Below are 72,089 nucleotides of genomic sequence, written 5' to 3' on the forward strand. Positions count from 1 at the left end.
AGCTCTGTTGAAGTACTCTAGCATGAGAAAAAGGCCATGTATCTGTTCTGCACAGCGCAAGCAAGTTTAATAACATACTTGCGTTGTGTTTGCTTGAAACTTGTCTCTGGTGTCTCCATAAATGAAATACCAGGAGACACAAATACCAGGAAAGAGTACTGTGCATGTGTTTGGAGCCTGCTTATGGGATTGTGTGTGTGTAGAGTGAGCTGATTGTGGTGTGGTTTTGTGCTAATAGGTTGGCTTCAGTCATGTTGTGTTTGTGGTGTAATGTAATGTATGTGTGTCTAGGTGCTGTAGAGAGTGTGTGTATAGGGTGCATAGTGTGTATAGGGGATGTAGCGAGTGTGTGCATATGGGCTGTAGTGTGTGTGTGTGTGTATATAGGTGATGTAGTGTGTGTAGGGGTTGTAGAGAGTGTGTGTTTATGGAATGTAGTATGTGTTACAAGGAATCTAGTGTGTGCATAGGGAATCCAGAATGTGTATGTTAAAAATGTAGTGTGTGAGTGGTGCAGTGTGTTTGGGGGCTGATGTGTGTATTTGTGAGTAGTATAGTGTGTGTGTGAGGGGTGCAGTGTATTTGTGAGGAGTATAGTGTGTGTGTGTGTGTGTGTGTGTGTATGAGGATGCTGTGTGTGCGTGCTGTGTGTGTGTGCAGTATGGGTGTGTGAGGTGTGCAGTGTGTGTGTGAGGGTGCTGTGTGTGAGTTGTGCAGTGTGTGTGTGAGGGTACTGTATGTGTGAGGTGTGCAGTGTATGTGTAAAGTGTGCAGTGTGAGTGAGGGTGCTGTGTGTGTGAGTGAGGGTGCTGTGTGAGTGAGAGTGCTGTGTGAGGGTGATGTGTGTGTGTTAGGGTGCTGTGCAGGGGCGTATTAGCCACGAGGCAAACAAGGCCTTGCGGCTAACAGACATGCTGGGCTGCTGCTGGGCGGTCGGGCGGCGCTGCTGGGCGGGCGGCGAGGGAGCACTTCCTCTGAGCTGTCTGCTCAGCTCCCTCGCGCCGCATAGTGAGGCTGGGAGCCGGAATATGATGTCATATTCCGGCTCCGCCTCCCAGTCTCACTGTGCGGCGCGCGAGGGAGCTGAGCAGACAGCTCAAAGGAAGTGCTCCCTCGCCGCCTGCCCAGCAGCGCCGCCCGACCGCCCAGCAGCCACTGGACCACCAGGGAGAAAGATCACCCCCCCCCCCCAGCATACCCAAAGGTAAGGAGCCTGGGGGGGTTAAAGTAAAAAAAAAGTGTTAATGTGAGTGAGTGCGAGTGTCTGTTAGTGAGTGTGAGTGTGTGTGTGTCTGTTAGTGAGTGTGTGTGTGTCTGTTAGTGAGTGTGTGTGTGTCTGTTAGTGAGTGTGTGTGTGTCTGTTAGTGAGTGTGAGTGTGTGTGTGTCTGTTAGTGAGTGAGTGTGTGTCTGTTAGTGAGTGTGAGTGTGTGTGTGTGTCTGTTAGTGTGTGTGTGTCTGTTAGTGTGTGTGTGTGTGTATGTTAGTGTGTGTGTGTGTCTGTTAGTGTGGGTGTCTGTTAGTGTGTTTCTGTTAGTGTGTTTGCCTGTGAGTGTGTGTGTGTGTGTCTGACTGTGTGTGTCTGTTAGTGTGTGTCTGACTGTGTGTGTCTGTTAGTGTGTGTGTTTGCCTGTGAGTGTGTGTGTATGTTAGTGAGTGTGTGTGCCTGCTTGTTTGTGTCTGCTAGTGAGTGAGTGTGTTGTGGCGAAACCGACCTCGCCACGTGTCCTTGGAGGGGGCTGCTTGCCCGCCTCTTGCCTTTGGACTATGGACCAGACCTTATGTGAATGTGTTAACCCAGATAGCTATGCCATGGAGCCCATTCGTGTAGTTAAAGACTTCGGCTCCGTGGCGGGTGAACTGTGTGAGTAGGATCTGCGCGCTATTCGGTAGTTTTGTGCGCGCAGATCCCAGCTATCTGGGGATAGGTGAAATGTCTGTGTGTTATGTGTAAAAGGTGAATTTATGTATTTTAAAGTGTTTTACTGTTTTTGTGCCCCCATGTGCTCAATGGAGTCTGTCTCTGTGCTGGGAGGTAATTGGATTACTTCTCCAGCACAGAGAAGGCTCTGTAAAAACCGGTCTGAGCTGGAAAGCTAGGGGTTTTAAAAGATACTTTACTAACTTTTGAACCCCTGGTCTGATCCATGCCATTTTTAATATGTTGTTCCCCTGAATGGATTGATTGTGGATATGTAATTTTGTGTGAATGTGATGTATGGTTTTGAAGTTATAAATATTGTGTAAAAAGTATATTTTAAACTGTATGAATAATGGGATTATGTGTCACACTAAGGGGAGGGGATGTGTGGGAGGTAACATCTATGTCATTGGTTATTTTATGCCTCCCCCTGGGTGTGACCTGTATGTGTACTCTTGTAATAAAAGCCAGGCTGGATGTGCCAGTCCAGAGTTCCTGTTTTACCCTCAAAGTGAAGTGTCGTCTCATTATTGGGGGAAGGATTTATTGCATGCTGTTCCAGTTTGACTGCTAGGAGTGCAAACCTATTCGTATGGTTCCTATTCAACTGTCTACAGCATTCAGAGGCTTGAGAGGATTCATATGCTTCTCTGATTCGGTGATTGTGGTGTCTGCCAGAGTGCTTGGAGTCCTCAGGAAGCGCTAGGAGCATCCATTAACGGAGGTACCCAGTCGGGGTGCCAGGTGATCTGTTAGTGTGTGTCTGTTAGTGTGTGTCTGTTAGTGAGTGTCTGTTAGTGAGTGTGTTTGTCTGTTACTGAGTGTGAGTTTGTCTGTTAGTGTGTGTGTTTCTGTTAGCGAGTGTGTGTTTCTGTTAGCTAGTGTATGCGTATCTGTCAGTGAATGTGTGTGTGTGTATTTAGAATGCAGGGCGGGGTAAAGGTTGGGTGGGGGTGGCGCGCGGGAGGGGGGGGGGGGGGGCGCCTGAGTTTTGTTCTGCCTAGGGCAGCACAAAACCAGGATACACCACTGGTGCTGTGTGAGAGTGATGTGTGTGTGTGTGTGGATGTGAGAGGGTGCTGTGTATGTTTGGAGGTATTGTGTGTTGGGAGAGGCAGGTAAATCCTTTGCTTATTTATTTTATACTTAATTAATAAATTATTTTTGATAATTTTTATACTATTTATCTAGTTTTATATTCTTAAGCGCACACACCCTATTTTCCATTTCTGAGTATATAACTCATTAAGTCGCTAGAGTGGGTGTGTAGCTGCTACTCTTCTTTTTTATTCATTTATTGATTATTTGTGGTGTTATCACTGCATGTACCGTTTTCTATGAGAGGCAGGTAAATGCCAATATATGGATTTTGTTTTTTAATAATGATTTTTTTTTTTAAAAAAGCATTATATCCCCCCTCCATTCTTACCTTTAGCCTGGGAGGGGGGACCGTGCTGCCATCCCTGGTGGTCCTAGTGGTGAATGAACTCTAGCCTGTGGGGCTAGAGTTTACTCTCGCGAGACCTAGAGCGTTGCCATGGCATTGCTCCGGATCTCGCGAGAGGACGCGGTGGAGCTACAAGATAGAGCTCCTTCAGGTCCTCTCCTGTCTCCCTCCCTCCTCAACTTTGATCTCCCCACCGGCATGTCATGGAACACAGCGGGGCCAGCGCTCAGATAGCGCAGGCCCTGCATGGACCGGCCGGGGAGGTCCTGTGACCTCCCCTGCCGGCCTCGGCCCGTGGACATTGCGGCCCACCGGGCATTTGCTTGGTGTGCCCGATGGCCACTCCAGGCCTGCATCAGCCTCAATCCGTACAATAAAAAACAGAGAAAAGAGTTACTTGCGCACTATCCCAAATCCCTATGCGTATTTAAATAACTGGAGGCTTTTAGTATCACTCCATTGGTCACTTGAAGGGAAACTATTGTGCTTGCAATACAAAGTGGTGTTCCTAGCACTATAGTATCCTATAGTGACCCCTTCCCTCGCTTGGTTAAAAATGTTAAAAACCCTTCTGTCACTTTCTTTCTGACGATATCAGCCAGCGGGGTGGATTTAATGCACATGCGCCTTGAGTGACGTGGTCACATTAGATCGCGGGTAAAAGAAGCCAGCGAAAGGAAAAAAGGAATAACTACTTGCATTAACCCCTGGCAGTCCTACTCTGCAGTGAGCCTTACCCCAACGTCTGTCTGCATCGGCTTTTACTCATATTAGACTTGTTATTATTATTATTATTATTATTATTTTATTATTTATATAGCGCCATCGCATTCCGTAGTGCTGTACATTGGGTACTTGTGATCTATAGCAGGAGTCGACTTATCCGTGGAATAAGACTGGAACATGTGGTTATTTGGATACTTTGATTCAGACCTGTTGGATACACTGCATATTGCACTAAACATTTTGTATCCTGTAGTGGTCTTTATTTCTGCTCTGTTTACTGTTTATATAGCAGTCTATTGATGCTCTTCTAGATATAACTTAATAAAGCGATGTTGTTTTTATATTAGTTAACCTGCACACTTTCCCACTTGTCTTTTTCTTTATTGCATTTTTCTTCCTAAACAATTGCTCCTGGTACTTATATCAGACTAAATTCTGTATGGTGAGGTGATTCACGATCACTATAGAACAACCCCTTAGGGAAGCGTTGAATAAATGCAAAGTGTGAGGACGTCCAGAGTCAGTTAACTACCAAAAGTCCACTAAGGCCTCAAAAGCACATATAGTGGTGGAGTTAATCCTCCAATGTAATTATTGCAGTTTCTCAATAACTGGGTTAATAGGACAATGGCACTGCAACCAGACCATTTCAATGACATGAAGTGTTCTGGGTGCCTATAGTGTCAGTTTAAAAGTAAGCTCACCTGCCACGTCAGTAAGCCAGCCATGATTCAATGCATCGCAATGAGGAGATACCGATAGGTGCAGCGTGGCGTTTTAGTATGGGAAATCATTGGATTGGCTGAAATCATCAAGGCTAATGAACTCAGACATGGAGGCAGAGCCAGCCGCGGCGAGGCCGGCACAGAGTGGGGATAAAAAGGTGAGTAAAAACACCTTTCCTATGCTATAGGAGGGGGCCAGTGACCTAAATAGTTAAACAATAGTGTCATGTTTGTATCCCTAACACTGTAGTGTTCCTTTCAATCAGGAGAGTTATGAGACCTATGGGCAGGAGGAATATACTTTGTGTAGAACGTTAGGGGCAGTATACACTTGGTTGCAGCATAGGGCAAGAGTGGGGAAGCATGCTTCCCCTATGTCCCTATGATGGAGAGTCACTGGACACACTCTATTTTGGGCCCAAATCTCTATGTACTTTTTTGCTATCCTAATGACCCTCTTTTCTAGGAGCTCCATTTTGTTGGTGTGTGTGGTGTGTGGGAGCTATTGCCAAGTGACCCTGCAAACTACCCAAAGCCTGAAAGTGCATGTAAAGATTGTGTCTTTGCACCCACCGCGCTGTGCAGAAATCTCTGTATAAACTGTGCAGTGTTAGAATACAATGTGTATACAGGATACACTATGCAGCATATGATGTCCCAATGTGTAAGACCCCAGGAGGCAGTATGCAATGGTACAGTAGTAAAGGTTTAGTTTATGTAGGACTCCCCCCTCCCTCCCCATAGGGAGATAAAAACAATGCAAACAATCTCCCACTAGTTTTAGCTTTGCTATTTAGGGCAAAATCACAATTTGTGAATTCTCCACAACTCCCTGTTTAGTGAATAAGGCCTTGTGTATGCACTTAGGCTTGAGCAATTGTCACACAAGGAAAGGTGGGATATGGATGGGGTCCTCCATGCAACATGTTAAAAAAAGTCTTGTGCATGGAGGAGTTGGGGGGGGAACACTGACAGCAGCGGAGAAATTAAGAGAAGGGGAGGTGGAAGCAATAAGAGTAGGGGAGGCAGTAAGAGTAGGGGAAGGGGAGGCACTGCTGTAAGAGCACTGAGGTTACACAATAAGGGAGGTAATGTAATAGGATACTGCAGACACAATACGAACGAAGGAGGCAGGTCCAAGGGAGGCCCTTACTGAGCAGGCAGGGGGAGGATCCTGCAGGCTGATAAACATACAGTCCCTGGCCCCTCACTTTCTCATTGCCAGTGACGGCTGATCGGTGCACTGCACACTGGGAGAGCTTACACACACTGACAGAGACACACAGCCTGCTGGAGAGGGACAGACAGACACACAGCCTGCTGGAGAGGGACACACAGCCTGCTGAGCAGTGTATATACCAGGAGCTCGGAGGAAGGTACTGATACAATGTATCTCTTGTTAACCCTTGGCGTTCTACACGCAGCCCTGGCTTCCACTTGGTATCCTGTGCATTGCCTGCGCAGATCTGGTGCCCAGAGCCTATACTAGCAGTGCCCAGGGATTGATCACTTCCCTCTGTGCCCCTGCATACATGCCAGCCTCCAAATCCCAAACCTGGATTGCTGAATCACTCATCCTTTTGTTATATTAATGTTTCACACCGTGTGGATTTAAAGATGTGCAACCTGCAGATTTCCTGCTCACTCCAATCACCCTTAGCCAATCCTTTGCAGACTTGAGCTTCTGGGAGTAGTAGTTAAACTGCTTGCAGGTCTCACAGCCTTAATGCAGGATTGTCCAATGATTAAAGCAGATGCTTTTATTTTTTTAAATGTGTGTGTGTGTGTGTGTACAGCATGGAGTCGCCATTGATGATGTATAGAAGCCATGCATTGTGTGGTGCTGATGGAGGGCCTTCCTGTACCTACCTGCTGGAAGGTAGCCCTATGAGGTAGTTATCACTGGCTGTGCTCCTTGTGGTAAACAGCAACATGAGCCTGTCAGGTAGGGGAGGGCAGTAGTGTGATCCAGGCGTGCCCTGCATACTGCAGACACTGTATTTATATATCCATTAAGGACCAATCGCATGACAGAATTACAGACATAAAGGCATCTGCCTAGCCCTCCTAAATAGTTAAAATATATACGTGTGTATATTCCTTTTGTTTATAATCCAGACCTGGGACAGAATCCTCACAGCAGCCCAATCAGGCATTTGTAAAGTCTTCAATCATAATGACTTTTGTCCAGTCAGATTATTTGTGTGTATGTATGTGTGTATGTATGTATGTGTGTGTATGTATATGTGTATATATATATATATATATATATATATATATATATATATATATATTTATTTATTAGTGTGTTTACACTTAATGGGTGCACAACACATGTGCGACAATCGCTGAGATCCACCAATCCAGTTCTCTATGTGAATCTTTGGATTTACGCAACCTGTACATACTCCACATGAGGACACTGTAAGTCAGGTAGATTCAATAATTTAACCTATTAGTGTCAGTAGCCCGTAGAGACTATCTGATATATAGCATCTATACCCCAAAATCATTCCATTAAGTAAGGTGAAGTGAACTTGTTGCATAGAGTGCCCTTTAAACAGTTAAACCATTGCCTGGTCACTATAACTAGTAAAAGGGCTATTGAGGTAATGTCCTTTCGTGTACCTATGTAATAAATGTTATGGCTGAGGGCTGCCTCAGGAGATCTGTGCTGAAGGCTTTGACTCCCTTTGACCTAATTTTGTCTAAATCCGTAACCCTACACTTGCTAATGTGGGATGCTTTGTTCACGCCACAAAGGCCCAAAGGGTTAAGTTGTAATAACCTCAATGATCTATGTGTTTGTTTATTTGTGCCTGTTTACATGCTACCTGTTACATGTGATGTGTTAATACACCGGCAATTCCTTGCAATATATATTGTATTAACCTTTACTGGCAATGGTCAAGATTTCAAACTGTCCCCGTGAGCCAACACTCAGTGGTTGATTGTATGACCCGTACTAGGTCACCCATGTTCTATCCCTGAATGTGTGACTGCTGTTAACATGTGAGCTGTGCACCACATGCCTCTTAATGTGTGTACCTGCTGCAATGTGACGATCATCTGCTCATCCTGACATGTCCATTATTTAGCATTCTCGTATTGAAATTGGCAATCTTTGTAACATTAAAGCCGGTCAGGGACCTACACATATTTATTTATTTATTCTAAAAAAAAAAAAAAAAAAAAAATTGTAAGGCCTGTTTCATCATTTTAGAAATACAGATTTTTGCTAAATTGAGATATTTTGTTGCAGGTAAACTCAGCATTGTAATATAATTGTAAGCCTTTGAGACTAATCAAAATCCCCTGCCGTCTCCTTAAGCACAAAAGAGCTAATCTGATATATAGCATTGCATTCAATTATATATATATAATGTATATGTACACATACTTACAAACTCGGTCATTGTAAATAACAGATTATTCTAGCAGCTCCTACAATTTTTTTTTTTTTTTTTGTCCGTTAAAACCAAAGCGCATGCTTTTCTTGAAAGGGTTTGCATTGTATCTCACAGGTTCTACTAATATACTAATGCTACCCTTAGTTCATAAAATCTATACTTGCAGTGATTTCTAAATGTGTATGATGCAGCGTTTATGGGGCAAAACCTTCATTCTGATGCTAACACACCAAAGCTATTGCTGTATGCTCAAACCTTTTGTTTTAAAAAAATAAAATAATATTCAATATTTTATTTAAATTCAAGTCACACTGAACTGGTTAAATCACTTTGCGTTAATATACATAAATATTGAGCTTTCTAGTTGGCAAAATTCCAGCTTGTGTGCTGATAAAGCAAGTACTGCCAGGGAAGTTACCATTTGTTTCTTCTCCTTCCCAGATTGAATTATTTTATAAAAGTAGATCCTCTCAAAGGCGACCGACTAGAAGCAGAGTGACAAACTTGCTTAAAATGCCGCTGTCACTTTTGAGTTTGTTTTATAAAGACAGAATCTTTATGGGAAAAATTGTAAAGAAATTGCAGTGCAATCAGAAAATATATATGGGACACAGGATAGAGACTCCGTTGTTGGTATTTGGCAAAATGTTGCTAAAGACAGAGAAGCATTTGGCCTAAACGTTACGAATTGCGTTGCATTTGTTGGTGGTCCACTATTCCTGGTTTAGAATGTGACCATACCAGATGCATGTTTTTTGCACCATACCTCTAGGTCTCTTTGCCTCTCCTTTGTGGCGTCCGCTTGTTGTAGTAAAGGCGATTTACTCCCTTATACACACTTAATAATAATGAATGAGATTTGTCTGTGCAAATGAATGAAAACGCTCATGGTGTTTTCCGTTCATTTCCACTCAAAGACCTCATTCATTCTCTTATTTTTTTTATTTTTTTTAAGTTGGCTATACTGAACAATGTGTGGGCAACTGTAATTCACTTTAATGTGCGCAAGATAGCGTGCATGAATGTGACATCATGTAGACGTGGGGGGAAAACCCAGAATGCTTAAGCGAGCGTGTCCATTGGCTAGCTGAACGATCAGATCCTGGAGATTAGCTGTAAATGTGTAAAAAGCTGATATCTCAACTGATTCGAGTCATTCACCATCCTCCAGATTGAGCACATTGAAATCCAAATGGCATACTGTGAGCCTAAAAAATCTGATCTGGAAAAATGATCCAACTCCACTATAGCCACAACTTGGCTGTTTTAACTTGAATTTACTATTCCAATTTTAATTTGCTAGTGTGTAGCACATAGCCCACTATAGTGTTTCCTTCCTGCTAATGCTATTCACCTAAAATCCCATCATATTTTGGCAATTAAACCCTTTTTATTTTTTTATTAAAACTCCGTTGTCACGTGGCATATTTTCATATGCCAGACTGTGCCTTGGTAGGCATTCGCATAATGTATTACTTAAAAAAAAAAAAAAAAAAAAAAACCCCCAACAACTCATAGTTAACTTTTAAACTTGGCTATAGGGTTGTGAAATGATCAGAGGCGGCAGTTCCTCTTTAAGACTGTCCTTTGTTCCTGATCTGTGTCGTTTCAGAGCAGTGATCCACGTTGTGGGTGCTGAGTCAGTGCTAGACATACAGAAAAACTTGGTGCTTACGTACAGTAATATGTGTAATGTGACAGCGTGTCCTTGGCTAACCCGTGCAAGTATCGCTTGCCTTTCTAGAGAAATAGGGAAGGGGGGAAAAAAAATAATTAACTTGAGCAACGTCATCACATTTTTTTAACATCCGTGTTTGATTTAGTCCTCTTGCATGTATCCACAGGTGTGGTTACTGTGTAGCATTGATTTATTCATTTAATAGGAGAAAAGTTTAGAGGAAGTGATTAAAGTACACACACAGTATGGCATAGTTTAGTGAATAAACTGCAGTCTGATTCACATGATTAACCCACATGGCAACATTTAGGCCTCAACACTTTTCTCCAATTAGGCTACAGCCATAGCTGGACTGTTTCAGCCTGTTAGCAGTAGGGAATACACATTTGTATGTAAAGAAGGGTAATCGAAAACGAGTACCGTATTTGCTTCCCACAACAAACACTTGTAATTTAATTGGATTTTGCTCCAACCAAACAATGTTTTTAATTACTAGTAAAATGATTGATGAATACCATGTTTGTATTTACTTTAATTAATTTCAAATGTATTTATTTTGTAAGTCTTTTTTTTTGTCAAAGTAACTCCCCCCCTCCCTGTTAAAAACATGTTAAATGTGTTACGATATTAATCCACCCTTTACTATTCTTTCTATAACAAACAAATGGGTGAGGCAGTGGCTGAGTGACAGGCAACAGAGGGTTGTAGTCAATGGAGTATATTCAAAGCTTGGGCTTGTCACCAGTGGGGTACCTCAGGGATCTGTACTTGGACCCATTCTCTTTAATATTTGTATTAGTGATATTGCAGAAGGTCTTGATGGTAAGGTGTGTCTTTTTGCGGATGATACTAAGATATGTAACAGGGTTGATGTTCCAGGAGGGATAAGCCAAATGGCAAATGATTTAGGTAACCTAGACAAATGGTCAGAGTTGTGGCAACTGACATTTAATGTGGATAAGTGCAAGATAATGCATCTTGGACGTAAAAACCCAAGGGCAGAGTACAGAATATTTGATAGTGTCCTAACCGCAACATCTGAGGAAAGGAATTTAGGGGTGATTGTTTCTGATGACTTAAAGGTAGGCAGACAATGTAATAGAGCAGCAGGAAATGCTAGCAGAATGCTTGGTTGTATAGGGAGAGGTATTAGCAGTAGAAAGAGGGAAGTGCTCATGCCATTGTACAGAACACTGGTGAGACCTCACTTGGAGTATTGTACGCAGTACTGGAGACTGTATCTTCAGAAGGATATTGATACCTTAGAGAGAGTTCAAAGAAGGGCTACTAAACTGGTTAATGGATTGCAGGATAAAACTTACCAGGAAAGGACCAGCTTAATGAAGTGGTCTGGGTGCCAGGTCCAGCTAGGGTTAACCCATTTTTTTTTTATATAAACATAGCAGTTTCAGGGAAACTGCTATGTTTATAAATGGGTTAATCCTTCCCCCAAAGCCTCTAGCGGCTGTCTCATTGACAGCCGCTAGAGGCGCTTGCGTGATTCTCACTGTGAAAATCACAGTGAGCGCACGCAGGCGTCCATAGGAAAGCATTGATAATGCTTTCCTATGAGACCGGCTCAATGCGCGCGCAGCTCTTGCCGCGCGTGCGCATTCAGCCGACGGGGTGGAACGGAGGAGGATCGGAGGCAGAGAGCTCCCCGCCCAGCGCTGGAAAAAGGTAAGTTTTACCCCTTTTCCCCTTTCCAGAGCCAGGCGGGAGGGGGACCCTGAGGGTGGGGGCACCCTCAGGGCACTATAGTGCCAGGAAAACGAGTGTTTTCCTGGCACTATAGTGGTCCTTTAAAGGATCTTAACATGTATAGCTTGGAGGAAAGACGAGACAGGGGGGATATGATAGAAACATTTACATACATAAAGGGAATCAACACAGTAAAGGAGGAGACTATATTTAAAAGAAGAAAAACTACCACAACAAGAGGACGTAGTGTTAAATTAGAGGGACAAATGTTTAAAAATAATACCAGGAAGTATTACTTTACTGAGAGGGTAGTGGATGCATGGAATAGCCTTCCAGCTGAAGTGGAAGAGGTTAACACAGTAAAGGAGTTTAAGCATGCATGGGATAGGCATAAGGCTATCCTAACTATAAGATAAGGCCAGGGACTAATGAAAGTATTTAGAAAACTGGGCAGACTAGATGGGCCGAATGGTTCTTATCTGCCGTCTCATTCTATGTTTCTATGTAACTCTTCAGCCATCAGTTACAAGTACCCTTGTTAACTCTCCTCTCCCTACAATAACTGTAATTTTTTTATATAGTGCCAACATATTCTGCTGCGCTGCACAATAGGTAGACCAGACAGACCATGTCTGACATACGGGAACAGTAGGCGAAGAGGGCCCTAACGGAACGTTTAGATTGTAAAACTCCCAAATCGTGCTTTTAGATGCTTTGTATAAAAGTGCTGTATTTGCACTATTTTGAATTTGCAGCAAGGATGTATTGCGTTTTCTATATACCCCAATTGTATGCTGCAGAATTTGTGGCCACGTTTGTAAATCCTATATTCTGTTACCCAGTAGTCTCCCTTCCCCCCGGCCCCCGGCCTACCAATGCTACGGACAATACCCTTTTTTTTTTTCTATGTAGTAAAAAAAGCAAAGGCCTAACAGTGCAGAAAGATGGAAATTTACATATAGTTCTTTGAAATTGCGGTTTAATTGTCCGTGCTGGTGTCGTTTATTTTAAATTGGAAAGCTGCCCAGACCAATGATTTCAATCTTATTACAATCCTGGAACATTTTGCCAAGTGCTGCATCCTTATCTCCTTTTCACTCTTTTCCACTTTTTTCAAGGTCTTCTTTGTTGTTGTAGTCTTAGTGTTTTTTTTTTTTTTTTTTTTCCTCCATGCTAATTAAATAAAAAAAAATTGATTTTACCCTTACTGTAGATATTATTTTTAGAACGTACGCAAAGTGAGACGAATAAAATTTCAAGCGCTAAAACTTCTAACTCAAGTGAAAATTATTATTTGGTAAAACGACATTGTCCTACTGCTGCGTCAAAGTGCCCAAGTACTGCCAGGTCCTAACTTAAAGGACCACTATAGGGCCAGGAAAACATACTCGTGCCCCCACCCTCAGGGTCCCACTCCCGTGGCGCTGAAGGGAGAGGAAGGGGTTAATCCCTTAAATCTTTTCCAGCACTGGGCTCCCTCGGCGCTGGGGACTCTCCTCCCTCTTCTGACGTCCCTGGCTGAATGCGCATGCGCGGCAAGAGCTGCGCGCGCATTCAGCCAGTCCATAGGAAAGCATTCTCAATGCTTTCCTATGGACGCTGGCGTCTTCTCACTGTGAAAATCACAGTGAGAAGCGCCTCTAGCGGCTGTCAATGAGACCGCCACTAGAGGCTGGATTAACCCTAAAGTAAACATAGCAGTTTCTGTGAAACTGCTCTGTTCACAGCAAAAAGGGTTAAACCTAGCTGGACCTGGCACCCAGACCCATTAAGCTGAAGTGGTTTGGGTGCCTATAGTGGTCCTTTAACCCCTTAAGGACCAAACTTCTGGAATAAAAGGGAATCCTGACATGTCATGTGTCCTTAAGGGGTTAAGAACTAATTTCTGTGGAAATTATAGCCTTGAACACTGTAAATACCCATTGCTTGAATTAACCTATTTTTCATGTGATTTTCTGTTTCTATTCAAAGAGACACCAGAACAGCTGCAGCTTAATATAGTTGTTCTGGTTTGTATAGTCCGTTCCTGCAGTCATTTTAATTTAAACACTACCTTTTCACAGAAAATATTGTATTTAAATTGCTCCCTAGGGATAACTCCAGTGGCTCTCATTAGAGGTGCTTCCTGCATCAGTGCTGCAAATTGTGCATGAAGATGCTGAACTTTCCCTGTAGAGATGCATTGATTCAATGCATCTCTATGAGGTGAGGCTGATTGGCCAGGTCAGTGTTTGGATCCACCCCCTCCTTATTGGCTGAGGTAATCAGAGCTGACGATCTCAGCCAATCAGCCAGTTTTACAGTATATTGAGACTGGTAAGCCCTCAAGCACCAAATATAATGCTTACCTCATTAATTGTAAGAAGTCACACTTTACCCTTAAGACATCCTCTCCTTCCCTATTCACAGGAAATACCATTCAGTGAACTGTGTAATTAATTAGTCATGTTTGAGGTTGCGTATCATGGTATGTAGACAATGTAATGTTTTGGGGATGGATAAGTGTTTAGTCAAGTGTAGTGTATTTAATTGTGTTGTTTTTTTGCTAAAGTGGAAATTATGTGTATTTTAACCTAATATCTTCAGGTGTCCGGTCTGTTCTACACAATTCATGGTTTAGTCTCATATGGTTATTCACAAAGGACTGAATTTGGTTTTAGATTAGTAAAACCGCGTTAAACAAACAATCCAAACACATAAAGTGGTTTTGGAGTGTTCCTTTAAGGCAGGGGCCGTCACCCTTTGGTTTTATAATGCCGTCCTAAGCTATTTTCAGGCTTGCATATGGCCACCGTTGCCTTGGTGCACCCAAGTTACCTGCACACTGTCTCAAATCCCTATGTACCTTTTAAATAGCTGGGGGTATTTAAATGTGAATAAGGATTTAGGAACTTGCACAAGTAACAATTTATTTATTTTTCCTTTTGGTTTTAGAATATAAAACCTGTCCGTTGTTCTACTGTAGAAAGCCACTATGTCAATTACAGCTGAAAGAAACTATGATCATCATGAAGTATCATGATCATATATGAATCATATAAGGTCTATTTTTATTATCTCATTTTGTTTTTACTTTTTAGTCTCCTTAAGCAAACACACTACTAGCAATCTGTGAAATCTGCATAACTGCATTAAATAATATTATAAAATGTGTAATAGAGGATGTGGTTTACCAGTAAATTCATTCTGGATACTGTTTCTGGAACGTGTGTCTTTGTTACTGGCCCTTGTGCTAATCACACTGGCTCACGCCCATCTCTACCACTTCCCTCCCTTGTTCTTCTCAAGTGTTCTAATCACACAGCCTCACGCCCTATCTGTACCATTTCCCGTCCTTGTTCTTATCAAGTGTTTCTAAGAAGAGTTAAAGGAAAACTGTTAGTTTGAGAAATGTGGAGATGTATTCCTGACACTAAAGGATCCCTCTGGCCCTTCTCTTGTAATGGGTTAGCTAACCTTTTCTGGGTTGCATTCCTCATCTGATGTTGGCCAATGGGGGACCTAATTCACTGACTCACTGCTTTCTTATGAGGCTTTAATAGATGCTGGACGTCCTCATGCAAAGTGTGTGGATGTCCAGCGTAGTTTCACAGAGTCAAACTCTGAGGAAGGTCAGGAAGCGCCTCTAGTGGCGAGTAACTTGCAAAACATACCTTTTTCTTTTTTTTAACATATGTTGAAAGACAAACAAACCATTTTATCCATTCACTATGTACACACATTGTAGTAGAGAATCTGTGAAAATAATTCTAGGTACTTTTGACACTAAAAGAAATTGTAGTCATTCACTAAATTTATCTTTAGAATTTAGAAAAACCACCAGCAATTGATTTTATATTGGACCAGAAAGGGTCCATCTGTTAATTGATCAGAATTGCTCACAGTTGATGTCCCAAACTATCTTCCAAATGAAATAAATGGAAAGGGCCAGAGACTCTGGTTTTATTTGCCACACTCTGCAACCCAAGGTTTGTAATCATTCCTACTGCTTCCCTAGTTAAAGGGAATCATAGAACATTCTCTGTGTTTTTTTTTTTTTTTTTTTTTTTTTTTATTTATTTACATTTTTAATTTTCTTTTTAAATTTTCTTCCCCAATTTTATGGTATATGGGGTCAGGGAATAAGAAAGCAAAAGAAAAGTGTCAGGAAAAATAGGCTGTATGAATCACAATGCACTTGATCTGTTTTTAACATGGCTTTTTACACCATATGAGGATATTTATTTGTATTTTTTTTTAATTTTTTTTAAATTCTTTTTGTGTTTGTCGGATACATGTTTAGCATTCAGTGAATCATAATCCGTCTCTTTAAAACAAGTCTATACATTTATTTTTTTCCCCCAACAACCAGCATTTGTAAGAATTAAACACGATTCAGAAGTAATGATTTCAGCAATCCATTTACGAGTCTTAAAACATTTAAAAAGCTACAAAATGTATTATGTATTGTGTGTGTGTGTGTGTGTGTGTGTGTGTGTATATATATATAATATGTGTGTGTGTGTATATATATATATATATATATATATATATATATATATATATATATATATATATAAATAAATTTATTTGAATTTTTTTTTTTTTTTTTATTGCCATCATTATTATTAAGTTGTTATACGCGCTGGCCCTGCATAGAAAATCGGTTTCTTCTGTCGGGTGTACATGTAGTGTTCTCACCTCTGACATAATGACTAGTGAGTCAGTTTTCTAGGAAGTGTTTATTTAAGTGGAATGCCAGAGTACGTCACTGCAGACAAGTTGATGTGGAGTGGTTAGTAATGCTACGTTGCATTTCCTGGTGAATCTTGCTTCTTAATGACTTGAATTACTGTGGAGCGCAGTAATACTAGACAATGATAATATGAAAGTGTGTTTCCGATTTTTTTTATTTTTTTTTTATTTTTATTTTTTTATTTGGATTTTTTTGGATCTTGGTTTTAGCCCTGAAATGTTAAACATTGCAGGTTTTGTTTAGCACCGGGGGCTAAAGGGTTTAATCCACCTCTAGTAGCTGTCTCCCTGACTTTTTAAAATATTTTGTTTTAGTTTCGTTCAGAACACGTTACATTTACCTTTAATCAAGATGACTTCTCGGTTATGGCCGAAGACCCCCATGATGCTTAACCAGTTATATCCTGCTGAGGGTCATGAGAGTGGTAGTCCAGAGGACATCACATGCTATCTCTGCTGTGTACACCCTGATTCTGGTTGGGTTACAATAGTTTTATTTATTTTTTGGCCCTTGTTTTGATTTAAACATAGTAACAACCCCTGGATCTTGGGCTAAGGTCACATCCCCAGGATGCACTTTAAAGCCAGAGTAATCTGAATGTACCTTTCCTGGTTAAATACTTTGAATCTACACATGGATTTTAATATAATAACAAAGTCCTGCGGATTTTTTTTTTTTTTAAAAAAAATATATATATATATATATATATATTTTTTTTTTTCTTTAGTTTATTCCTTTCCTTGATATAAAGCAGATGTTCCACGTTCTCATCCAGCTTACTGCCAAAGCACGTACTTGTGCTTTTATTTTGACCCTGTTGTGTTTTAATATAGTGTATGGAATAAAAACATGAATTCAGGACATTATGGCATTTCCCTCCAATCGCATGGGAAAGGTGACTTTTCCACGCTGTGCCGGTCTCGCATTTTAGTAAAGCAATGGGAGGCTGTTGCCAATCAGCATTTCGTCACAGCGATGCAGTGAATCAATGCACCTCCATGCAGAGCATGGAGATGCTGAATGTAGGCACTGCACACAGTGCAGTGCTGGAGTAGGAAGCACCTCTAGTGGCCGCTTGCGTGACTACTACTAGAGGTGTAACAAGTCAGCAATGTCAATGCTCCCTTTTCTGTGAAGAGACAGAGACATGCTATAAACACCAGAGTAACTGCACTAAGCTGTAGTGGTTCTGGTGTCCTATTAAACCTTAATCACTGCCTGTTAGATTTTTTTCCTTGCTAGATTTTGGCATGAAGCCTGCAGAATCTTCTACTAGTCTTGGCATGTCTCTGTCTAAAGATTCTCAACTCTGTATCCAGGGGGGAGAAAAAAAAACAACCTTTTTTACAAAGCGAAGTGGGGTTTTTTGTTTGCTGTTTTTTTTATATTTGTTTTTTTTCCTTTTTCTTCAGGATAGCTTAGAGGGGTCCAAGAGTCATTAAATCAGGGTAACCATAAAGCTATTATATTGGCCTTGTCACAGTAATTGCTGTATATCTTAGAAACCCAGGTTTGTGGAGGACCATTTTATTTCTCCCACTTCTTGGGCTAAATCTGCTTAGAGCACAAAATGTTCAGACTAAACACGTTGATTAAATTGCTAAAAAGCTGTTTCTTTTTTCTTGTTAGATTTTTGGCTTCCCTTCCAAATGCCAGTCTTGTTTTTCAGGATGCCAAAAAGCAGGCAAAAAACAGTCGTTATCCGCTTCCTTAACATTGTCTGTAGTGCCAGGAATTCTAAAGCACAACAAACTCCAACAAAAATTAAGTTTGAGCAAGAGCCCTTAATGGGTTTATATGATACTGGGTTTATATTTGGCACCCTTGAGCCAACTTTGGCAAATGCTGTCAAAATGTAACGCACCTTGAAAAAGGGGAACTTGCTATATTTATGCAAATGCTAGAGATTTCGTTCAGATCTACACGTTACAGGCCAAAATCGTAAAATTTAAAATAATTCTCCATGTCCACTTTGCTTCCGATTTTCAAAGCGAGTTTTACGATTTGCAAATTGCTTGTGAATTTCTAACAATTCACTTTTAATTGTATGGCGCGCAGAGGCGGTAGGTGCCATCCTACTATTTTCTTTTTTCTTTTTTTTGGACAAGCCATTTGGATCCATTTTGGGCTTTTGGTCAGGCTATTTGGGACATCTCCAGCTTATTTGATAATGTGACTTTTACACTAATGCAAAGTAGGTCCAAGAAAGTTGTACTACTGCGCTGTGTAGTGGTTGCCATGGCATTACCTCTCTGTAACCTGTAAAACCGTTTTAGCGTGGTTTGATACTTATCGTAGTACGGCTGGGCACCCATGCTGCTTCTGGTCTTCTCAAGCATGTCGGCTATTAAAACTGGCTGAAATGGTTATGGTGTGTGAAGTTATGGGATCTACCATCTGGCCACGAGTCCCAGAACATAGGCCTTTGTCTTTCTAGTTTAGTTTATTTGTTTTTTTTTGTTTTTTTTCTTATTGTGATATCTGTTGTATAAAATATATATTTATGTACATGGGTATGCATAGATAATTATATTTAAATAGAGACAACATTTTTCACTGCACTGTGCAATATTAAAATAAAACCCATTACGGTACGAGCGCAATGGATAGCTAAAAGGTCGATTCAAAATGCTTATAGAAGCACGGGAAAACTTTGAGACTTGTCTGACCAGCCATACATTATAGCTGTGTGTCTGTTTTCTTAAAATGTAGTCCGTGCACTGGCTCTATAATGCTCAACCTAATATGTTGTATTGACATCCATTTAAATGTGTTTTTTTTATTTGTTTTAACCAGGTCAACTAAAAAGAGAGTTTGGACGGCATGCAAAGTTGTGAAATATCTTCAGACAGCACTGATGATCCTCTTAGTAGTGGTCTACCGAGAAACCGACAACCTCGAATAGTGATTATTGGTGCCGGGCTCGCTGGCCTGTCTGCAGCAAAAACCCTCCTTGAGAAGGGATTCACGAATGTTACTATCCTTGAGGCATCTGACCATATTGGAGGCAGAGTGCAAAGTATAAAACTTGGTGAGAGGAAGCTCTTGTTAAATTATTCATTACCATTAAACATCCGCCTTAATGACATTTCTCTGTATGATCTAAGGCTCTCCTTATTTATGTTCTTTTTTTTATTTTTTTTTATTTTTAAGTGATCAGCTTACTTTGTGCATTTGGTTAATCTATCATTCCATGCTGCCAAATATACTGGTTCTGTACAAATAATAATATAATTCCAGTGACCTATTTTATTTCTAGATAGCTGCCAGAATAGTAATGTGACTCTAACAGAAACATAACTGTGTGTAGATTATTTTATTTATGCTTGCTTGTAGATCACGCTACTTTTGAACTGGGCGCTACTTGGATCCATGGATCAAATGGCAACCCCATCTACCATCTAGCAGAAGACAATGGCTTGCTTGAAGAAACAACTGATGGAGAGCGGAGCGTTGGTCGCATTAGTCTATACTCCAAGAATGGAGTGGCTCACTACCTCACCAACAGTGGCCGGAGGATCCCAAAAGACCTGGTTGAAGAATTCAGTGATTTATATAACGAGGTGAGTCTAGATTTCAAAAATCTGTTGAGTGAGTGCGCTGGATCTTGTATGAATTCACAAAAAGAAGCACCCTTCTAATGTATGCATGTTCAGAGGAGTGCTGTAACCCTATAGCCCCTCCTTTGTTTATGTGTAACATATCTTTGCTAATGAAAATACTTTTTAACAATTTGACGGCAATACTATTGTTTCAGGCGTAAAAGGTGAACTAAAATCTGCATAGGTTTATATTTTATATGAAACCAGGAAAAGTGCTTAAGTATTATGTTCATTTTATACATTTCCTCTTGGTTTTTCTCTTTAATGTAATACGTTTTTTTTGGGGTTTTTTTTTTTTTATCCCAGGTCTATAACCTGACTCAGGAGTTCTTTCAAAATGGAAAGCCAGTCAATGCGGAGAGCCAGAACAGCGTTGGAGTTTTTACACGTGACGTGGTACGGAAGCGGATCAAAGATGATTCCGATGATTCAGAGACCACAAAAAGGCTGAAGCTGGCCATGATTCAGCAATACCTAAAGGTGAGAGGATGACACCCATCCCCAGACAGGAAAGATTGCCTCTATTAGAAATCTGTTCATGTTCAATTTTGTTTTATATGAATTGCGAGATAAATAAATGGAAACAATCATTAGTATTCTTAAGAGTACACTCAGTGAGCCTTGAGGTTATACACTAAAACATTTGCATTTATTTATTCCTCTGACTCACTGGTACATTATGTTCATTCTAATTTCTTTTTTTTTAAACATTAGACACACAGTAGCCATTTTGATGTGCATACTCAATGTTGGTTCATTACCTGGTATATGTGTTTTGTTATCATGATCCAAACCTTTATTAGAACTACATTTTGATCCCATTTTGTCCCGTGGATTCTAATTGCACTTACAGAGTAGTAGCTTAAAATGTGTGATATCTTGCTGTAGTTGTGATTTATTTGGTAGATATTTCTAAAAATAATTTATAATCCATTCTACTTCCTAAAATTGTCAACTACATAAGGTGAATATCAAACGGAAAAAAAATCTGCATATGTTGTGATGCTCAATTTGTATATAAAGGAACCCTATAGTGTCAGGAATACAAACTTTTTTAAAATGTATTCTATTTTTTTTTTTTTTTTTTTTTTTATTCTTTATTTTGACAGTTGATTCCATGACAAAGCAGTAGGTTAATTGTATAACATTTGACAAGCATATACATTTTTTTTTGCAAACATTGGTGTCTAGTGTGATCACCTAATTTTTACTGAAAGATAACTATTGGGAGACTAGTGATGCCCAGCAGAAGGAGGATAGGTAGTCGAAGTATCGGTCTTGTCAAGCGGTTAAACATTTAGTCGGTAAGACTATGTATCGATGGCATTAGTGTATCTCCTGGGTGGTGTGCAAGCATCTAACCTATGGGGAAAGGAGGGAGGGGATTATATGCTTATAAGGGATGGGTTTATCTTCTATAGCAGCACGGTCATCCACCATAAGGCACTTTGTGTAAAATAACATATAAATACAATTATCTGTACAGAAATAACATCCGCATAAAAGTATAAGGTAGACCTGAAACATTTGGTGACTTAGATATGGTCAGCGATATTTAGGTCAGAGAGTCTCATTCTTGCCCTGGTACAAAGGGAGTGATCGAAAAGACATCCCCGTGATGGCTTGTACTCGTCGAAGGCGTTGCGTCAGGTATGCCCAGTGCCTGGAGGACTCGTTGCCCGCAAGGTGTTCCCTATCTTGGACTACGGTGATGGATCTTGGGTAAGCTGACACTATAGTTTTGAAAACATAGTTGAGGTTGCTGCCCTCCCGTCGGAGAAGTAAGACATTTAAACTCACCCTCTTGTCACGGCTGGCATCGCCCACATTCCTCCTCCTTAGCTGAGATCATGAAATTTGATCTCGACAAATTCAATGCCTTTCCATAGGAAAGCATTGGGAGGCTATTGTACATGCCTGCGAAATGCCATACTGCTCAAATCTAAATCTCCGCATTGAATCAATTTATCTCTAAGGGGAACATTCTGGGTGGAGAAGAAGCACCCAAGTAGCCGTCCTCGTGTCTGCCACTGGAGATGTTCCTAGGGAGTAATGTTAACACTGCCTTTTCTTTTAAAGCCTGTAGGAATAGGCAATAGACCCCAGAACCACTACATTAAGCTATAGCTGCTTTGGTGACTATAGTGTCCCTTTAAGTAGACACAATAGCACTTTGTTTAAAAAAAAATAAATAAAAAAAAATTCACATGAATATGAACTTCAAAACAACCTGTAGGAGAGGACACCTATATTTAGCCTGTCTGCAGCCAGGTTGTAAATAAAAACGTCTCCCTCCGTGTTGGGCTGAGGCTGTGTGCATACATTTGATAAGGAAGTCTTTTTCTCAAGTGAGGGGGTGTGACTAAGGAGCCAGGCTTATGGTGCAGCATTCTGCAAAATAATTATTTATTTTGTGCAAAAACTATAAAGAATTGGGTATTTAAAAATACCGCAAACTAATGAGGCCAAAATCTATCAAATGCAGTTGTATTGGTCCCGTCCCTTTAAATTCCACCCTTTGTCCACTTTTGTCAACTTGAATTCTATACACTATTAAAATTAAATCCCTACTTTTCTTCATGTATTTTATGAAAAATAAAGCTTTTACAAAAATAATAAAGGAATTACATGTTTGCTGACAGTTTCATTTTAAGTTGGTTTCCACCAGCATGGCTCATTTTGGTTGTGGCAGGATGCTATGAGGATATTTTATTTTATTTTACTACAGGTTGAAAGCTGCGAGAGTAGTTCACATAGTATGGACGATGTGTCGCTCAGCGAGTTTGGTGAATGGACCGAAATCCCAGGTGCGCATCACGTAATTCCATATGGCTTCATTAAGATTGTGGAACTCCTTTCTTGCTCCATCCCGAAGTCGGTCATCCAGCTGTGCAAACCTGTGAAATGCATTCACTGGAATAGGTCCATACAGAAGCAGATTGAAGGTGTGGCTGACCACAATAACGACCAGGGAGAAGATAAAGGTTATCCTGTCTTTGTGGAGTGTGAAGACTACGAGTTCATACCTGCTGACCATGTCATTGTAACCACCTCATTAGGCGTCTTAAAAAAATGCCACGAGACATTTTTTCACCCCAGCCTCCCAGAAGACAAAGTCCTAGCCATCGAAAAACTGGGTATTAGCACCACAGACAAGATCTTCTTGGAATTTGAAGAGCCTTTCTGGAGTCCAGAGTGTAACAGTATCCAGTTTGTCTGGGAAGATGAAGCTGAAAGTGAAAGTCTTACCTACCCAGAGGGCATGTGGTTCAGGAAGATCTGCAGTTTTGATGTCCTGTACCCACCTGAGCGATATGGCTACGTGCTTAGTGGATGGATATGTGGAGAGGAAGCCTTGATTATGGAGAAATGTGATGACGAGACGGTTGCAGAAACCTGCACAGAGCTGCTACGCAAATTTATAGGTTGGTTACTTCTATTCACTTGGCACACTGTACAGGTACTTTATAATGTAACTTTAGTGTATATGTTGGCATACATTTTGCTTTTGTGCATTCTATCCGTTAGGTAGCCACTGTAACAATCTGTGTTATTGCCTTCAGTTAACATAGTGCAGGTGTGTTTTATGTTGTTTCTGTATCCAGTACAATAATGTGTATTCTAAATTATACATGTTAAATTGTAGTTTATTCTGGAATAATCCAGATACATTGTGTTTAAAAAAAATAAAAAAATAAAAAATAAAAAAAAAAATATATATATATATATATATATATATATATATATATATATATATATATATATATATATATATATATATATATATATATATATATATACCGTATAAGCAGAGTTTTTCAGCCCATTTTTTGGGCTGAAAAACCCCAACTCGGCTTATACTCGAGTCAAGGTCTGTATTATGGCAATTTTCATTGCCATAATACAGACCGGGGGAGAGGGGGGCTGGCAGAGCTGTAACTTACCTTTCCTGCAGCTCCTGTCAGCTCCCTCCTCCTCCGCGCGGTCTGTGCAGCTCCCTCTGTCAGCTCCCAGTGTAAGTCTCGCGAGAGCCGCGGCTCTCGCGAGACTTACAGTGTAAGCTGACAGAAGAGCTGACCGGACGGCGCAGAGGAGGAGAGAGCTGACAGGAGCTGCAGGAAAGGTAAGTTACAGCTCTGCCAGCCCCCCTCTCCCCCCCACTGAACTGCCACTGGACCACCAGGGAAGGAGAGCCCCCCTCCCTGCCATATATCAAGCAGGGAGGGGGGACGAAAAAAAAATAAAATAAATAAAATAAGAAATAATAATAATAAAAAAATAATAAATAATAAAAAAAAAAATTAACAAAAAAAGGGGTATAAGGACCACTATGGGAGGGGGGGTATAAGGACCACTATGGGAGGGATGGGGTGGGTTAAGGACCACTATGGGAGGGAGGGGGGTATAAGGACCACTATGGGAGGGAGGGGGGGGGATAAGGACCACTATGGGAGGGGGGATAAGGACCACTATGGGAGGGAGGGGGGTATAAGGACCACTATGGGAGGGAGGGGGGGGGATAAGGAACCACTATGGGAGGGAGGGGGGTATAAGGACCACTATGGGAGGGAGGGGGGGGTGAGGACCACTATTAGAGGGAGGGGGGTATAAGGACCACTATGGGAGGGAGGGGGGGGATAAGGACCACTATGGGAGGGAGGGGGGGGAATAAGGACCACTATGGGAGGGAGGGGGGGGGATAAGGACCACTATGGGAGGGAGGGGGGGATAAGGACCACTATGGGAGGGAGGGGGGGGATAAGGACCACTATGGGAGGGAGGGGGGGGGGGGATAAGGACCACTATGGGAGGGAGGGGGGGGGGGATAAGGACCACTATGGGAGGGAGGGGGGGGGGATAAGGACCACTATGGGAGGGAGGGGGGGGGGATAAGGACCACTATGGGAGGGAGGGGGGGGGGATAAGGACCACTATGGGAGGGAGGGGGGGGGATAAGGACCACTATGGGAGGGAGGGGGGGGGGATAAGGACCACTATGGGAGGGAGGGGGGGGGATAAGGACCACTATTGGAGGGAGGGGGGTATAAGGACCACTATGGGAGGGATGGGGAGGGGATAAGGACCACTATGGGAGGGATGGGGAGGGGATAAGGACCACTATTGGAGGGAGGGGGGTATAAGGACCACTATTGGAGGGAGGGGGATAAGGACCACTATGGGAGGGAGAAGGGGGATAAGGACCACTATGAGAGGGAGGGATGGGGGGGATAAGGAACACTATGGGAGGGAGAAGGGGGATAAGGACCACTATGGGAGGGGAGGGGGAAGTAAGGACCACTAGGGGAGGGGTGAGTCAGGACCACTGGGGGGGGGTGAAGGAACACGGGGGTGGGGAGGTAAGGACCACTGAGGGAGGAGGAGGGGAAGTCAGGACATATGGGGGGGGGAGGGGGCGGCAAAAAATTTTTTGCCTACGGCGGCAAATATCCTTGCACCGGCCCTGCACACACTGCATTCACACACTGCATTCATACACACACACACACTGCATTCATGCACACACACGCTGCACTCATACGCACACGCTGCACTCATACGCACACACATACGCACACACTGCATTCATTATACACACACTGTAAATAAATATTCAATTAATATATTTTTTTTAGGATCTAATTTTATTTAGAAATTTACCAGTAGCTGCTGCATTTCCCACCCTAGTCTTATACTCGAGTCAATAAGTTTTCCCAGTTTTTTGGGATAAAATTAGGGGCCTCGGCTTATATTCGGGTCGGCTTATACTCGAGTATATACGGTGTATGTATATATATATATATGTATATGTATATGTGTGTGTATATATATATATATATATATATATATATATATATAATTTTTTTTTTTATTTATTTATTTTGGTAGTGCAGAGTTTAACAATCATTTACGCAAAAACAGAGAGAGAATCAGGAGGTAAATACCACTTGGTGAGCAGATATTTCTTCTTAAATCTAAATAGACATACTTGTGATCTTACGATTGCCACAGGGGCTCGGATGTACCATGGAAAAAAAAAATGGTTATCCCTTTCCTTACTTTTATAACATGTGCCCAGACAAGCTCTTGCACAGTTATCTTTGAAGGGGCCAGAGCTATGGCCACATCTACATCATAAAACATGAGTGGTATAATGGAGATGTTCTGCACGCTCATATTTTTTTGTTTTTTTTGTTTTCCCTTTTCTATACAATGCATGTTTAAAAAAACAGGGCAGGTCAACTCATGCCTGGAGTTTAAATGCCATCACTTGCCGTGTAGTTTGATTGCTGACGCCAGTCAAAATGGTCGAGGGCTCAAGCGCTAGATTCATTTAACATTCTGCTTGCTTCCAAATTTCACTTCTTTATAAGGAAATTAGTAATCTTTAACTTTTTGCTAAGTTTAAACGCCACGAACAAGGAACCAAGAATGACTGGAAGAAAGGGAACCACACTCTGAAAGACCTAGGGCCAGCATCACATGTTCTGACTTGGGCAGCAACTTTTGAAAAAAGTTACAAAGATGCAAAAAAAGCAAGCATCATTTCAGTAATGTAGAGATATGAAAATGTCTTAAATAATTTAAACTACTGCCTAACTACTAAAATAAAGAATTGCCAGACCAGAACCATGTGGTTCCCTCATTTAGATTATCCGTGGAAGGAAAGGGAGATTTTTTTTTTTTTTTTTTTCTTGACCTCCGTGAACTGGTTTCCTCATGAAATACAATATGTCTGCTTATAATGTTTACATGAGCCATCTGTGCACTTGTATTTAGTTGAAGGTCGGAATGGAGGTTATTAACATAACTTTTATGTTAATGAAGTCTTTAAGAATAACCATAATAATATACATAAAATCCAAAATATTGACTTTGCTAAAAGTAGATGTAATTATTATAGACAAGACCGATAAGTGTGGGTTAAAGAATCAAACTGCAAGCAAAATAGTCTGTTACCTGTCTCAATATTTTTATTATTTTGTAAAATTACTAGGTTTCATTTTTTTTTTTTTTTTTTTTTTAAATCTTCATTTAAAGAGAATCTATTACAGGCTGCCCAATATCAATTCTGTGCAAAATTTACGTTGGTTGTCTGCGCGTTGCTGGAAGTTGTAAGGAGCTTCTCCCTTACAGGCAGTTTGCCTACAAGGGGAAATTTTGTTCTCCCCTTCCTCCCTCCTTCTTTCATTTAAATTTTTATTTTTTTTATTTTCCCACAGCCCAACCCTTAAAACCCTGTAAAATATGAAGTACTTACCTGGAATCCAATGCTAGGGCAAAGCTTCCCTCGCTGGTTTTCATGCTCCGTTGTCACTTCTTCCCCTCTCTAAGCATTTTACTGGACTGTTCTGGTCTGCTAGGCATAATACCCCTTTTTTTGGCAGGGTATCAGTGATAGGATATTTCATAATTTTTTTTAGAAAGATAGTGTGTTTTTGGTTCTGTATGTCAGAATGATTGTGTGTTGCAGTGTGTGTTGGTTAGTGAGGACAAGGTTTGATTAAATCATTTATACTCTTATTTTTGAGAGTGTTTGTTTGTACACATGTACAATGTGTAATATTCATATGTGTATACATTATAAAAATCATTAATATATGCATAAAACACTCAAATTGTAGAGAATAAAAATCTGAGTCACATTACTTTAAAAATAGTCAGGACACACTCATATATTACATACAGCCAGCACACACCACACACTCATTTTACATACAGCCAGCACACCGTAGCCTAGACTAGTAGCGTAAGACTTCACATTCACTTTATTTTAATGATGAATAAGCTAATGAAAAATTAGCTTGCGTCCAACCATGGGTAATGGGTGGTGATTTATTTTTATTATTATTATTATTATTATTATTATTATTAAGCATGGGAAACCTAATTTCCCTCTCCCCACCTCAAGTCCAACCTTAGGCAGCAGGTGGGGGCTGTTAATAACAGTTCCCACCCGCTGCCTGTGGTTGCAGCTGGGGAGAGGAAATTAGGTGTCCCATGCTTTATTGTTATTAATTTGTTTATTCATCGTGTATCCATAACTAATTCCTCAGCCCCAACCATAGGCAGCTAGTGGGGGCTATTATTACAATACAGCATGGAAAATCTAACTCCCCCTCCCTCCCAGCTACCAACCTTTGGTAGTGGGTGGGGGCTATATATCACTAGGGGTAGGGACATAATGTCTCCCCTCCACCTCCTCCTTTACGCAAATTAACATCTCCTCACAGAGATGTACAGCATGAAGACGCCAAACATGGGTCCTGTAATGATTGTCAGACTGTACTATGAAGGATCTCTAGTGGCTATCTGAGTTATGTAGGTCCATTGATGCCTCTTTCTAGCCTGTTGGGTTTGTATGTAAAAATATGCTTTTTTTTTTTTTTTTTAAAAACCTGTCCTTATTTCGTTTAGGGAATCCGAACATTCCAAAGCCTCGGCGCATCCTGAGGTCTTCATGGGGTAGTAACCCACTTTTCCTAGGATCATATTCCTATACACAAGTAGGTTCCAGTGGAGAAGATGTTGAGAAGCTGGGAAAACCATTGCCTTATACCGAGAGCTCAAAAACTGTTGTAAGTATATATTGGTTCCTGGGAGAAAAAAAACTAAACTTCTTGAATAGTGAGGGTCAAATGCACACCCCCGGCTCCCATGAGGACAAATACCTGAGCAGGTGGTGTGGAATATGTCACATATTTGTACCAAATTCACTACACCCATCTTTCTACCATTCAACCTCTAGCAAACTGTCTGTGGAGCATTTTGTCAAACTTTGCATTCTCAAGGTCCAGCCCATGCAGCTTGGGACGTGTGAGAATAGGTTTTACTTTCTTTGCACCAAATATGTTTATGGTTAAGGGAAACTTGGTCACTGCATTGGCACTACCAATCTGACAAACATACATTTATTTATTTATTTTTTTTTTTTTTTCTGGGAAAATGTGAAAATAATGGAATATATTATTTCACAATAAATGGCATAGCATTGATTTATTTAAACGTTTTGAAATTATTTTTTGAAAAACTATATAACATGAAGACTTTTATGAAAGGCCTACGAGACCATATGTAAAGTCTCAAATCATTGCAATGCTTATACTATGAAGACCAAGAAATCCTGGAATACAATTCAAATACTGAAGTCCCAAATAAAAGCAATATACACTTCTATCTCTAGGGGAAATGCAGGAAATCTGATTCAGTTTATTTTGCTGGTGGGCTCTATCTTGTTGATATTGTTAAGTTGTTCCTATGCAATAAATTAGGCCTTGCTTGAAAGGTAAGAGTTGAAATTCCTCTGAATTCTGAGTGTAACAATATTTTAACTGAATAATAATATTCTTGCTTTTAATTTTGCTATTTCCATGAGCAGGAAGATTAAAGGAGACAAAATAATGTTAATATTAGGGATGCACCAAAATTTCGGCTTTTTAGTGCATAGTTTAACAGACATGTTTGCTTTAACAATTCATATGATTATATATCCCAATGAAATATGGTAATGATAACATGAAAAGTCAAGCATACTGCACTTGGGAGGGGGGGGGGGCGGCAGGTAGAACACTGTGGGACAGGGTAGGGGGGAAAGAACACTATTGGGATGGGGGACACCATGGGACTGGGGAGGAGGGGGGAAATGAACACTAAAAAAAGAGGGAGGGGAGAGTTATATTAAGCAGGGGGACCACTAAAAGAAGGGAGAAGGGAAGTTTTTCATATTAGATTAACTAAATTCATTAAAGTCTAATATTAATAAAATTATAGGAAAAACCTTTTAAAAATAATTTGGGGGGAAAAAGTCGTTTTCGGCCAAGGGCATCCTGAATTTTCAGTTTCGGCCCAGAATTTTCATTTCAGTGCATCCCTAGTTAATAGTTTTGTTATGTTAACAGTTTATTTTTCCTTTTGGGGTGTTGCCTTTTTCTTGTGGACTAGTAAAAGAAGTTCCTTATAGTTCATGTGTTTTTAGCATTGCTAGTCCTTGTAGTTCAGTTTGTAACAAATAATTTTAAAAAGCAAATTTAGCTGATCACTTTCTCAATGTAACTAAATGACTCCCAATTTGTAAGATTACTTTTACTGCTTTTTTTTTCAACAAAATGTTCTGGAAAATGAGAAAAAAAAAAATTGTTTTCCATTGCTTCAAAGTTTCAAGAAATTTTGCATCTCTACTTATGAATTTGCCACTTTTTTTTTTATTTTTTTAGTCTATAAAACTGATCCTTTTTCATTTTATGTGATTTTAGCAAGCCTCTGCAAGTATGACCTCACACCTGCATGAACATTAAATCCCTTTAAAGAAGAGATATCGTTTTTCTTTAGGAGAAATGTAGTTGCATCTCAGGATTTGCATTCACTGCTATAAATCCTAAAGCAATGTAAATGAAAGACTCCAAGAACTTTTTAAAAAAATGATATTTGTACGAATTAGTCTATAATTTTTAAAGTTACTTGTTATGGAGAAAGCTAGAGATTGATGATTTATCACGACTTCTGTCAGAAAGTGGAGACCCTCATTATGTTTTTCATCAGGTGTGTCTTTGCAAATGCAAAAGACCCACCTGATCCATTTCATTCACAGATGTCTGAGGGCCGACCAACTTGCAGGTGCAACAAATGTCTACAGCCAGTCAGCCTCAGAAGTTAAATGAATACTATAGGGTTAGGAACACAAATGTGTATTCTTGATGCTATAGTGTTAAAACAAACAAAAAAAAAAAACATGCTAGCTCCCATTACCCCCCTAAATAACTAGAAAACCTACCTTATTTCCAGCATTGCGGGGGTGCGCAGGTGCTGACTTTGACCCGATCCGCCTCCTTGGCTGACATCAGAATTGATGATACTATAGGAAAGCATTGGATTGACTGAAATCGTAATTTTCCTGGCATATGGTGGCAGTACAATAGGGATGTACTCTTCCCTTAGGGCAAGCATCTGAAAGAAATAATCAATTAACATAAAAAGTTCCTCCCCTTACCAGGTATAAGAGACCCTGCAGCCTTAGGACCTCAGTTCTCTTTCTTGTTCCAACAGGAACAGACGGCATCTGGAAGTTGGAGAGATTGGTGAGGCACATGGGTTGCTGCCAGGGGGATTCGGCCTGATAGCCTCCCGGGTGGAGCGCTGAGTGGCCATGGGACATACTGCAGTTACGGAGGCAGGTATGAAAGCCTGCTTTTATGCCGCGTGAGGTCACAGGCTACGCAAGGAGGCGGTCCATTAGTGCAGCGAATCCCTGTCCGTTGGAGCATGCGCACAGCGGTGGAATGCACGCCCGGGTGGTTTTGCGTTCCACGGGAGTTCCGACCGCACTATCGCGCATGCGCGGGCTTAACTCCCCGGAAATGGTGCCAGATTTGAAACGATCTGCCTATATATGCTGTGCAGATCTTTCTGTCAGCGTGGATGCTAGGCAGTGAAGATCTCCTGTGTCACCAGCCCCCCCCCCCCCCCCCACACGTGTCAGAGGTTTTAGAGGTAGGATCCTGCTGGTTTCTATTCTTTAAAACTCTCTAGGTATTTAAATTAGTTTTCGAATACAAATTTTGTTTACATTTTGTGTATTACAGATATGTATAGCCCTGTTTCTACTGACAATATGGATAAAGACAAGGTTCCTACTCCTGCTTCAAAAAAAAGCTAGTTCCAAGTCTAAGCATCTCTGTTGTAGTGAATACTCCACTCCTTTGCCAGATGGGTTTAAGAGGAAAATCTGTAATATTTGCTCCTCATTATTGCTAGAAAAATCCAAGCAACAAGAAATTAAGTATTTTTTGTCTTGGTTTCAGGATAATCTAGCCCAGACCTTTTAAGTCTTTTAAAGAAACAGCTCACACTTCTCCTGTTAAAGTTACTAAGCAGAGAGCTAAAAGGAAGAGGACACCATTGGGCTCAGAACTCTCTTAAGGGGAATGTTCCTTTTCGGATTCAGATTCCTCTAGCGACTCTTCTGATTACGAGGTGGGGTTTCCTCGTGACGAGCTGAGGAAATGTATTAAAGAGGTGTCTATGGTCCTTTCTGATGAGACGGTAGATACAACCAGGAGTAAAGCTCTTCCAATCCAACAAAATATGCTGGATTTAATTTCCAGGGAATGGAAGAACCCAGAAAAAAGGGCCTTTATCTCCAGTCATTTTAAAAGTATTGTTAAAATACAGGAGGAAGATAAATTGGAAGATTTACGGTAGTTGATGTACAAGTTGCTCAATTGTCTAAAAAAACTACCTTGCCTATTGGGGACATTTCGGGTCTGAAAGACCCTATGGATAAGAGAGCTGAAACTTCCAGCAGAAGGGCCTATCAGGCAGCAGGTTTTCAGGCTAAATCTGCATTAGCCGGGGCTTCAGTGGCGAGACCTCAGAATCTTTGGTTAAATACCTTGGAAGAATGTCTGGGTGATACCCAGGACAAAGGCCAGTCCCTCCTATTCCAAAATTTGAGGTTGTCCATTGAGTACCTTATGGATATTGTTACGAAGGGGATTAAACTATCAGCTCGTGTCATGGGTTTGTCGTCAGTAACCCGAAGGGCACTGTGGCTTAAGGCCTGGGCAGCAGACACTGCTTCAAAATCTGCATTATGTGAAATTCCCTTGGAGAAGAAAAAGTTGTTTGGTTCTCCCCTAGAAGAGTTAGTCCGACAGATGTCGGACACTAAAAAGGCCTTGCCTCAAGACAGAAAGTATTCCTGGAAGCCTAGGTACAGAAATTTCCAATTTAGGCATCGGAGGGGTTTTTAAGACAAACCCAGGGGTTTTCGTTAACAAAGGAAAATTCCGAAGTTTGACACACAAAAAGATAAAACTGACAGAAACAAACATTTCTGACGCCATCAGAGTGGGCGGAAGGTTGCAGAATTTTGTTCACAAATGGAGAGAGACGACTAAAAATCCATGGGTTTTGAATCTAGTCCAAAAAAGGTTACCGAATAGATTTCTTGGATGCTCCAAGGTCAACTTTCCTTGTCTCCTCCTACCGGTCAAAAAACCAAGCCCTTTTTTCCGCCACTGTTTCCCTTTTAAGAAAGGGTGTTATAGAAAAGGTTCCAAATTCCCAAGTTTATCAAGGGGTATACTCCCATTTGTTCCTCGTTCCAAAACCAGACTTGTCTTTTCGCCCAATCTTAGATTTCAAATCCCTAAACAAACTCATTCCTTATCAACATTTCAGAATGGAGACAATAGAGTCTCACACATATCCTTCGAAAAGGAGATTTTATGGCCAAATGCAGATTTTATCTGCATGTTCCTATGGATGTGAACTCAAGAAGATACCTCAGGTTTGCTATAAAGAAATGGGCCAGAGCGGAATCAAGGCCCTTACAATGGGAAATCCTTGCGCAGTGGTCAAAAAAGGAAGACTTAGATGCAATCATGTGTATATCAGATCATACAAAAGAGAAACTCTTGGTGGCTGGAGGAAAAATTCCTTACAAAAGGCTGGTCCTTTCGTCTAAAATCTTGGGTAGTAATTTCGACAGACGCCTCAAACACAGGTTGGGGAGCTCACCTAGGATATCACTTAAGACAGGGTGTTTGGTCAAAAGACGAAACAAAGGAATCTTCAAATTTCAGAGAAATGCTAGCAGTCTTCTACGCCTTTCAACAGTTCAAAGTCTCTCAATCAAGTAGTTTTTGCTCAGCTGGTGGAGAGATTCTGTCTTCCAGTTATAGACCTTATGGCAAGAAGATCCAATGCAAAAGTGAGTTTGTTTGCCTGCCTCTTCAAGGTGGACAGGCCTCTGGTAATAGATGGTCTTTCAATCCGGTGGGAATTTCCCCTTGCGTACATCTTTCCCCCGGTAAGCTTAATCCTGAGAATTCTGCAAAAAGTGGCATCAGATCACACACGTCTCCTGGCCATACTGCCGTGCTGGCCAAATCGCAGCTGATTCTTGGTTTTGAAGAATATGACTTTAGAGTACTGGACTCTTCCGGTTACGCCGGATCTCCTGGAAAACGCGGAGGTCCCAGTGGGAGTGTTGAAGATGTTCAAATTGACAGCTTGGCTGCTGCAAGGCTGATTCTGCATCATAAGGGTATTAAGAAAGAGGTTTCAATTGCTTTTAAATTCCACCAGGAGCTCTACCTCTTCTATATACTTGAAGATTTGGACAAGATTTCTTCACTGTTGCATTGCTAAAGATTGCATTAGATCCCATCTGTCTGCTGACACAATCCTTCATTTTTTTGCAAGATGGTATTGAACAGGGTTTTAGTCTTTCTACCCTCAAGGTCCAAGTTTATGCTTTAAGTCATTTTTTGAGCTGTTTTTTTTTTTTTGTGAAAAATTGGGCTTCTAACACTCTCATTAGGAGTTTTTTTTTTTTTTTTAAAGCAGTTAGGCTTCTAAAGCGTGCTATTAAAATCCGGTTTCCCTCTTGGGATTTATCCTTAGTTTTAAAATTTCTGTGTTCTCAGCCATTTGAGCCTTTAGAAAAGGCCTCTTTGAAGAATGTGTCCCTAAAATCCGTGTTTTTGGTAGCAATTACTTCAGCTAAGAGAGTTGGGGAACTACAGGCACTGTCCTCCTCGCCTGACCTTACTAAGTTTTATCCGGATAAAGTGGTTATGTTCCCTAAACCTTCCTTTCTTCCTAAAGTCATCTCCTCCAAAATTATCAACCAACCTATTTGTCTACCTTCCTTCATTGGTCCGGCTAAGCCTGATTGGGAGTTTGATTGGAACCTACTGGATGTAGGGAGGTCGCTTAAAATCTACTTAGAATGCTCCTCTGCATATAGGAAGACTGATCATCTTTTCGTACATTTTTTTTTTTGTGGAAAATTCAAAGGTCAAGTGGCATCCAAAGCCACTTTGGCAAGATGGCTTGTAGAGGTTATAAAGTTGGCTTATTCTTCATCGAACCTTCCTATACCTGCTTCCTTGAAAGCACATTCCACTAGAGCCATGGCTATGTCTTGGGTCGAAAAAGCATGTACATCTCCGGAAGAGATATGTAAAGCGGTTTCCTGGTCTTCTTTCAACACCTTTGTGAAACATTACAGGCTAGACGTATTCTCTGCTTCTGATGCTGATTTCGGGCACAGGGTGTTACAAGCTGTTATGGCCTAAATTCCCGCCCTTACTCTGGGATCTCGATATATCCCTATTGTACTGCCACCATATGCCAGGAAAAACTGCAATTTTACTCACCGTAAATTCCTTTTTCCTTAATATGGTGGCAGTACAGCACACCCTCCCTTTATCTAATTAATAAAAAGTTTTCTGAGGTTTTTGTGGTTCCACTGTGGTGGTCTTGATACGTACTGAGGTCCTAAGGCTGCAGGGTCTCTTATACCTGGTAAGGGGAGGAACTTTTTATGTTAATTATTTCTTTCAGATGCTTGCCCTAAGGGAAGAGTACATCCCTATTGTACTGCCACCATATTAAGGAAAAAGGAATTTACAGTGAGTAAAATTGCAGTTTTCTCATGATTTTGGGCCAAATGCCACCCTGGCCAATCAGCATCTCCTCATAGATATGCATTGAATCAGAGCCTCTCTATGGGGAAAGTTCAGCGTCCACTGAACGTCCGTGCTGCACAGTGTGCATCCCTGACCCAGGAAGCCCTAGTGGCTGTCTGAGGAGTGGCCACTAGAGGTGTTTCTAGGCTGTAATGTAAGCACTGCCTTTTCTCTGAAAAAAGCCTGCATGGACTGCCTATACTTACCATAACAACTACAGTAATATGTAGTTTTTTCTGGTAACTATAGTTTCCCTTTAACTGCAAATGCACGTTGAGGAGCAAAGCTTTCTCGCTGCTGCATAAGGAGAGGTTTCTATGAATTAAGCGAGCAACTGCCTGACTTGTTAAGTATGAAGTATTACAACTCATGTGCGTTGGATAAAATATAATTTCTTTAAAATTTTCATGTTTTATTCCTAAACTATGTGTGCAAGACAAAAATCAAATCCTTTATTTCCTCCTTAAAATGCATGAAAGGAGGGAGCTTATAAAATTTCCTGGTCACTGTGTTACAGTTCTGTAAAGTAATGGTTGAAGAATAGCACTGATTCCTTCGTATGTCTTCTTCAGCCCATGCAGGTGATGTTTTCTGGCGAGGCAACTCACCGAAAGTATTATTCCACAACTCACGGCGCTCTGCTTTCTGGACAGAGAGAGGCAAATTACCTTGTCGACATGTACCAAGATCTCCTGCAATGCAACAACTAAAAGCCCAACTCGGAGAAAACCACTGACTCGTGATTCCTGCTACCATTGCGTGCTTGATGTTTTTGTTTGTTTTATTGACTTTTAGTTTTTCTTTTTGTCTTTTTTTTTTTTTTCTTTCTTATTTTTAACCTCAATAAGTAGAATGATTTTTATGGTTTTATGTGATTCCGAAACTGTTTTAACTTGAGGCATCTGTAGCAAATTCATGTCCTGTATGGTTACCAGGAATGGGTGCTCTATCCGGTTACTGATTTTGTTATTTACATTATGCACACCTGGTGCCTCGTTTTATTTTTCTGTATTGTAAGTGCCTTCTATGATAAATACTAAAAACGTTTAACAATAAAAGCATATCAGGTCAGAAGATTCTGTTTATTCGTGAGTGGTTTTTCATTCTTTATATGAAGATCTGTTTTGCCTTCTAGTGGATTATTATTTATTTATTTTCTTCTTCTCAAGTAGAACTATTCAGTTGAGCTTTTAGGAAGCTTACAGTTTCTATGACTGCCTTTTTGGGATTTGATGGACATTCTCCATTGGGAAATTTTAGAGACTTATTCTGTAATATCTGGGTGGTGCTGCTCTCGCAAAAAAATTGTTAATAATTTGCCCAAAATAGCCAGTTTGGGAATATTTTCCTCTATTTTTGCATTCCAGTTTGTAAACAATAGAAGTGAGATATCTTGTAAAAGTACAAAAGAGATGGCAGGCAAAGATCCAACTGTATAATGCCAAACAACCAACCAACGTATTGATTAAAATGACTTCTTACCAGAAAAACGTTGTCCTCATGCAACATGGAGTCCTGATATGGCACAGGTATCATCACACAATTCCTGGTGTGTGTTTGCCAATAATGAGCATGCAGCATTGCTTGCCTGCATATTTGTAGTCTTTCCTGCTGTATCAATGGCTGTGGAGGACACAAATGTTTGGTGAAATAACCATTTATCTTTACAATGTATCGATGGAACCTTTTCTATAAAGGTATATAAAATGACAGGGGGCTTTAAATCTAGTGTCTGTGTAGCATAGCATACCATGCTTAATGTACCTCGCTCGCAGTCTGTAATGTGTCCCTCTGTATCTAAATCAATGTGACACTGTGTTTAAATCATTAATGATTTAGCTGCTGTGAAAGCAAACCCTATCATTGGTCGTTGAGAGGTTAATTGTTGCATGACATTGCCGCAGTCCTTAAGACTTCATTGTCGATGACGAGTCCCTCGGTAACTCAATGTCTCAGACATTCCGTGTTCAAGTCTTTAATGAACCAACTGCTGTGAAGACCATCATTGGTCATTCAGAGGTTAATTGTTAAATGCCATGGCTGCAATCTTTAACGCCTGTCATCATCCAAACTTTAGGGCTTTGCTTAAATCTGTCGGAAATTATTGCCATGTTACATGTAGTTTGGAGTATTTAATTTGCAAATCTGAGCTGCCTTGTTCCTATAGAAATTCTGATATAGGCATCAATTTAATATAAATATTTTTCTTATCTTTTTTTAAGTTTGCTTTTCAAATGCGTTTTTTTGGGGGGACTCAATATATATAATCTCTATCTGCCCACCCCCAGTAAAGTTACAGGAGAGCTGTAAGCTCTTTATTTGAGTGAAACCTTGAGGTTCGAGACCTAACTTATTGGCTGCGAGTGATCCAATCAGGAAAGGTAATGGTAGCTCCTGATTAGGAGACGCTGTAGTGGCTGTGGTATTTGGAGTTTTCCTGTAAGATCCTGGTATAATAAAATAAACTTTTGTCTGGCTGAACAATCTAGTAACTGTAGAGTACATTAGATGAAGGCGATCTATTCTCTACTCTGCTCATCTAATGAACGTGTAACTGCCTCAGCACTATGGGAGCTGTAGTCCTTCAGAAACGGTTGTCTAGAGTTAAATACTATCCGAAGATGTTCCAAACTTTTCAAAAAACTAACCACAAAGTTAGTATGTAGTGAGATACCTGTGATGAAAATAAGTGTGTGTGTGTGTGTGTGTGTGTGTGTGTATGTATGTATGTATGTATGTATGTAATTATATATATATCTCAACACTGTGGGCTGACATTTATTTACATTTAAATGTACTCTTCAGCGTGTACCAGACCGGTATTGTTAAACTATATCTCTACTGAGGGGGTAGTAGATTGTATAGGTGATATTTAAAGATGTCATTAACAGGAAATATACCCGAGGACATTAATGAATGTACAGGGTGCTTTATATCCCGCCCCCTCCATAAATCATAGTTTAAAGAGAAGTCAGCTAATAAACGTATCAAATAGTTTGATTTTGTAGAAATGTATTCCAGTATAGCCAAGTACCCCTTTAAGCCCCGTACCAAACTAATTGAAAAATATCTTCTGGCTTTATTCATCTTTGGCTATTTTTTATTCTGTTGCATTCTATCTGTTGTTGAAGTATTCTGTCTTGCCCTGTTACCATGAAGTATAATCATTAACATTGAAAGGCCTGGTGATCCTGCTTGCAGTGACTTTGGAGGAGATCAGGATCACGTCCTTGGCAAATATTCTGCAAAACCTTTAAAGCCAACTCCATCGAGACCAGAATGAAGGGCATGGTACCGAAATATCTAAAATTTCAAGGGTGCAAAACGCATCTGCAAATGTGCATCTTCTGCAGTCGCCTGCCACTAACCACACGTTATCTCACCCAGTCGTGCTCATTTTGTTTGTCCTCTATAGCACCGACTGAGTGTATCCTGTAAGCAGCACTGAATGGGTAGAGCAAGGTATTTTGGGAGTTGTAGTCAGTAGACGGCTAAACTAGAACTCCCAGAAATCCAAGTGATGACATCCCATTTAGAAGTTGTTTTTTGCTTTTTTTTTTTTTTTTTTTTTTTTTTTTTTCAGCAAATAGGAATCTCTGCAGAGGCAGAAAGAATGGACTTATGAAATAAATTATTTTTCTAAAAAGTATAACAAACAACCCTACCAGCATAACTAACTTTTACAAGCAGCACATTTGTGTAGGTAATTTAGAATGTGCCATTAATTCTGTAAATACGAATGTTAGTAGTCGGTTATTTTAAAACGTAGAATGTATAGTGAGATAACCTGTTTATTGTATTGTCTGTCTGTTGACTGCACTTTTTTTTTTTTTTTAAGCAATTAAATAAAAAATGAATTGTATACACATGTAGTTCTCTCCTTATTGTTAAAATTGTTCCTCAGTGAATCTGTTGTGGTCATTATGCGCAATTATTTGTTACCTTGCATTATCACAAGGGTAAGAGGTGGAGAGATTTGCAGTAAATTGCTGCTTTACACTTTTGAACTTCTTGCATACGCTTTATTCATTTTATTTCCTACCATGTGAGTCATGCATAACAGGATTTGATTTATCTACAAATGGCAAAATTAATGAGTCTAGGTGAATTATGAAGGATACGATGGTAAGTAGGAGAGAGAAGCAAGGAGGAATTAAAAGAGCCCACCAGACAGAAAGAAGGATGTCAGCCTCAAAGGGAAGAAGTGGCATGGAGGGGTGCACACACAGTTTAGGAGAAAAACAAAACAAAACTGGTATCGCAGGGAAAAAGGTTATGCAGTTTAATAACAGAACAGACTGAGAACGGCTAGTTTTAGGGCTGTCCTCCTTGGAGGCCATGGAGTTTACAATACAAAGAAGCATTAAATAAGAGTCCGTAAACTGGTGGAGAACACTTATTATTATTATTATTATTATGATATTTATAGAGTGCCGTCAAATTCTGCAGTGCTTTACAATGTGTGGACGAACAGACATGTAGTTGTAACCAGACAAGTTGGACACACAGGAACAGAGAGGTTGAGGGCCCTGCTCAATGAGCTTACATGCTAGAGGGAGTGGGGTAAAATGACACAAAAAGGTAAGGATAGTATTAGACTAGTGACAGTTGCAGAAGAGGGATCAGTCGGGAGCTATTACCAGTTTAATTGATACGCTTTTATGAAGAAGTGGGTTTTTAACAATTTTTTGAAGTAGTGTAGACTGGGTGAGCATCTAACGGAGGAGGGAAGAGAGTTCCACAGGAACGGTGCAGCCCTCGAGAAATCTTGAAGGCGAGCATCAGAGGTGGGAGGACGCACAGAAGATAGACGTAAGTCTTCAGCAGATCGTAAGGGCCTAGACGGGACATACTTGTGTTGAAGGGAGGATAGATAGGTGGGAGCAGCATTATGTAGAGATTTGAAAGCAAGAACCAGAATTTTAAATTGAGCTCTATATTTTATAGGAAGCCAATGTAGGGACTGACAGAAGGGTGAGGCATGGGAGGTGCGGGCGGACAGGAAGATGAGCCTTGCCGCTGCATTCATTATGGACTGTAACGGCGCAAGTTGGGAGCACGTAAGACCACTGAGAAGCGGATTACAGTAGTCAAGGCGAGAAAGGACAGTGGAATGGACCAACACCTTAGTCGCATCTGGCGTTAAGTAGGGGCGGATGCGCGCAATATTTTTGAAATGGAAATGACAGGATTTGGCGATAGATTGAACATGAGACTTGAAGGAGAGGTCGAAGTCAAAGAGAACACCTAAGGCAGCGAGCCTGCGTGGTGGAGCTGATGGTAGCACCGTTGACTTGGAGGGAGACAGACACAGGAGTAACAACACTTGAGGGAGGAAAGACCAGAATTTCAGTTTTGGTCAAGTTTAGTTTAAGGAAGTGGGCAGCCATCCAGTTAGAAACAGCAAAGAGGCAGTCAGAGACACTAGTCAAGAGGGATGGGGAGAGATCAGGAGAGGACAGGTAGATTTGTGTGTCATCTGCATAGAAATGATATTGGAAGCCAAAGGAGCTAATGAGTTTACCAAGGGAGGCAGTATAGATGGAGAACAGTAGGGGACCAAGGACTGAACCTTGGGGGACACCAACAGAGAGGAGTTGGGGAGAAGAAGCAGAGCCAGAGAAAGAAACTGAAAGAGTGCTGGGAGAGGTAGGAGGAGCACCAAGAGAGAGCAATATATTGTAGACCGATATTGCGGAGGATGAGAAGAAGTAGTGACCACAAGATTTTGCAGCGAGTAGATCATTTTGAATCCTGTGGGTGTATTTAAGAGGTCAGTGAGCGCAGTAAAAAAAGAGATGGAAATACTATCTTTAGTAATAGTCTGTGGAGCAAATATAAACCAATGACCCTTTTGTTTGTGCATGAAACTGAGATCTCAGTGTGGATGATCATGTGGCATCACATATCTCTGCAACCTCCATTAGAATCGCCTGCACAGCATGTCAGAGCAGTAAAAGATCACGGAGCATGACTATGTCTTTATTGCCTGCAATCATAACCACACATGTTACTATGGCCCAGGTAATATTCCAGGTGGCCAGTCCTTGTCTGAAGATCATTGAGATTGTGGAACACCAGCCGAGACACAAACCTACTCAGTGCTGGGATAGAAGAAGCTCTGTACCACTATTAGCTACTCTCTCATTACTACAGCACTCTGCCAACAGACATCTCAATGCACCTCTTATCATTTTAATGGGCAGGAAAAAGGTGGGGAAATGGCCTTCCTGCTCATTAAATACAAGTTGGAAGGAGGTCCTAACAATATCATGTCACAAGCCTGTCCCAAGTCAGGGAGATTGTAATCACCATTACATGTTGGAAATTTACTCCTCAGCACCAACATTATCAGGGTTATTCACTAAAGTGAGAATTCAAAGTGAATTTCAAATTTAAGACCAGAGTAGCCAACCTTCATAGCTGACAGAAATTTTTTCCAGTTTGGCTATTTGGACCTTAAGTTTGAAATTCACTCTGAATGCACCCTAAAATCTCAGTTTAGTAAATAACCATGTTTGGCATAGGACAGGTGGAATTGGATAACTTCTCATGCATGCCAAAGGCAGTGTGCATTTAGTCTATATGACTTTGTGCCTTTCTCCATAGCTTCCTTATCTTCATGGCACAGAGCTTAAAAGAATGCAGGGGAACAGAGTCATGTACCGACCGTCTCAAATGCTAGTACAAGCTTCTCCAGGTTACAGATCCTGGTAGACAGGGTGTCTGCTACCCTAACATGAGTATTAGAGTAAAAATAGAACAAAAGTAATATTTGGGAGCATTCTGCATCTTAAGGGGACACTATATGCACCCAGGTCACTTCATATCATTGAAGTGCAGTGACCCTGTCCCCTTAACCTTGCAAGGTTAATTATCGCAGTTTTACATTGCAGGGTAAGACTGCCTCTAATGACTGTCAATCAGACATCCACTCTAGGCACTTCCTGGTAGTTAGATGACTTTTGGTCACCCAACTGAAGCTGGACATGCTCTGCATGAGGATACCCAGCGCCATTCAAATCCCCATAGGAAAGCATTTCATCAATCAGTTCCACAGTCCCAGCACCAAGGGACTTGAATAGGTTTAAGTACAGTAAGGGTGTGTAGCATCCCTTTAACTCTACCTACTCATCCATGTTTCTCCAATAAGACCGTTTTAAGTCTTCATGAATCACAGCAAAAGATTCTGTGAGTTGTAGTTGAACTGGAGTTTTCATAACAAAAAAAAAAATGATTACTACTTCCATAAATGACTATTTTGGCTATTAAAGCTGTGGTGTACAGAGTTAAGCTATATTCTCACTGGCTGCTCACAACCTAATTTATATGTAACTCCCGGGATTTTATTGCAGATGCCACAACTTCAAATATTTATTTTTGTATTTTTTTATTTTGTATCTGATGTTTTTGCACATGTTTTAAAAAAATTAAAATCATGGTTAGTCCCCCCTTTAAGCTTCTTGCACTCAGGAAAATAAAAGGAACAATTTTATTGTGATATTCAACCTCCTGTCTATGCCAGTGTTGTGTAACCATGGCCCTTCCAGTTGGCTAGCATTCAATATCATACAGTGTTCCATGTGTCATCTCACGTTTAACTCTATATATGATTAAATAATCCTTCAGCGTTTGATAATAATAATTTCATCTTTCATATTCAGGGTTTATTACTGTAACGGATCGCCTGGCACCCCGACTTGGTACCTCCGTTAATGGATGCTCCTAGTGCTTCCTGAGGACTCCAAGCACTCTGGCAGACACCACAATCACCGAATCCGAGAAACCTTTAAATTCTCCCAAGCATATGAATGCTGTAGACCATTGAATAGGAACCATACGAATAGGCTTGTACTCCTAGCAGTCAACTGGAACAGCATACAATAAATCCTTCCCCCCAATAATGAGACGACACATCACTTTGAGGGTAAAACAGGAACTCTGGACTGGCTCATCCAGCCTGGCTTTTATTTCCAACTCACACATACAGGCCACACCCAGGGGGAGGCATAAAAGAACCAATGACATAGATGTTACCTCCCACACATCCCCTCCCCTTAGTGTGACACATAATCCCATTATGCATACAGAGTAAAATATACTTTTACACAACTTTCATAACTTTAAAACCATACATCACATTCACATAAAAATACATATCCACAATCAATCCATTCAGGGGAACAACATATTAAAAAATGGCATGAATCCGAGCAGGGGTTCAAAAGTTACTAAAAGTATCTTTTGTTCCTTTCTAGCTGGCAGAAAAACATCCCCACAATGCACCCTGGTTTCCTCCCTTCTGCCCTGGAGTTAATTGGAGAAGTAATCCAATTACCCAGGACTAAAGGCAGACTCCATTAACCACATGGTTGCAAAACAACATAAAACACTTTAAAATACATAAAGTCACATTTACACATAACACACAGACATTTCACCTATCCCCAGATAGCTGGGATCTGCACGCACAAAACTACCGAATAGCGCACAGATCCTACTCACACAGTACAATTGCCATGGAGCTAAAGTCTTTCCCATAGTCTTTCATTATATGAATAGGCTCCATGGTATGGCTATCTGGGGTATCACATTCCCATAAAGTCTGGTCCATAGTCCAAAGGCAAGAGGCGGGCAATCAGCCCCCTCCAAGGACACGTGGCGAGGTCGGTTTCGCCACACTTCTCCCCTTTACCCCCCAGACTAACAGGGTATCTGACCTCCTGCCGGTCAGTGCCCTGGTTAGTCCAGCAACCCACCCATGAAGCACAAACAGCAGTACCTCCCACCCACAATAACTGGTTACTACACCTGGGTAGAGGAGAACTTTGTCCAGGTCCAGGTGCCTCACCACGGCTGTGTGGGGGACTGGTAGTCTGCCTTGGTGGGTTGCTGAGTGGGCAGAGACCAGCGGTACTCTGCCCTGGTGCCAGCGCTACCACTGAAGTACCTTCATTGGAGCCTGGTTGTGGGAGGGGGAGACCGACCGTCTCCCCTCTGGGTACACAGCTCTGCTGCTGGAGACAGACTGTCTCCCCTTTGGCTAAACAGCCCTGTCGTGGGGGGGCAGGACCGACCGTCCCTACCCCCTGTGCTGGAAGTGCAGAGACCACTGTCCCATCTGCACAGGTGTGGGGCTTACAGTCTCCCCCTGGTACATTAAGCTGCCGCTGGGGAGAGGTGGTAACCAGCTCCTCTCCCATTAGAACACTCTGCCGCTGGGGAATGGAGACTGGGCTCTCTATTCCCTGTACATTAATGATCCGCCGCTGGGGAGAGGTGGTAACAATATCCTCTCCCATACATACTTCCTGTCTCTGTGGAGGGAGACCGACTGTCTCTCCTCCCAGCACAGAGTCCTGCTGAGGGGGAAAGGGGGCTGGGCTCTCCATTCCCTGCTGGATACTCTGCCGCTGGGGAATGGAGACTGGGCTCCCAATTCCCAATAAATCACACTGCCGCTGGGGAGGGAGGACGGCCCCTTCAGCTCCCTGTAACTTGGGCGCAGAGACCACGGTCCCATCTGCGCTGGTGTGGGGCTTACTGTCTCCCCTTGGTGTGCTAAGCTGCCGCTGGGGAGAGGGGGTAACAAACTCCTCTCCCTTACACACTTTCAGCCGCTGGGGAGCAGGGCTGACCCTCTGTACTCCCTGTAGGCAGGGCGCAGAGACCACGGTCCCATCTGCGCTGGTGAGGGGCTTACTTTCTCCCCTTGGTGAGCTGTGCTGCCGCTGGGGAGAGGGAATAACAAACTCCTCTCCCTTACACACCTTCAACCGCTGGGGAGAGGGGATAACAGGCTCCTCTCCCTGCACCGTAGACTGCCGCTGAGGAGCAAGAACGGCACCTTCAGCTCCCTGTAACGCACACTGCCGCTGGGGATCTGGGCCGACTGCCCAGCATCCCTGTAGGGCCGGTAGAGAGACCGCAGTCCCATCTCCACCTGCCATCTGTGGGTCTTCCCAGGACCAATCCGTGAGGCCCCTCAACATTTGTGAGTAAGGGCCACCTGCTTCCCCACCTGGCAACTCTGGCTGCTGCTGGGGATCTGGGCCGGCTGCCCAGCATCCCGGTGGAGAGACCTTGGTCCCATCTCTACCTGCCTGTTGTGGTTCCTCACAGGACCAGTCTATGAGGACCCCCACTTCGGGTTCCTCCCGCCGCCTCAGGGAAAGACGGCTAACCTCCGCGGATGCAGCCTCTACTCGGCTGCTGTAACGCTCCTGCTGCTGAGCATACTTCCTCTCTTTCGCCAACCGGAATTCTCGGTCCAGCCTTGTGTTTCGCTCGGCCATGACCTGGTTCCAGATCACTCGGCGTGTCTCCATGGGTATATCATCCCCATACTCGGCCACTCGCTGCCTCACCTCGGCCAGCCAATCATCTCCAGAGCCAGAACCTTCCATACTAGTCTGCTCCCAGGGGCGCTGCACGAGTGCTAGCGTTGCCCTCAATTTGTAAATCCAAACAGTGTCTCTGAGCTGCTTTACCTCGCACTAGGACGCCATCCCACCGCTGCCACCAATGTAACGGATCGCCTGGCACCCCGACTTGGTACCTCCGTTAATGGATGCTCCTAGTGCTTCCTGAGGACTCCAAGCACTCTGGCAGACACCACAATCACCGAATCCGAGAAACCTTTAAATTCTCCCAAGCATATGAATGCTGTAGACCATTGAATAGGAACCATACGAATAGGCTTGTACTCCTAGCAGTCAACTGGAACAGCATACAATAAATCCTTCCCCCCAATAATGAGACAACACATCACTTTGAGGGTAAAACAGGAACTCTGGACTGGCTCATCCAGCCTGGCTTTTATTTCCAACTCACACATACAGGCCACACCCAGGGGGAGGCATAAAAGAACCAATGACATAGATGTTACCTCCCACACATCCCCTCCCCTTAGTGTGACACATAATCCCATTATGCATACAGAGTAAAATATACTTTTACACAACTTTCATAACTTTAAAACCATACATCACATTCACATAAAAATACATATCCACAATCAATCCATTCAGGGGAACAACATATTAAAAATGGCATGAATCCGAGCAGGGGTTCAAAAGTTACTAAAAGTATCTTTTGTTCCTTTCTAGCTGGCAGAAAAACATCCCCACAATGCACCCTGGTTTCCTCCCTTCTGCCCTGGAGTTAATTGGAGAAGTAATCCAATTACCCAGGACTAAAGGCAGACTCCATTAACCACATGGTTGCAAAACAACATAAAACACTTTAAAATACATAAAGTCACATTTACACATAACACACAGACATTTCACCTATCCCCAGATAGCTGGGATCTGCACGCACAAAACTACCGAATAGCGCACAGATCCTACTCACACAGTACAATTGCCATGGAGCTAAAGTCTTTCCCATAGTCTTTCATTATATGAATAGGCTCCATGGTATGGCTATCTGGGGTATCACATTCCCATAAAGTCTGGTCCATAGTCCAAAGGCAAGAGGCGGGCAATCAGCCCCCTCCAAGGACACGTGGCGAGGTCGGTTTCGCCACAATTACATTGGCTGCCTTTCCAATTTATTATTTGTGCTGTGATCCATCTTCTCTAAAAATCATATAATTTCACAAGTTTATGTGGCCAAAGGTTGATAGTAAAAGGTTACATCAATCTTTAAATAATGTTTAACTGAAAATGAACAGTTTTATGGAGTCAGGGTGATTCAAAAGTTCTCTTTACATTGGCTTAATGGACGGCACCCATGTTGATTGGGTACATTTCCATTATGGACTATAGTGAACAAGCCCAGAATCCAAGCTTAGAAGTTTGAATTAGGAATGTTCTTGCCGAACCTAGTGCTCTAGGGAGGTATGCAATAAAAAGTGTTGTTTTGTTTCATTTTAAAATGGATGTATTTTATTAGCAGCTATTAGGCGCTAAATAATTCATTCTCCACCAGCAGCAGAATGGTTCTGCAAATACCCGCAGTTACACATGGTGTTTCCAATGTTACAGATGACCAACATTACTGTACACTGCATTCTACATAAATCCCTTTAAATCACCATGGCTAAATGATCTCATTCAGCTGCGGTGATTATGCTTAGAATCCTGGAGGATTCCGATCTTGTAGGAGACAGAGGGGTCTGATAAGACCATGGTAGGGTCTCTCTGAATGCCCCACTGCTAAGAGTGATTGGTACTGGGTCGTGCCTTCTGCCTTAGCAGGGACAGTATCCACAATCTGCAGTATGAAAGGGAGCACGCACTGCAATCACACAGTAAAGGGGGCTCACAGAGATGGTAGGGGTATTAGGGCTAAAGGTAGGGTTGGGGTTAGTGTTGGGCTTAGATTTGGAAATAGCACCAAAGTTTGATGCTGTTCAGCGCAGTGAAACAGAGAATTGGTTCAATGCTTAAATGAAATGTATCCGCATCAGAGGAGGCACTACAATTTGTGAGGCAAAACTTAAATAAGAGATCTTAGTTGGTGTGCTTACAGTGACTGCAAGGATTTAAGAGGGGCATGAGTTGAGGCTCCAGCAAGTGTGAGGCCTTAGGCGGTTGTCCATCCTAATTATAGAGCTGCCTCTGATCAACATAATATTGTAAATAGTAGTGCGATGTGAAAAGTTTGGGTGTGCCAGCTATAGCACCAGGCAAGTCGTTTCTCTTGAGGTCACCCGTCTCTGTAGTTAGAAATATAAAGAAATTGCCAACAGTTATATATGTTATTGGTGACTCTAACGCACATCAATAGAACCAAATTTAGTTTTTTTAATATTAAAAGCAGGGAGTCTGTGTCTGTGGGGACATTATACCATCTGTCACATGACATACTGTTTGGTTCTACACTGGGAAATCCTATCTTAATGCTAAAATCCTGTTGTATAACTCACAAACAGTAGAACAAATGGGCAATTTCCTAGAGAAATGACTTGTCATTATCATTTCTAACAAAATGATAAAACAAATTATAAAAAAATTAAAAGAAAAATGTAAACACTGTGAGGTTTATTTACTAAACAGTGAATTGAGGTTAACGGGATTAGCAAAGTTTAGGATAAAATATTTTTGTTGGAGTTTCAATGCCACAAAACCACTGACATTTCCTAAAAAAACAAGCATACTAACCTCTCCACGACATGACTCACAGAATGGCCAAAAAACACAGAACATCAACGGCACCTTTGCAAATCTCAGCCCTGGCCTTTCCAACACCTGTGAAGGCCAACGATGATGTCAACATTGCACCTTTACAAGCATCCACCTCCACCAGGAGCATTTATTTGCCACTACAGCCCCTGCAACCAGCCGTTCAGTACAGAGAATGTTTAATTACCTGAAAGCCAACATTAAAGGATCACTATAGTGTTAAAAACACCATCTAGCCCCTCTGCCCCCTCATGCCTCCATAAATATAGCAGAATCTTACTGTATTCAAACCTGAAGCTGTAACTCTGCATGCTGTTTGTCTCAGAAAAACAAGCAGTCTGCTGACATCACCAGAAGGGGTTGCCTGATCCAATCACAATGCTTCTCCATAGGATTGGCTGAGACTGACAAGGAGGCAGATCAGGGGCAAAACCAGCATGATTCAAACACAGCCCTAGCCAATCAGAATCTCCTCATAAAGATGAATTGAATCAATGAATCTCTATGAGGAAAGTTCAGTGTCTGCATGCAGAGGGAGGAGGCACTGAATGTTTGGATGCATTTTAGGCAGCCGTGACCCAGGAAGGATCTCTAACAGCCATCTGAGGAGTGTCCAGTGATAGTTATCACTAGGCTGTAATGTAAACACTGCATTTTCTCTGAAAAGACGGTTTACAGCGAAAAGTCTGAAGGTAATGATTCTACTCACCAGAACAAATTCAATAATCTGTAGTCGTTCTGGTGATTATAGTGTCCCTTTAACCCCTTAAGGACCAAACTTCAGGAATAAAAGGGAATCATGACATGTCACACATGTCATGTGTCCTTAAGGGCTTAAGAGGTTAAAGGAACACTATAGGCACCCAGACCACTTCAGCTCATTGAAGTGGTCTGGGTATAATGCCTCTGTCTGCTTAACCCTGCAATTGTAATTATTGTAGTTATTGATAAACTGCAATAATTACCTTGCTGGTTGAATGCCACCACTAGTGTCTGTCTAAAGGTGACAAGGTACCTTCCACTTCAATGCAACAATAATTATATGCCATACACTGTATGCAGTACACTTCCTCAAATGTAACACCTTACACTTTATATTTTGTATTCTAATGTTAATTTAATTATCTTTTCTCTTTGTTCGAAGAATATTAACTATTTCTTGCTATATTCGTAAATATCAAAACTCAATAAACTTAAATTTAAAAATAAATAAATAAAATTATTTAGTTGGGACTGTTGATCATTTGCATGTTTTGCCCAAATCAGACCTTTTGTCAAATTCTGATTTCAATTCAACTAGAATACCGTGCTATATGCTTTACAATAAATATACTAAAAATACGTCCTCAAAATCTTGATTAGGAAATTAATAAAATTATATTCTAGAAAAAAAATTCTCAAATCGGTGACAGTTTATGATACTGTTGATGTTGAGTGGCTTCAATGGTTTGATGTTATCCGTGTTTTTGGGTGTCGATCAAACATTCAGTTAAAACCAAATATCAACTGATGCAACATAAAACAGATCTAACTCTTGATAAAAATACGAGTGAATGTAACAGGGAGCCTGTTATATGGGCAGACTGATGCTGTTAAATCTCTTTTTTATATATATATTTTTCTCCTGAGGGCATACGAGGCTTGCTTGACAAAAAGCCTTTGAAATGTTTTATTTTGTTCTGGAATAGAATTGATGTACTGTCTGTAAGTCAGTGGTCTTTACCTGTTTGTTATGTTGTTATGAGACAGGTGGAAATTAAATATCGAAATCTTCATGAAACATAATCCAAAGGAGATACAGATGCATATACTTTTCTTTAGGTTGTGAAAGACTTAATTTTAAAAAAATGGTTTCTGAGAGATTAACAGCATACCACTAATGTCAAAATTATAAAAAAAGATTTTTTTTTCATTTTTTATTTTACAAAAAGTGCAGACTTTTATAAATTACCTTATTATAACCTCTGGCTTTCAATCAGACAATAGGTTCTTTTACTTCCTGGTTGCCTAGTTCAGTTGAGCTAAACTCAAGAGGCAGCAATTGCTCAGAGCACCTATCTTGCAAAGACTTCTCATTGAACTGCATCGGGAAGTCTCTGATTGGACAGCCACAGAAAGCCTAGGCGGGGCTAGAAAGGGAGGGCTTGCAAAAGCAGCAGACAAGAGAACTTCTACTTTTACAAGCTTTAGCTATAGCCCCCTCTTTCCCCGCAAAAAAAAAAAATACTGGTGGGTATATCTACAAAATAGTGACAGTTTTTTTTTTAATTTGGACAGTGGAGTGTCCAAGTTCATTAAAAAATGATAATAGCACTCTATTTTCTTGAAACATGACATGCATAACTATCATATAAACATTACATTAAATCTAATTATTAGTGTGTATAGATTGATAATTGCTACTGCAAAACTAAAAAAATATGTAAAATTATGGATAACTTTAGTGTTTCATTTAAGCACAGCCTTTAAAGAAATATTAGCGAAATAAAATGTTTGGGGTATTATGACATTTCTAGGAATTCAACCTCTGAAACATTAAATGAGAATGTAACAATGAAGTCCTCTGTCTATGTTCTCTATCTTTCATACAACACTTCTAATTCACTCAAGGAAAATGAGTTGTGTAACTAACAGGTTCATATGAGCAGAATGTTAGATTAAAATACTGATCAGACCCAAAATGGGGAACGCCCCCCCCCCCAAAACATCCTCTAATCCTGATAACAAAATGAGAATTTACCTTTATTTCTTCAACGCTAAAAGACACCGATAATGCACAGTGGAAAACCAGGGCAACTGTCTAATGCGTTTCATTAGAGCAAGCAATTCATCATAGTGGACATTGAAAAGTACAATATAAAAGGAATTATATAAGGGATATAAAGGATTTACTCAATTGAGAAGGTAGTAAGTCCACATGCGAGCATTACGCCTTGCAGGGGGCAAAACATTTAGGGGTTAAATCACTTTGTTTATGCAGTCCTAGTCACACCTCCCAACAAGTAAGGTTCACAACAGGGATTTCAGCTTAGCAATATCTAAGTACATAGCTAGCTGTGTGTAGGGGATGGGTGTATGTGTATGTGGGTGTTTATTGAATCTAATAGTAGGTTTTACATTAGGCACTGGTGCCTGTCTTTTACTTGTACTTGTCCCTTGCAGTTCTGTTATATTTCCCCGTCTCCTCTCATTATCCTGCTTTCTATGTTCTGTCGATAATAGTCAAGTAATACAGTGACACTATAAGAAATAGCATAGTCTCTATCTGTCATTATTACCCTACCAGCTAATAAATCAAGCTTACATCACACTCTGATACAAGTTTGCATATTATATTTGTGAAAAACTGAACTTCGTCACGGGTGCTTGGAGGGGCCTGCTGGCCAGCCTCTTACCAAAAGACTATGAGCCCTTTAAAAAAACAACAGATTTGGTTCGTGGGATTTTATATTTGGTTCGGGAACCGAACAGCCGCACGAACCGGAGACCACCCTGGAACTTGTTAAGCCTAATTTCTACTTTGTAGCAATTTCCACCACAGTGTTCTTAGTTTTCGTCTGGGTGGCCGCAATTCCTATGGAGGACCACAAGGTGGCAGCCATCTTGTTCGCATGAAAACAGGTAGCGGTGTTTGGTCTTCGAGTTCATGGAACTATTTTCGGACACTGAAACTCCCGAACACCGCTGTACTTTTGTGATCGCCTGTGTCTGGTTTTATAGCACTTAGGAAGACACTGTTCGGTGGCAACGTTCCCACGAACAAGGGAAACAAGCTCCAGGGTAAGCATTGACTATGTTCGGTAGTTTGTTCCGTTTTTAAACTACCGAACTAGACCGACTGCAAGCCCTGATTCTCTGGAACTGTTTTGGGTATGGAACAATTTGTTCGGTCTGCCAAATCATGACTTCCAGGAAATTCCTGAACCCCTGAACCGATCTGGGTGATTTTTGAATATGTTGGTCACCCAGATCGGGGCTATAAGGGGATGTAACTTTTGTGGGGATTTTATGTGTTTAAAGGTATTTTGGGGGTTTTGTAAAAATGTATGTTTTCTGTGCCTGGAGATAATTGAGTTTAATACAGTGCTGATTCAATGATCTCCCAGGCACAGGGGAGAGATTGACCTATTTTGTATGGGAGTGTCCTGGACCTGAGAGCCAATGTAATCGTGTGTATGTTTTTACTGTAGGCAAAAAAAGAGGAAAAGGAAGACTTGAACAAGCACTCAAAAGGTAGGGGGTAACCCTCAAAAACTACCAGGGTAGTCGTAGAAAAAGCGTAAACAGGATGAGTGCCCTGCGTTATTAAAATGTAACCTTTAATAATATATATTAAGAAAATAGGTGAAAAACCACCCAAAATAGAGAACAAATAAAATCTGTTATAATTCCGATAGAATTCAGTATCCCACACTACAGATAAGTACAGAGTATATGGGTCTAAACGGATTATATAACAGATGTTCCAACGTGTGAGGGATTAAAACCCAATATTGTAGACCCCCACCATGTTGGAAATAAAAACTGCTACAAATTCAAAAAAGAGAGAGAGAGAGGACAAAGACAAAGGTAACCATTAGCCTCACGGATCCACCCCTACACACTAAGGTGAAGGAGGTATTAACACTGATAACAGGTATTATGATAACGAAAATTGGTGGGTATAGCCGTGAGACCTGAAACCTCAATCAAGGGATCCCTGAGGCCACGGGTAGGGCTTCAGATGGTAAGTTAGCAATCATAGGTTTATACACTGATACATAATAGCCCTAGAGAGAGGTCCTGTTCAAAAGTTTTCAGTGTCCTCTCTTAAATACCTATGTGCAAAAGAGCAGTAATTTTGCACGTAACAACTAAATAAGAACAACTGAGACCTCTAGTGTGTGAGGTATCAGATAGGTCACATGAACATATAGTGTAGAAGATAAGGGTTATAAGCTGTATGCCTAGATAATAGGAACAGCCCTAATGGCAAATGTGAATAAAATTAACACCCCTCTATCTCCAGGGTAACCCTAAATAGCCTGACACATATATGAACAGGTAGCACACTCAATAGTGTGCCCTAAGTACTTTACTGTAGTCTACTCTCAGGTCAAGGGGGGAGTGCTCCTTGCATGGGGACCTGCATATAAGGCCAGTTGTGGCTGCCATTAAAGAGATTCGTTTTAAGTCTAGGCTCATGTTTGGGAGTTGGAGATCTATATTCACTCTGGGGATTGCTAAAATCACTATACTCCCTTGGCTTACACCGATTGCTCTTGCTCTCTGGACTAGGAGAGGCCTACCCACTGGAAGCTGGATCCTGGTCTTCGGTCAAGGGTGGTTGGAGGACAGCGAGACCCCAACCAAGGTGCAGCGATTTGTGGGGTTTATAGTGATTATGGTGTTCCAGTGCGGTGCTTATGGTGCTTGAAATTACTAGGAACCAGCGACTGGTGGAGGCACACGGTCGGGGTGCCAGGTGGTCCATCACAATATTGTGCTCTTCTGTGACTATAAACTGGAAACTGTGTAACCACTAGCGGTTTGAATCAGCTACTTCATCTTGCATTTTGCAACCTTGTTTCAATAGGCTGCTTAAACAAGCTGACAAAGATTAACACATTAATATGCATGTGCAATGAGGTTTAGAAGATTACAGGTAAACAGTGAAAGCTTACAAAATTCTGTTATTGCTATTCAAAAAACAGCGAGAATTGGTAGGGGGCATCCTATGAATAATTTGCCCTTCGGCATATACTCCTTCCAGCATCAGTATGGACTTGTCATATATACGAAGCGTTAGTAGCATTAATTACATATCAAGATATTAATGAAATGGAAGAAATTAGTTACTTTCTACAATTACATAAACAACATTCCATAACATATAATCATATAAATAAAACCTTAAATATACAGTTAATCCCTTCAATCCCAACCACATGTATGCACAGGGTTGGATGCCTTGAATATAGCAGTTAATTTCGTTGACTAACATTGTTAGTCAAATTTAATTCGACTAAAAATTTTGAGATTTAGTCGACTAAAACTAGACTAAAACTAAAACAATTCAGATGACTAAAATATGACGAAACCTAAAATGTTTTTTTAGTCAAAAGACTATGACTAAAACTAAATTGAAATTTGCTGCCAAAATTAACACTGATATATAGAAAGCCCCCAGATTTTTTTATATGCACTCTTTACTAAAGCCAACAAGGCTAAGGACAATTCGCTTAAATAACCCTTTATTTTACTCATCTGATTCCAGGGCCAAGGTTCCTCGACACAGGCTCCTTCTCCGCCTCCTCCAACATCAGAGCTGAATCTAATGCACATGCACAGCGAGCACTATCATTGTTTCATGGAGTCAAACTTTATAAAACATCAGGAAGCGCTGACTGGTAGACACTATAGGCAGTCTTAACCTAGCAATATAAACATTGCAGTTTCTCTGAAGCTGTACTGTTTTACATTGTAGGGGTGAGAGGGACAGTGACACCTCATCCAGACTACTTTAATGAAATGAAGTGCTCTGGGTGTCTATAGTGTCCCTTTAAGGGCATAGTAGTTGGGGAAGAAGAGTGGTAGGTTTGTCTGTTTGCAGTTGATGTTCTGATGACAATAAACTCCGCACATACTACGTTGTCCAATGTTTATTATATTTTAACAAAATGTGCTCTGTTTCAGGATTTAAGATTTCTTCTTCTAAATGTGAAGCACCTCATACAAACATCCGTCATGAATGGACATTAGGTTTGGTGGGTAATTTCCATTTCAAGTGTCAAAGGGTCTTTATAAAATAGTTGGGTACATAAATTATAAGCTTAATGCTAGATATGTAAAGATATGTACAGAGCAAATTTTCCACAAAAAATAAATAAAAACAATGGCAATGTTTACATGGCAGGGTTAAAATACTTATAGTGGCTGTCACTCTGACAGGCATGAGAGACACTTGGGATGAAATAGTGGAGTAAACGTCTGCAATTAAATCCACGTGTCTCCTAGAGACCACATCATTGGCATAGTGCCATGTTTTGCTGCCCATGCACAATCTTAAAAAAATAATTGGATTGACTGAGATCATTGATTTCAAGTTTGATTTTGATCACAGCTATCGAGGTGGGGGCCAGCCACGGACAGAGCAGCATGGAATGGGTAAACAGGTATGTTAACTTTATTTTAGCTCCTTACAAATGGGGGCTGGGAACATTTAACACTGCACTATAGTGTTAGTTAAATGTTCCTTTAAAGCAGAAGTATTGAAAGATGTCCAGGTGTTAGTAAACTACTCCCCGATAAACAACATTCTGGAAATCACTGTGGCTTTAACTAGAAAAGGATCATGGGAATTCTAATTTGCTGGTAGATGGACATTTGTTAAATAACCATTACTTACAAGATATTTTCCTAAAATCTGTACAATATATGTTAAAACACAACGATTTGTTAGTAAAGATATTATTTAGAAGCATACAGGCAGGCTTATAACATTTTCACAAACTGCCAATTACTTCTTAATTCCTTTATCTTTAACCTTTGACTGAACTCTTTAGCCTCAATAAACTGGGAATGTGCCTTTTAGCCTCTCATCATCATCTGTTCTTGTCCTTGAGTTAGTTCTAAGCAGGCTTATCTTTTAGCTTTCATTTTTCTTAGTATATTTTCTGAAGGTTGGCCTTGAACCTAAAAATGTAGCAGTGGTTAATATAAATGCTTTTTGTACTTTTTTTTTAGAATCCTGAACAGGCTGCTTTCTGATTCTTAGTAATCGGTTTGTTTCTGTGCCTCTCTTGTGTATTATGTTCCGAACAGTCAGTTGCCAGGTGACAGAATGGGAACATGTACAGAGGGCAAAATGTCCTTCTTCTAGATTTCTGGTATCTGAAAGTTCCAGAATGTTCTTCTTTTGTGATTGTGATATCAGGAACAAATTAACTTAGGAAATGTTTTATTTATACAACCATTTCGATTAGACAGAATCTCCTGTGCAGATTTAAACACCTCGGGCAGTGAAAAAGAGGGAAAACGGCATGTTTTGCAAGTGCCAAGTTTGATCCCATGCCCCAAGGCGTTGGGGTGATGTTTGTTCATCTTTTTCATTGACAACCTTGGCATATCATTTGTTCAATAACAAAGCCTCTCCTCCATGTCTACCCCCTTACCAGCCCTCATCCCCATTTCTGCCCAGTCATCAGCCATATGTGTCCCCTAAACAGTTTCTCCCTCAAGTCTTCCCATTAAATAGTATCTCCTCCAATATTTCCACCTCTATAGCCTCTCCAGTGTGTACTCCATGCCCTTCCAGATTTTTCAATTACTCTGTATATGAATATATGCGTTATCTTGTCATTAGAAGGAGTTGCTCCAATGGCCATTGGAGGGATGCCCGCCTGCCAACGTCAAGGCAGACCCCCGTAAGTGGGTCCTAACACTGACCCTTCAGCCTGCTTCCTTGAGCTTCTGGCAAAGATATCTCTAATGAGACAGAGAGAGGTATTTTTTATATACACCCCTATATCTTATTAACCCTTAATAGGGAACACATGGGGTCTGCCTTGACGTTGGCAGGCAGGCATTCCCTCCAATGGCCATTGGAGTAACTAAATGACCTCCATTTGTCTAAATATACATAGGGATTAAGGAGAGAGCGCAGGTAACTTTTTCTTTTCTTTCGTTTTTACTATATATTGGGGCTGATGTGTACTGTAGTCATTGCTGCCGGCCCAGTAGTGATAGGAGTGAGCGCAGGACTTCTCTTTTTGTAGTTGCTCCGATATTGCCTGCCATTTCTTGAGAGTGTGTAATTCAAGTTGAAGCTCCTTAAGGGACTGATCATGCTTCTCAATGAGACCTCCACCGCCCCCAAGCGAGTCACCAGTCCTGTCAGATCGGCCCGGAGCAGTGCTACATTGGCCTGGATGGTCTTTTGGAGAGATCCCAGCATTTCCTTCAGCATCTCAGCGGTCACCGGCGTGGATCCCTCATTGCCCTCACGTTCCCCCCCCCTCCCCCCCCCGGGTAGGTATTGGCTGCAATGTTTTTTTTTTGTCTTGCGCCCCGTAAGAGATTAGTGCGTGTATCCTGCCGTTTCCAGGCACTAGAACAGGCAAAAATGGTAAGTATACCGGGTCTAAAGATGGAGCCCATCAAATGAGCATCCGACCAGTTCAACAGCTAAGCTCCGCCCTCGTATCTTTCTACTTTTATGTTTACCTATTACAAACCCAAAGTCATTGTGACCTTGGAATTATGGTTAACAGCAATAATACCTCACTCTGCTATTGCAATACATGGGTATTTCATGCTTTAGAAAAGAGAGGAGGAGGGTTGGAACCTACCTCCCACCTAGCTCTCCGGCACATTCATTTCTGACATAGCCCAACTCCTTAATGAAACCGTAGCTCAAAACCAACTCAAAAAGTTAACTATTTTTTGGAGACTTTAATATTGATTTGGCTGAATCCTAAAAACAATAAATCATGTTACCTGTTTATGACTTTGTAGCAAAAGCAATTAATTTCCTCCCCAACTCACACTGGCTATCGCTGAAATCCAGATGCACTCTTCATCTTTCCAGCCTTGTGTTTAAGAGCCTTTCTGGGAAGCTCCCACCCTACATGAGCAGAATGCTCTCCCCAGCTATTCCCACCTCCTATAACCTCCGATCCAGTACCAGCACTTTATTTAGTCTACCTCAATACAAAAAAAAAGTGGTGCGATTCTCCTTTTCTACAGAGCACCCCAAATATGAAATAACCTCCCAGACACAATCAAATCTTCCTCCAGTCTAAAATTCTTTACGAAATCTCTGTCAACATATCAGACAATACAGAAGTCACCTGTAATCATGGTTAATTATATTTCTTACCTGTATATGTGTATTTTAATATGATTTTGTAATTTTAATATTATATCAGACCCTCTTGTAACAATGGAGTGTTTAAGTTGAACAGACATATAAGACTCAATGTATCCTTCTTGGTAAAATATTTTATAAATAAATAAGAAATAGATTGACAAAAAAAAAAAAAAGAATGAAAACATTGATCTATTCTGCCACCTAGTGGAATTAATGGAAAATACTGGTGACCTTGTGTGTGCCTCTTAAAGTCTGTTCGAAAAACATATCTGTTGTACAGCATGATTAATACAAATAGCACTTGTAAACCAACACAGCTTTATTAGTTTTGTACAAATAAATACTGATTATATTTAAATCTTCTCAGTAAACATGTACATTTGTGTTATTTGTCTTTAACCCCTTAACCCCTTAAGGACACATGACCTGTGTGACATATCATGATTCCCTTTTATTCCAGAAGTTTGGTCCTTAAGGGGTTAAACAAATCAATTCGTTCGAAACAAAGCCTTTTTAAAATATGTTTTTAAGGGATGAAATATTGTCATTGTTTTATGATTCGGAGTTAGATTTCTTAACTATTTGCCCACAGCTTGACAGATCTGTAGTAGATATGAAACCAAATCAAATGGGATCAAATCAAATGGGATTTTGTTTCGGACAAATCAATTTGTGTAAAAACTAGTTGATTTGTTTGAAAATGAATGAAGAGAATGCACATGCCCATAGTCTTCCAACATACATAAGTATAAGTATATTCATTCAACACTTTATGTGTCTTGGATTAATAAGAGTCTGTCTATAAGAAGCACCATGAGTTTAGGATTTTAAAGGGACACTGTAGTGTCAGGAACACATATCGCTTGCCGTGTTAGTAACAAAATGAACAAAAGCTAAATGAAACAAAATAAAATAATTACTTACCTTCTCTCCAGTGGCGAGTCTCTTTTGGCATTGTCACGGACTACTCCTTGTCCGATGTGATCCTAGAAGCATTGCATTCAGGATGATGGCCCAATCAAAGTATCCTTTTAGAGGAACATTGGGGATCGTAGGTGCATGGACATCACTCGCCGCGATGGAACTATGATTCTGCCATAGAGAAATATTGAATACTATGATTCTCTATGGCAGAAGGTGCCAGCAATGTGCATGCACTGCAAATCAGAGCCAGAAAGTGATAGCTCTGCCTTTCATACCCTTAGGGCTTGGTGGTGTGGTTTGAAGCTGGGTTTCCAAACCTTTATTCATTAAAATATGACATTTTGAGGGTAGGACAGGGGGTGGAGGGGGGGAAGGGGGAGAGAGGACTGAAGGCACTGTAACAACTTCAGTTAGATGAAGGTGTTATAGTGCCTACAGACTTGAAAATAAGGCATGCAATCCAAGAAAGTGACGCTCCAAATTTGCCTTCTTTTCGGGACAAGCTAACTACTATTCATATCTAGAACTTTCTAAGTATCTGTAAAGTTCCTTTCACATAGACATAAGTAATTAACAGAGGAATCTTAATCATCATCGTCATCATCCAAATATTCATGATCATTGTCTGATTCTCACAGTCATCTGACTTTATTGTATGGGATAGTTTGTTCTTTCAAAACATTAGACACATAAAACCATACAAGTAGTTGTGGTTTTAGCAATTTTATTTAATTATAAAAATGCAGGTAGTAATTAGCACAGAGATGTATTTATGTTTGCTACTATTGCTATTGTGAAAGTGCCTGGGGATTGCCAACACTTCTATTCAAGTTCAATAGAGAATTTGTTCTCTTTTGGCAGCTCATTATTTTTATAATTGAACTTGATGCTGTAGTGTCCTCTAGAGGTTTGATGCTACCATAGTTACATAGTTATTCATTATTTTTGCAGATGTTTTTCTCAACTTTTTATATGCTTGTATAACCAGTCATGGATTTTACCATTTACCATTTTGCCACTCCCAGTAGCAATGTATTTAACAATTAAGAAAAGCTACAATCAAGCATTTGTAGCATCCCCAAGTGTTCCTGAAACTCTCCGGAAGTGGCCAAGAATACTTGCGCATCCGGGATAGCACAGTCATTGGTGAGCACCCTCTGAAACACTGGAAAATATTTTCTGAGAATTTAGGGACTTAGCATTCTGTTATTGAAACATAGAGGACCTACCATCATACTGTTATAGGACAGTGAAGTCTCATATTGATTGATTTAAGTATGATTTGATTTGAGGGATTCTTAGTATTCTGCACTTGAAGTGGCCCCTTTAAAGTCTAGGCACTTTGATGAATTTGCATAGACCCCCTACAGTGACATTGTCGCTGGGGGTCCGGTGGCAGGGGGGACAAGTGAAGGTGAGATTAATTTCTGGAATCTGTCCCTCATGAGCTCCTCCATCTGTCTTGCTCTGCTCCTTTTCTGAAGTGCCAGGAGCTGGTTTTGCACCCCTCCCTGTCACAGGTGCCTTATTCCAGGGCCCTATTTAACCTTGCTCTGCAGAGAGCCCCAAGAATAAGTACCGTACATACTCGAGTATAAGCCGACCCGAATATAAGCCGAGGCCCCTAATTTTACCCTAAAAAACTGGGAAAACATATTGACTCGAGTATAAGACTAGGGTGGGAAATACTGGTGAATTTCTAAATAAAATTAGATCCTATATATGAGTGCAGTGTGTGTATGAATGCAGTGTGTGTGTATGAGTGCAGTGTGTGTATGAGTGCAGTGTGTGTATGAGAGCAGTGTGTGTATGTATGAGTGCAGTGTGTGTGTATGAGTGCAGTGTGTGTATGAGTGCAGTGTGTGTGTATGAGTGCAGTGTGTGTATGAATGCAGTGTGTGTGTAAGTGCAGTGTGTGTATGAGTGCAGTGTGTGTATATGAATGCAGTGTGTGTATATGAAGTGTGAGTGTGTGTGATGCAGTGTGTGTTTGTGTATGTGTTGTTGGGGGGTGGGCATTTTGATTATTGTTATTTTATTAATTATTATTTTATTCATTTTTTGTTATATTATTATTTATTTTATTAATTATTATTATTTTTTGTTATAGTGTTATTTTTTTAATTATTATTATTTTTAATATTTTATTATTATTATGTATTTATTTTTTCCATCCCCCCTCCCTGCTTGATACATGGCAGGGAGGGGGGCTCTCACTCCCTGGGGGTCCAGTGGCATTGGTAGTTCAGTGGGGGGCAGAGGGGGCTGACTGAGAGTTTACTTACCTCTCCTGCAGCTCCTGTCAGCTCCCTCCTCCTCCGCGCTGGTCCGTGCAGCTCTTCTGTCAGCTCACAGTGTAAGTCTCGCGAGAGCCGCACTATGACCCCACGGCTCTCGCGAGACTTACACTGGGAGCTGACCGAGGTGCTGAACGGAACGGCGCGGAGGAGAAGGGAGCTGACAGGAGCTGCAGGAGAGGTAAGTAACCGCTCTGCAGCCCCCGCAGCCCCCTGTCTGTATTATGGCAATGCAAATTGCCAAAATACAGACATTGACTCGAGTATAAGCTGAGTTGGGGTTTTTCAGCACAAAAAATGTGCTGAAAAACTCGGCTTATACTCGAGTATATACGGTATTTCCCCAAATTATTATTTCTTCTAATTCCTTTTCTGCATATGAATACCTGAGGTACATCACTCAGTTTGGAGATCCAGAGAATTGGTTGCCACCTGATATGTGCATGAATATCTGTTGTTTAGAGCCTATATCTTGAAAAGGCTCTATACCATGTGAGTTCCTCATATAAGTGTTATATTTAGATCACTCAACAAGACAATATTACCCTATTGTATTTTCTCTTTATTTTTCATAGATGGTACACCACCTCGAATATGTTTGAAGGGGTAAGTGTCCATATCACTTTTGTTTTGAATATGTTTATTGGAATCACAACATATATTCCAATGCAAACGTATTTGTGGTTAAGTGGGTAGGTGCTTGCGCAGAGGCGTAGTTATCGGTACATGAGTAGGTATGCATGTCGTTGCCTGCGCAGAGGCATATTATTATGCTTGAATTATAACATTCAGTTTCATAGTTGGGTGCGCACGTTACGTAACTTTTGCTATGATGGTGGTCTGTCTTTGTGGTTGTGCTATCCTTTGTGTTTTTGAACGTCTGTACCTGTGTATGTGTCGGGTGAGGCCTTCTGCGTGTTAACGCTGGTAGGTGCATTCTGCTTGTTGGTTTGACTGCTGGTGTATCTAGTTTGTGGTAACTGTAAGGCAGTTTTGTCTGAGCTGGGTTATGTGTTTTATGTCCGCGGACAGATATGTGTTGTGTATGTACGCGGGTTATTGGGTGGCTGCGTCAGCGCTTCCCAAGTGGTTTCTCCCCTCTTGCCCTAATCTTGGTATCGCTCATCTTGGTTTCGGTTCAGGATGTAGTTATATGTGATTTTTGGTTATTGGTCGGGCCTCAGGGTGGAAGCTTTGCACCGGGCCGTCGCTGCCCATGAGTGTGGCCTCACTGGGTGACTATGAGTGTGTGGTATGTGTTTTGTCGTACCTAGTAGTGTCTGTGGTTGTCTGTTTGGCGTGGTGTTGAGGATGCGGGAAGGTTGGGGTGAGAAGGGTCAGGTGGTAAGTGTTCTTGCCCCCCCGTCGCCAGCCCGGCTCGCCATGTCTCATCGCCCCTAGCTCGTCTGCCCGGGTTCATCGTCCTCCTCTACTCCTGTCTCTGATTACTGTGCGGCCAAATGGTGTCTGAAGTGGTTAGTCCCGTCCAGTGGAAACAGCGTTTAGTGTAGCGTTCCCTGTGGTTCCTCAAACTTCCTTGTGGCTTCCACCTCTTCCACTCAGCATGTTATCGAGGGTGTGCTGGTCTGCTTCCAGTAGATGGGGATGGTCGCATTGGCTGCATTTAGGAGTCTAGGGATGACGGATCTAGTGTACGTTTGCGTCGTCATGGTGGTGTGATCGAGCAGGAAGGTGGCTGGGGACCATGGTGTGTTATTTTCCGGATCTTTTCCTAAAACGGTCAGATTCGGGTGCATGTCCACCATACGTGCAGAAATGTGCCGATCTCCTCCCTGCATCTCCAGCATGTGTCTTGGATTTCTGTGTTCCTGGCGTGGAGCGCCGTCGGTATCAGGTACCACCTGGTGAGTATCTTGTACGAGTTTTCTTGCAGGCGAACCGAGCTCTGTGTTTTTTGTATCAGGGTGATGCTTTTATCCCAGTCCTCTTCTGTCATGGCTTCATCCAGGTCTTCCTCCAAGTTCCAGATGCACAAGGGCACTAACAGGTATCTGCTCGTGACTAGGGTAGTTTATATCTGTGAGATGGCTCGGGTGGGTCTGCGTCTTGCATGCAAAGGAGTTCAAACTGTGTTAGTTCTCTCAGTAGGGAGGGTGTTTGCGGGATGGATCTGGCGTATTGGGTAATTTGCGCTCTTGCGAGTGTGTGTGCGAATGTGTGTGGTCTGCCCGGGAAGAGTTTGTTCATTTGTCGGATGTCAAAAGGGGTTGGAGGACATACTTCATGTGGGGTATCATTTTGTGTCCCGCTGGGCCTAGCGTGGGGCCCTAGTCCTCTGCTGGGTAGTCCGGGTTGTTTCTTAGGGGCAGGAGCGGGCCTGGGTCCGTTGTCAGATATTGTTTCGTGCCCTGTCTATGCCAGACCTTCATGGTCGCCGTCACGAACGGGTTGGTAATGTGTTTGCGTCTTTTTGCTGCTTTGGTAACCCAAGGTAGGGTTCTGAGGTCGCAGTTGGTTATGTCCGCTTCTAGTTGGGTCCATGGTTTGGTGCCGCTGGCCGTCGACCAGCTGATGATTCTGGTGAGGTGTGCGGCTTGGTAATATTTTTCGAAGTCTGGGAGCACTAGGCCTCCTCTGAGTTTGGGTAGGGTCAGTTGGGGCGTGTGCTATTCGTGGGGATTTACCCTTCCATATGAAGGTGCGGACCTCTGTCTTGAGTGCCGAGAGGAATGTTTGTGGAGCGATTATCAGCACCGTTTGAAATACAAAGAGTAGTTTCGGCAGTAGTGTCATTTTGACTGCGTTTACTCTTCCCAGCCATGAGATATAGTAGGGGCTCCACCTGTGTAGTTCCTCTGTTGCTTTTTTCAGTATTGGGAGAAAATTATGTGTGTAGAGGTCTGCCGGGTTTGGTGTGTGCCAGACCCCTAAATACCTCATGCGGTGGTCGCACCAGTGGTATGGATGCTGTCTCTGGATCGTTTGTTTGAGGGTGGGGCTTCATGATAGGTTCAGTATCTCTGACTTTCAGTAGTTGATCCGGGGTTCGAGATTCGGCCATATATGTCTAATTCCGTCTGTATTGCTCGCAGGGATGTTTCCGGGTTCGTGACTATGAACAGCATGTCGTCCGCATATGCTAGGGTCTTGTGGTGTGTCTTTCCCAGATGTCTGCATTATGTCAGATCCTGTTCAGGAAGGGCTCTAGCGTCAGTGCAAAGAGTATGGGCGAGAGTGGGCAGCCTTGTCTGGTTCCGTTATGGATCTGGAATGGGTCTGTCAGCACGTTGTTGATCCGGATTCGTGCCGTTGGGCTGGCATATAGCGCTGTCACCCAGGTAAGGTATGCAGAGGGAGCGGAGAGTTTCGAACATCAGGTCCTAGTCCACCTTGTCGAACGCTTTCTCCGCATCTGTGGACAGGAGTACGACTGGGATCTTCTATGCTCTGGCGTGTGCTATGAGGTTCAGGGCTCTTATGATATTATCCCTCACTTCCCTTCCTGGGATGAATCCTGTTTGGTCCGGGTGGATGTTCAGTACAGAGATCGGGCGGTATCCTGGGCATTGTGTCTGGTCCTTTGTGAGAAGGGTGATGTTTGCTGAGGTGAATTGGGCTGGTGGTGAGGCTCCGTCCCGGATGGAGTTCAAGGCTTTCAGGAGTTTTGGTAGGATGTCTTGCGCGAACGTCTTGTAATATTGGAGGGGCAGCCGTCCGGTCCAGGTGCCCTGCCAGTTTTTGCATTTTTGATGGAGTGCGCCAGTTCTTCCGGTGTGATAGGTTCCTCTAGTGCTTCCTGGTTGACCTTCTCAATTCCTGGGATGCTTGCCGTGTCCAGATATCCAGAGATGGTGGCGGCTCTTTGGGGTCGTGATACTTCCGGTATGGTTCGACGGAGGCCGTATAAATCATGATAGTAGGCGTGGAATGCTGTTGAAATCTGGTCCGGTAGGTGTCTGAGTCGTTGTGCGTCCTTGATTTTCGTGATATATAATTGGGATCTGCGTTGCTTTAGGAGGTTTGCTAGTAGCCTTCCGCATTTGTCCCCGTGTTCATGTATCATGTGCCTGTAGTGTTGGTATGAGCGTTGGATCACGCGGTTCAGGTGCGTGGTGAGTTGGGTACGTTTGGCCAATAGGTCTCTGAGGACTGTCGCGTCTAAGGTGCGTTTGTGTCTGGCTTCCAAGGTCGCGATTTCTTATATGTTCTACATTTGCTTTATTTTTTAACAGATAATCTGCCAGTCTCCAAATCGGAGGGGGTCTCATATAAGTTACCACCAAATCTGCAATTACCATATCATGGTCTGACCAGGTATTTTCAACAATGGAAATTGTGGAGATCGCCTGTACTAGATCTAGATTACCCAAAATCATATCTATCCTGGCAGCCGAGTTATGAGGGATTGATCTATGGGTGAAATTCCTTTCATTGGGATGGGACAATCTCCAGCAGTCATACAGATCCACTTTCTTTATCACTCTACTTAATGATGCCGCCTGTCTTTTCAGGGATTTATCTATCCTCTGATTTGTAGCCAATTGCTTGTCCAATAAAGTGTCAAAAACACAATTAAAATCACCCGCAATCATAACTCTACCTTTTTTAACCTGTTCCACCAGACCTAAGATTTTAGTCAATGTTTTAATTGGGTCTTTATTAGGTAGATACACATTGACTAAAGTATAATGCATCCCGTTCAGTTTGCCCACCAGAATGATAAACCTCCCTTCCGGGTCTAAATGGTTAAAACAACAATCAAAAGTAACTTCCTTAGAGAAAATTATTGAAACACCCCATTTATTTTTTCCTTGTAAGGAAGCAGAGTAAATCGAAGGATATTTTTTATAGAACCATAATTTCCTAGACACCCCAGTCCAATGGGTTTCCTGAATAAACCCTACTTGTATTTTCTGATTAACAAGAGTATTATACAAATAGCCTCGTTTAACAAAATAATTAAGGCCTTGGGCATTAATAGTTAGGACTCTAACCATATCTCAATCTATTTTTCTTTTTTGGGCTCCTTGACCATATCTGCAATATACATGGCCAGTTAAACATATTACACATCTGACAAAACAACATAGGAACATTCATATCTACATAGAAACCTGGAACACAAAAAAATATTACACATACTGGGAATCCCATAGAATCCCACAGGGATAGAAACTCGGAGTGTCATTATAGAGAAAATAAAAAAAGGAGAGAGAGAGAGAGAGAGTGAGAGTAAATGAGAAAAAAAAAAACGTTACTGCAAATCCTAAATACTTGCGACAATTTAATTATATAATAAAGTGAAAGAATAATCAAGACTAATAAATCCAAAAAATGGCCTATAGTAGCCCCTCCTTAAATTCTCAAAAAACCAACACCACTCTAGGTCGTTTACTATTTGAATTGCTATAGTTAAATTCTCTGCCCAAAATATATTACCATTGCTTATTTGCTTATTCATTTTCCTATTATCCCATTTGGAGCCTTGTAAATAGACTCTCGACCCCTACAAATTATTCCACGTGTTACCTCTCGAATATATAGGTGTGAGATTGCTTATCATATCGTGATAAAAAATAAAATAAAAAAAATTGACTGCAACTCCTAAACAGTTGCAACAATTTAGTTATATAATAAAGTGACAGAATAAAGCTAGACTAATGAAGCTAAAAATAGTTTATAATAGCCCATGCAATCCCATATATCCTTAGATTCTCAAAAAACCAAACACCGCTCTAAGTCATTTACTATTTAAATTACTGTAATTAAATTCTCCGCTCCAATATACTACCATTGCTTATTAATTTTCCTATTATCCCTTTTGGTGCCAATGTAATAATCCAACATAAAAAGAAAAAAAAAAAAAAACATACACTAGCATCGCACCCCGCAAACTAATGCCTTACTATAATAGCTACATATCGTTATCTTTTAGCCAAACATGAACAAGATCCGCTGTCTTAAAAGACTTCCATATGTCTTTATAACAGATTAATAAAGCTGATTGCGAATTCCATTTGAACTTAAATTATATTTCTTCAAACACGGGAAAACCATAGAAAAGAGGTTCCTTCTTTTCTCTCGTTAGATAGAAAACATCTGTTAAGACTCTTATTGCTTTAAACTGTTCGTCATTTATCTTCATCTTCCTTGCTGACTGGAGAATCTGTGTCCTGAAATCATAAGAAACAAACGCCACAATTACATCTCGTGGATATAATTGGTCTTGCTTTCTTTGAAAGAGACGATGATAGCGGGACATCTTTATATCTTGCTGTGCCAAAGGAATCCCCAAACAATTAATATATTTTATTAGAAAATCATGTAGTTGGGCATCTGGTATTTCCTCAGGTATATTTCTGAACCTTAGGTTCAGTCTTCTTGATCTATCTTCCAGGTCACATACTTTATCTTCCAATTATTTCAATTCCCATGCCATCTTAGTTTGGGTCTCTTTCACCTCCTAAAGCTGAAATTCTAAAGCCTCTTCCCTTTCTTCTATTTTCTGGATATGTCTACTTAACGTGACTAAATCCACTTTCATATCAGAAAATGTATCACTCAGCTCCTTTTTAATATCATTAGAGATATCTTCCAGGCATTTCTTTAAAAGGGTAGGTGTAACTACCTCTTTATCTAAAGCCTTAATAGGGGAGGGGAAAACCCCTGTATGTAAAGACTCCAAAGATGATTGTTCCAGACATTCTTGGTTGTCTTGCGGAACAAAGAAAGCCGAGAGTCTCTTTTCCTGTTTCTGGCCTTTCTGGTCAGCCTTTGTTGAGGCTTTGTCTGGTGCTTTTTTAGATGACATTTCTCTTTAAAAAAATAAGTATATATTCTGATAGAAAATTTTCTTTCAAGGTAACTATATTGAGTTGGGAATTGGGAGAATAACTGAATCCCCTCAGTGGCACAAGGAGCCCAAAACACACGTGGGAATTTAGCAGAGAAACCACTAAGTGCAATCAGTCTCATCAAGATGTACACATACACCTAAATCTGCAGGAAATCCCGGTAATAGTGCATGTGAGAAAAAAAAAAAAAAGATAAATCAAAGTCCAAACTTAGGTCATAGTTTAGTTCTCTGTGCTTTGTCCCAATCCGAAAATTAATAAAACCAACTTAGCTCTTTTTCTCAATGGTTAGTAAGGACTAAGGGCATGGCTCATCCCCTTTTCTTTTCCCTCTCTCTTGCCCCTCACAGGAACACTTCACCAAAGGGTTCTAGCATCCCTCACAGTCTTCGACAGCTTATCAAACTTGTCAGACTGACTCACGCCGGCGGAAGAGGGAACTGAAAATATTCCAGTAATATTATATCGCTGAATCAGCTATATCAGCACACCCTCCCGATCCGGTCTGGTCTCAGCCTATCGGGGCTCTGTACTAGCGGGTGCCTCGGAGTCTCTCCTCGGGGTCTCTCATCACCTTGCGGCATTGGTGTCTCAGCTTCACTTCGGTCATGGCCCCTCTCCTCCCGGCGTGAGCGTCGTTACATCATCACGCTGCCAACAACACCTCCTATAAAAGAATTCTTATACATTCTAAGCGCCTGTTCACACACAAGTTATTTTTTTTTTTTTCGTTTTTACATTGGACACACGTTTACTGTTCAGTTTCAAACCCACATAATGTCATATTAAATTGACTTTCTAGTTGCGATTGTAAAGTTACAAGGTCAAAATGTAAAAAAAATAATAATAATGAAGACATCCTTCAATCACTTACTCGTATGTTTTTCTATCAAGTGTGCAATGTTTTGATTGTACACTTGAGAGCCAGAACAAAATGAGTGAGAAAGTATATCTGTTATATCAGCTCCACCACAGAGGAAATTGATTGATTCACATCTCAGCACATCTTTGAAAACCCATATCTGCATCCAATCTACTGCTTGTGGAAATAACAGAGACCCACACTAACAGGTTGACACCATCTAAAAAAAAGGCACATTTAGTATTTTATAATTTTATATATTTTTATATGTGTACATGTGTCCACCAAACATTCCTTCTGACACATATGTTAAGCAGTATTTTATGTAAGTTTATGTAACCCTTTGTTGTGGCTCATCATAGGAATCTGAGAATCTACTGAACTTGGAAGATTGAGGCATCTTTTTTCAGTCTTTAGGAAACAAGTACTTCCACCCATAGACTTTATTTAATTCAGAACTCACGGTACTGGGATAATGAACTTATTATACTCAATATACCACAGACAAGCTATACGAAGCAAGTCTATTATATTAATATACAGCATTAACGCCAATTAGACAGAACACTGTAGTGCTCATGGTTCTCTGGTGCAAACACTAAATAGCCAAACTGCTTTAAAACATTGTAACTTCTTACCTGGAGCCTTAGGTGAGGAGCGCTAATGGATGCTCCTAAGCAGCTGAAGCCTTTGCTTGAGGTAATGGAGTTGGGAGCATTTCCCAGTGAACCCCAGGTGAGTAGTCAAACAATTCTACAATGGAACAAGGTTATCCTTAATGGCTATATCTAAACACCTTGTGTATGTCCTGTGGAGAAGTTTACAATGCAGTTATAGGGGGACTTGTCTGAGACATTGTCGGAGTTATTCACTAATAATATGACTTGTTAGGATTTCAATGTAAATTTTACATTTTAGGCCAACATATACAAAATTAAATCATACCTGACCTAGTAAAATTTCCCAATTTGTTTCCTAAATGTTTAACATTTACTCAGACAGCTTATAATTTAGTAAATAACTATGTATGTAGGACCAATCCAGCAGAGAAAGTAGAATAACGTGCAGTTCCAAAGCTGGTAATGCCTACTTGAATCATAGCACTCAATGCATCTTTATTTATCATTGCAGTCAATGTTTGATTGGACCATTGGAAAACACCCAACAACATTCAATTCAGCAACTCTTGAAACTCAAAGTATTCAGTTCAGATCTACTGAGCACAACTCAGTTGACGTGAAAAGAGTGCTGAGACTTGTTTCACATTCATCACACTCAGTCTTCTGCCCTGTTGCTTTTTATCTGACCTCTTCTGCTCCGTTTCTTCTGAGCTCCAGCTTTACTCTGATTGGTTGCATGACTACTACATCATTTTAGGATCTTCAGGGATACATTATTATTGTGTTCTCTTTAGAAGCGTATACAGTAATTTAAAAAACGTGCATGATGCCTTTTTACACCCCACTGAGAGCTTTTATTGAGCAATAAATACATTGTTTGCATGCTGACCAGGATTTACAACTTCTAAAAATATATTTTATTATTATGATGGAAGTATTTATTGCGGTTATAAAATGTGGTTTAGTTTGCATAATAGGAGAAACAATTAAACCAAGTATGCACAAGTTCTTTGTTTTTTTAAGCCATTTAAAACGAAATATTTGTAAAGCCACACGTCGATTAAATTTAGCGGTTTGTCCTGCATTGTTTAATAAGTGAAGGAGTTTGGCATGTAATTATACTAATTCAACACTAGATGGCAGAGATGTATTATGACTACACCAAAACTAAAATGAAGTATTCTGATACACTTTTATTTTTAAGCCCCTTAGGTGTTTTTAGACACTAGCAGCAGGATATGTACTCTCTTCGTAATTAGCTTTATGTTGTTGTTTATATTTTCGCACCTACACACTAATGAAATAAAACACACTGTTTCTAATTTTGTATTGAAATTATTAAACAATTAACTAAACCATTTACTTTGTCATTTTCAAGACATATGGCTTTATTTTATTATCTTTGGTTGTTGTTTGTAATTATTGCAACTTTATAAATACATTCTGGCTAATCCGATATACACTTTCTTCATGCATTTAATTATGTATTCTTCTCTACTATATTGATTGTATATTCTGGTAATTGGAATGAGTGGAAAACATATAATACGGGTGGATGGACTTACACTATGTAGTCACATAGGGTTATTCATTGCATGTAAGCATTATGAACGAATTCGAGTGATCTGTGTGTATTCTACTGGTGTTTTGGGAATATATATTCTCAAAAATGGCAGAAGATTCTTCAAAAATATCATAAGCGTTTAAGCTCACCACTGTTATGCTTCTAAAGAAAGTGGAAGTGAAACACAACTGCAGATTTAATTTAGGAGATTTTTTAAAATAAATAATTTGCTAGCCATTCATGGAAAGTTGAGTTTCCTTTGTTTATTTACAATAAGACAAATAATAAAGTCCAAAATTAATACTCAGGAGTGCTATTGCAGTGAAATAATTAATTTGCTGAAATTCCAGAAATGCAATGTTTAGTAGAGGGTTCCCAAAATTAGTTGGAGCAGTAATTAACAAACTTTACTGAATTAAATCAAGTAGCAACTGCTGCAAATGTATGATATAAGCAATTGGATACAAGTAACAGTCTTAGCATGCAGCAAGTTGAAGGGTAATTAAAACAATATAACAGAGTAGCATGGATGATTAAATGTAGCTTGTTTTAAGAATCTAAATGACTTGGAATGCTTAGCAAAGTCCAGGCACTTGAGAATGGTAAATGAA

At 41.0% G+C, this 72,089-nt stretch overlaps 1 protein-coding gene across 1 annotated transcript; it reads left to right on the top strand.

Annotated features, from left to right (window-relative positions):
• The first annotated feature begins 6,012 nt into the window (after window positions 1-6,012).
• On the top strand, window positions 6,013-36,492 carry SMOX (spermine oxidase). Its single transcript, XM_063457610.1, has 7 exons — window positions 6,013-6,193; window positions 19,138-19,372; window positions 19,678-19,904; window positions 20,250-20,423; window positions 22,672-23,368; window positions 28,359-28,519; window positions 35,989-36,492. The coding sequence occupies exons 2-7, from the start codon at window positions 19,165-19,167 to the stop codon at window positions 36,124-36,126; spliced, it is 1,605 nt and encodes a 534-aa protein (XP_063313680.1). The 5' UTR covers window positions 6,013-6,193; window positions 19,138-19,164; the 3' UTR covers window positions 36,127-36,492.
• The last annotated feature ends 35,597 nt before the right edge of the window (window positions 36,493-72,089 follow it).

The sequence above is a fragment of the Pelobates fuscus genome, chromosome 6, assembly GCF_036172605.1.
Source record: "Pelobates fuscus isolate aPelFus1 chromosome 6, aPelFus1.pri, whole genome shotgun sequence".
Lineage (NCBI taxonomy): Eukaryota > Metazoa > Chordata > Amphibia > Anura > Pelobatidae > Pelobates > Pelobates fuscus.

Bases quoted from the DNA above. Each gene is read 5' to 3' on its own strand.
- SMOX (XM_063457610.1), top strand. From the start codon at position 19,165: ATGCAAAGTTGTGAAATATCTTCAGACAGCACTGATGATCCTCTTAGT. The intron at 19,905-20,249 runs GTGAGTCTAGAT...TTTTTATCCCAG, and splicing joins TCAGTGATTTATATAACGAG to GTCTATAACCTGACTCAGGA. The intron at 23,369-28,358 runs GTTGGTTACTTC...TATTTCGTTTAG, and splicing joins GCTGCTACGCAAATTTATAG to GGAATCCGAACATTCCAAAG.